The 69,932-nt window shown below is 46.8% G+C and overlaps 4 protein-coding genes and 1 pseudogene across 5 annotated transcripts in view; 4 read left to right on the plus strand and 1 right to left on the minus strand.

The window, feature by feature from the left end:
* Positions 1 to 885: 885 nt before the first annotated feature.
* Positions 886 to 11,577, minus strand: CCDC43 (coiled-coil domain containing 43). The gene is made up of 5 exons (XM_059907592.1): positions 11,091 to 11,577; positions 7,077 to 7,164; positions 5,438 to 5,573; positions 3,658 to 3,716; positions 886 to 2,498 (listed from the first exon to the last, which is right to left on the minus strand). Exons 1-5 carry the CDS (start codon positions 11,292 to 11,294, stop codon positions 2,311 to 2,313), a joined length of 675 nt encoding a protein of 224 aa, XP_059763575.1. The 5' UTR covers positions 11,295 to 11,577; the 3' UTR covers positions 886 to 2,310.
* Positions 11,578 to 21,485: 9,908 nt separating this feature from the next.
* LOC132354666 (calmodulin-1-like) lies at positions 21,486 to 22,005 on the plus strand (annotated as a pseudogene).
* A 1,598-nt stretch (positions 22,006 to 23,603) lies between these two features.
* LOC132355258 (protein tyrosine phosphatase type IVA 1-like) lies at positions 23,604 to 24,125 on the plus strand. Of its 2 annotated transcripts, none has more exons than XM_059907506.1 (2): positions 23,604 to 23,939; positions 23,997 to 24,125. In XM_059907506.1, the coding sequence occupies exons 1-2, from the start codon at positions 23,604 to 23,606 to the stop codon at positions 24,123 to 24,125; spliced, it is 465 nt and encodes a 154-aa protein (XP_059763489.1). The 2 variants fall into 2 exon arrangements, with proteins under 2 accessions (XP_059763489.1, XP_059763490.1); XM_059907507.1 differs by having other exon boundaries at positions 23,613 to 23,708; positions 23,802 to 24,125.
* Positions 24,126 to 27,563: 3,438 nt separating this feature from the next.
* On the plus strand, positions 27,564 to 59,614 carry DBF4B (DBF4 zinc finger B). The gene is made up of 13 exons (XM_059907333.1): positions 27,564 to 27,634; positions 28,098 to 28,160; positions 41,158 to 41,312; positions 44,507 to 44,692; positions 45,315 to 45,365; positions 46,090 to 46,177; positions 47,359 to 47,432; positions 49,401 to 49,434; positions 50,920 to 50,965; positions 53,275 to 53,391; positions 56,603 to 56,711; positions 56,870 to 56,994; positions 57,826 to 59,614. The coding sequence occupies exons 1-13, from the start codon at positions 27,613 to 27,615 to the stop codon at positions 58,763 to 58,765; spliced, it is 2,010 nt and encodes a 669-aa protein (XP_059763316.1). The 5' UTR covers positions 27,564 to 27,612; the 3' UTR covers positions 58,766 to 59,614.
* Positions 59,615 to 66,048: 6,434 nt separating this feature from the next.
* Positions 66,049 to 69,932, plus strand: part of ADAM11 (ADAM metallopeptidase domain 11) — a 17,232-nt gene continuing 13,348 nt past the window's right edge. Inside the window, exons 1-2 of the mRNA XM_059906548.1 lie at positions 66,049 to 66,115; positions 66,578 to 66,753. Coding sequence (XP_059762531.1) covers positions 66,049 to 66,115; positions 66,578 to 66,753 — 243 coding nt within the window. The remainder of the gene's footprint in view (positions 66,116 to 66,577; positions 66,754 to 69,932) is intronic.

Genomic DNA, 69,932 nt, shown 5'->3' on the forward strand with positions numbered 1-69,932 from the left:
ACACTAGTCCATTAACAAAAAACAAACACAAAAATTCTTTGAAATTCTGTTAATCAAGTCATGCTTTGGATAACTCTCAAGTTAGTAGGTTGTTCCTTTCTATTGTATGGATGGATGTAATGTAATGGATGGTTCTTAAGCATTGTACTTCTGAATTACAACCTATGAATAATCTGGTACTATAATGTTTTAGAGGGTTGGGAATTAATGTTATGACTGAAATTCCAAATTTGGCCTAAAATGTCAATCATACCCCAGAAAACATGGTTGTTTAAAATTTGCCTTTTGCAGTATTGAATATTTTAGACATAAAGGATTTATTGGCACCTGAGTTTAAGTGGATAACCTTACTCAGAGACTAATGAGCTTATCCTTTTTTTCTGTTTAAGCGTTAGTTCAAGTGTACACTAACTATAACCTATGTAATAGAGTCTCAGAAGAAAAGAATTGCCTACTGTTATAACAGATTGAAACTAGAACCCTTCAGGGGTCTATGGATATAACCTGACTCTGCTTCAGAGACCAAAATGAAGGTGAGAACCAACCAAAAATCCAAAATACGGGTTATTAAATTAAAATAGGCTCTCTCATATGCTATCTGTAGCCACAGCCACATATGAAACTAAGACTCCAACAGTACTTCAGAGACTTCAAAGCCAATCTACTGACTGTCCAAAAAAGAAGGTAATCTTTCTGATCTCCTAATATCCAACTCATAGAAAGGAAAACTGAGGCAGAGAATTTATGGATTCCAGGAAGAGGTTCTACTAGCAGAAGAGATAACTGGGCTAATCAAAACATAAGTAAAATTCAAACCCATTCCTAAGTGACTATCCACACACAACTCACTTCCAGGTGGAAGGAATCAGAATAAATCAGAAGACAGTGATTTAAATAGTTTATTTTTTTAAAAGGTGGTTATTTTAAAAAAAATTTTGCAATGCCACGGTTATAGGAGTGTATAGAGGTGACACATCGTTTCCTTAACCATGCGTTTTACCTTCCGCAGAAAGGTAAAAATATTTGTTAATCTCCTAGTTAATGGTATAAAACAGAGGTCAGCAAACTTTTTCTCCGAAGGGCCAGGTAGTAAATATTTTAGGCTTTAAAGGTCACATAAGGTCTCTGTCACATATTCTTTCTTTTACAACCCTTTAAAGATGTAAAATCCATTGTTAGCTTGCACCATACAAAAACAGACTGGGCAAAATTTGGTTGCTGGCAGTTGTTTGCCCACCCCTGGTATAAAATATCTACTTTCTGTCTTGACAGAGGAATTGCTGTCTTCAGGCTGCTTGACAGTCTACTGCCTGAAGTAGGGAAAGGCCTATTTACAACCGAATGTGGCTTGTGACAAAAGTAGACATGGAGGAGAGTTCCTACTCACTTTTGACTCTCCCAAGCAGTTTTTCCATTCACTCACTCATTCAATAAATTTGTTGCACCTACTATGTACACTCTTAAATATCTTTGTGTTAGCAGAGATTTCCAGTGTTTCTTCCTTAAAAGGGTTTCTCTAAACTTGTAATTATCAGGTCCTTATATGTTTTAGGGCAGATCAGGATTAAAATCTCTACTAGCACTCAAGAGGATTCATGATTATAAAAAATGAATCTAGCTAACAATGATATCCTTACACTCAATACTGACACATCCTTCTTAAAATCACAGCCCAGATGAGGAAAAATACATAACTATCTCTTATTAAAAGACACTTTGTTTCCTACCATAGGCTGAAACTTTTAAAAAATCTCAAATGTAGAACATCCACCAAATAACTTCTCATTTTTCAGTTTGTTGCCATGTAACATAAAGTCTGGATTCAGGTAGGGCTCTTCATCAGCTTCCTATTTCAGCCATAAAACAATACATTTAGGGGTGAATACTACTTCTGAAGCAATTGACAGTCCTACATTTCATCCCAGGGAAGGAGTGGTCATGATTCTGCTCCTTCAGGACAAAAACTGTCAGCTTTCTGAATATTCCTGCTCTTTATCCCAGGTGAGGGAAGACTTTTTAAAGTGGCCAAAAGGAGTACAGGACTTCAGTATTAAAATATAAAGGTTGCCCCCATTCCAGATCTTTGGTACAGACATCAACTACAATAATCTGTTTACCCACACCACAGAGACATGGCACATTTTGTAATTTGAAGTGTTTGTGATTTTCCTTTTGACCATGTAAACAAAAGGGGAGATGCCTTGGGAAACCACTTTTGCAATGTTTTCTCATTTCTCTTAAATACACAAGTGTACAACCAGTTCTCCCTTTGACCAAGTTCATGAGGAGAAAGAATAGAGTGGACCAAGGTTATCGCTTTCGCTCTCCTCTTTGAGTCCTTTTCTTTTCCTTTTCCTTGCGCTCCTGCTTGGCTAGCTTGTCCCTCTCCCTCTGCAGCTTGTCCTGTTCCTTCTTCCTTTGGGATTCATCCCGAAGAGAGTCTCGCTCCAGTTTTCGGGCATTGAGGACATCTTCCACGTTGGTGTTTCGAAACAGAGCTACAGGTGAGTTAAGGGATGAGGGTCCAGGTCACACAGGTCTCAACTACTGCTCTCTCCTCATTCTTGCTGTCGTCTCTCTACATGCTGAGTCTTCAATACTCTCTACCTATCCCTAGTCTTAAAAAAAAAAAAACACTTACGTTTATCTTTGGTCTAATGGGAAATCTTAAAACTACCATTAGTAAAAACTTAGAATAAAAATCTCATTCAGACTTATCTGAGTGTTAAATATTTCATGAAAATGAAATTTCATTCTAGAATAAGTACTTATATCATTCACTGATGGAATTATTGTATAGTATCCAGGCTAGTTTCAGTAACTAGAGTATTAAAGTAACTGGCAAAATTTTTATGTACTTGGCATTATTAAAATGCTTGAAAAGAGTTAAGTTGTTTAACCTAACTAAACTTTATCAGGTTGCCTTTTTCCCTAGACCACTAAAGCTTAAGTGAAAATCATGTTCTAAGGAAATAAGTTTAACCAGTTAGAAAATACCTAGCCAAAAACTTTACTCTTCATTTCTTACAACTTTAAAACATAACCTGTTACTACCAGACAAGCTCCTCTTTACTCTTAAAACATAATTTTTTTCTGCTTTAGTGCTTTAAAATGAGTAAGTCTCCATGAAAAAACCCCCCTTCTCAGATAATCCACCATGCTCGTCACGTTTAAGGTGGATTTCTAAATCCACCTTCTCTAGGAAGCTGCTCATAAGTGATTCTGTTGGTAGGGATTTTCCTCAGCACGTATGTTTCAATCTGTCCGTATTTTAACTTAAAGTCTTCAGTGTTTGTAGTCTCTTTCCACTGAATTATAAGGTCTTTGAGGACAAAGACCAAAACTGCAGTATTGTTCTATTTGCTTCCACATTGCTCGGAAACCCAGCGCTATACGCAAGGAATATAGATTCTCATTTTCCCTTAGAAATCCTTTCTCTAAACTAACCCCTTCACAGTTCATGTTAACATATTTTCTTTGGGGAAAATTCTTGCTAAATTGACTATTTAGTACTGTCCTAGGACTGGGGCTCACAATGCTGGCCTGACCTGTGTCCTTGGAGGTAAATGGAGGCCCCAGCAAGGACAGTAAAATAAAAACTGACCCACAAGAATATTCTATGGAGAAACACATGGGGATGGACACAGAGAAGGATACATTTCTCAGAACCAGTGCTCATCATGGTGGCACCTGAATCATCCTTCTCATCTGCTTCAGTGAGTGACGTTAAGGAAAGTCGGATGGAAAACAAAGGTAAGCACATCCCAACCCAACATCAGAAAATAGTGATTTGGGCTTCTCTGGTGGCGCAGTGGTTAAGAACCTGCCTGCCAATGCAGGGGACACGGCTTCAAGCCCTAGTCCAGGAAGATCCCACATGCCACGGAGCAACTAAGCCCATGCGCCACAACTACTGAGCCTGTGCTCTAGAGCCTGTGAGCCACAACTACTGAGCCCACATGCCACAACTACTGAAGCCTGCACACCTAGAGCCCGTGCTCTGCAACAAGAGAAGCCACTGCAATGAGAAGCCCGTGCACCACAATGAAGAGTAGCCCCCACTCACTGCAACTAGAGAAATCCCGTGCACAGCAACGAAGACCCAACGCAGCCAAAAATAAATAAATAAAAATTAAAAAAAAAAAAGAAAATAGTGACTAAGGTGATGGGTAGCAAAAGCACGCTGAATGGAAGGACTCTGTCAGGGATATGACGGTAGACCCAGGAGAGTCATCTCTGGAAGTCTCAACTTGGGGGAGATTGCTCAGAGCTTCTGTAAAATCCTTATCTGTCAGAGGCTGAAAAGAAACTGAAGCTGGTCTGGGTGGACTGCCACATTACCTGGGAGTCAGGGGATGGCAAGATAACCTCAAAAACAGTGGTTCTCAAAGTGTGGTTCCCAGAACTCCCCGAGAACTTGTGAGAAATACACATTCTTGGGCCCCACTCTGGATCTACTAAATCCAAAACTGGGGGGCATAAGGCCCAACAATCTGTTTTAACAAGTCCTCCAGGAGAACCACTGCTTGAAACATTCTTTTCTAGCCCAAGAAATGAGATTTTTGTAGTTGGAACCTCAGCTCTGCTAAACCTGGCAAGAAAAATCATGAGGGAAAACTAGAAGAGGAGTTGGCCCCAAAGAGCCTAAGAATTCTTTCCTAACCTAGTGACGTTTCTGGTACGATGTCCACTCCATTCAAGCAGGCTCAGTAAGCTAAGCATTCCCTAAACAAATTTCAAATTCACAGGGAACCAAATCTGCCCCTACCAGCAACACTTTCTTTTTACACAGTCCCCACTCAAATTCCAGGTTTATTCTGGTGCTGCTTTGGGGGGTTCAGTCTCACTTTGGGGGTTCAGTCTCACTTTTATTAATTATGTGGTCACTGGAATATTAAAAAAAAAAAAAAAGATTCAAATGAAACTGCTCCAAATTTGGGAATCCAAATTCAAATCCAGGTTCTAGTCCTGGTTTTGCTATTAATTCTCTGACTGTCTCTGATCACCCATTCATCTCTTAGTGCCTCAGTTTCCTTATCAACTGTGAAAAAATATAAAGATGGATTATACATGTAACACTGTACTTCATAGAAAGGTATTATACAAATACAAAGAATCATAAGTGTAAATCAACTATAAAGAATCATAGCTAGAGCATATTTTCTGAAAACACAATAACAGTGGTCCATTCAGGCATTATTTGTTTCACACTGAAGTTTTCAGGAACATATAGACTGTGTCTTAAAAAATGTAAGTCCAGTATCAACCATTCCAACATCATTCCTCACGCCCACCAAGGGCTATAGATCACTTGCCATTTTAGAGGAGAAAATTAAGCTATAGAGGGGGATTGGCAGCTTCCCAGAGCTCACTGTAAACCAGCAAAGGCTTTTGGCTCAAGCCTCAGGGAATGGCGCTGAGACTCCAGAAAGGATATTCCTCTTCGTCTGTCACGTCAGCATACTGTGCCAGGAGTGCAGCTTTCCTCTGCTTCTCCTCTTCCGACACCATCCTGGGCTTCACCACAATCTGCGCCTGCTTCTCAATGAGGGTGGCAATGGCCTGGACCTCATCTGGGAGGTGGTGGGAGGGAAGGGAGGGACAACAAGGTTGTATGTGAAAGGAAACACGCTCACCGAACCACTAGTCCATGCTGGCAGTGCTTGGAGTAAAGGCAAGGGCATCTGCTGACTACTTAGAGCTCTGGGGTGCAAAGGAGGTGCCTCGGGGGCCAATGAGAAAGGCAAGGAAAGGCCATGCAGGCCAGGCTTTAGGTCTCATGTCCGTCTTCAATCAGAGCAGCCCTGCTTTTACTTGTTTTATATATTGAAGTTCTGCTGCTTAAAAAAAAAAAAAAGGTTGAAAAGCACTGCATTAGAACCATAGACAATCAAGCCTCCAAACATGAAATTTTCTCTCTTCTCAACTCAGAAACCAAAGAAGGAACCTAGCACCAATTTAAGCTGGTCTATTTCATGTTGATAATTATGCTAGGTGAAATTCTTAGATTATTTTAAAATAAAATCATCTGTTAACTTCTCCATTCTCAAAGAAAGGAGGCAATGGTGTCAAGCAGTGGTTCTCATGCCTGGCTGCATATTGGAATCATCTGGGGGAGCTTTTAAAAAGATAGCAATGCCTGGGTCCCCACCCCGAAGATGTTTATATAATTGGTCCATGGTGCGGCCCAGGCACGGGCACTTTTATTTTTATTTATTTATTTTAAAAATTTATTTATTTTATTTTATTTTTGGCTGTGTTGGGGCTTCATTGCTGCGCGTGGGCTTTCTCTAGTTGCGGCGAGAGGGAGCTACTCTTCACTGTGGTGGGCGGGCTTCTCATTGCGGTGGCTTCTCTTGTTGCAGAGCACGGACTCTAGGCACATGGGCTCAGTAGCTGTGGCATGCAGGCTCAGTAGTTGTGGCGCATGGGCTTAGTTGCTCCGCGGCATGTGGGATCTTCCCGGACCAGGGATTGAACCCGTGTCCCCTGCATTGGCAGGCGATTCTTAACTACTGTGCCACCAGGGAAGTCTTGGCACTGGCACTTTTAAACATACAGCAAGCAATTCTAGTGTACAGCCACAACTGAGAACCAACATATAGATAGCTTAGAATAGATTCTATTCAAGTTTGGATTTATGATTTGAGCTTTCTGCAGCTGACTGGTCATCCTAATGGTAACATCTCTTTCATTTTAAAGGGTGGAGGGTTTAGCTGAATAAAGCAAAAGACCAATCATAATTTGCGTTAAGAAATGAGAATATGAAAAAGGTGGGAAAATATAGTTGACCCTATACCTGCAGAGCAAATCTACAAGGGGGAGTGGGAAGAGGAATGAAAACGAAAAAAGAAAAAACCACAATGAAGAGAGCCATGGTCAGCTGAAGCGGAAAAATGTAAAAGGAAAAAAGAAAACCAATGTTCAGTTAAAAAGTTAAAGTAAGCTGCTCTGTGTTTGCCAGTTTAACTTATTTTAGGGCAAATGAGCATCCACTGGAGAAAACTGAAAACTCTTTCTCTAACAGCTGTAGAGTAAAGGTTGTTGGAGATTGGACGTAAAAACTCCAACTCTACCTTCTTTTTTCACTTTGGTGACAACATTCTGAGTTTCCGACCATCGTTCCACAATCTCCTTGCAGATGTTAAGAAGGGAATCTTCTTCCTGGTTGGAAAAGTAGACCAATTAATTTCCTGAGAGCCCTCAACCTGAACAAAGTCTATGCAGAGGGCAGAGCTCCCCCTGCTGGTGATGAGAAGAAATCACAGGGAGGGTTTGGGAGCCACAGAATAGAGATTATGTTTCTCTTCTGAGGCTCCAAACACAGAGGTAATCCTGTGTGTGAGTCCCAGAAGCCACACCTGCTAGGTCAAGAGCACCCACCCCATCCTGCCAAGCTCCAAAGGAAAGGATTCTCACCAACTCAGGGCAGTCCTTCTCCTTTTGGGGCAAAAACCTGTTGCTTGAGTCAAAACTCTATGAAATCTTCCTTGGCCAATTTACTCAACTCAGAACACTCTCCAAAGTTTATCAACTTTCTTACTGGAACATATCCACGAGCTTGCTGATCCATAATAAACAGAAGTTAAGTGAGTAGACGGTCTCCTGTACAACCATCCCTCTGTCCATTTCTCATAAGCAGACATATTCTGCACACCAACCAATCTTCCTCCTTAGCATGGTATGACAAAAAGGATGTTGGCTTTGGTGTCAGACTTACTTAAATTCAAATCCCAGATCTATGAGCAAGTTTCTTAACTTTTCCAAGCTTCACATCTTCCCAGGATTTTAGAGAGGATGAATGTGTATAAAGGGCCTACAGTCCTAACCGCTGGTGGTCCAGCGGTTAGGACTCCGTGCTTTCACTGCCGTGGGCCAGGATTCAATCCCGGGTCAAGGAACTAAGATCCCACATGCTGTGCACCGCCAAAAAAAAAAAAGGCCTACACCACTGGGCAAAGAACAGGCATTGCAACAAATATGGCTATTTCCCTCCACCTTCATTATGGCTGCCTTCACCATCTTCATCTTCTACCCCTCAGGATGAGCTGTGAGTGTTCACATTTCCTAACGTGTCAGGCACTGTTCAAATACATAAGAACTCTCAGAGTTCTTAGAACAATCTCAAGAAGCACTCTCAATTTAGAGATGAGGAAACCAAGGCACAGAGGTTAAGTAACTTGCCCAAGGTGATACAAGTAATAAGTGGATTAAACAGGATTTGAACCCAAGCAGTCTGGCTTTGAGCCCACGTTCTCAACCACTATATTACACCATCTCTCAGAGAAAAGTAAGGAGAGGCAGAACACAGACTTACTGTGGATATCCTTATTTTGTACCCAACAAAGGATTCCATCCTCTACCCTGCATCCTTTTAGCATGCATGCCAGACATATTGAACTTCTTTGGTCCAGAGTTTCTGTCTTGCAAGGATCCCCAGCAGGAAAAGCGAAGGGAGAGGAAAAGAAAAAAGGGTAGGAAAAGGAATGGAGAGGCAAAAGAGAAAGGGCACTCTTGGAGGACGAGGTGGTTTATTCCCCCAATCTCCTCATCCAAACCAAAGAAGTTCATTCCTCCATTCGTTCATTTATTCATCCAGATGGTTCCTGCCATATTCAAGGCACTAAGATGAATGCTAAGAGATGAATGAGAAACAGTCACTAGCCTCATAACACTTACAATTTAGAAGGCTGGTATACAAACAGCTGCGATGAAATGTAATATCCTGTTTACTAAACTCATTGTGATAATCATTTCATGATGTATGTAAGTCAAATTGTTATACCGTACACCTTAAACTTATGTAGTGCTGTATGTCAATTATATCTCAATACAACTGGAAGAAAAAAATGTAACGTCCTACTTAATGCTATGACCCTACTTAAAATTGCTCACCCCTCCATTCCACTCCTGATCCTCTTACAATGCTCCTTTTTTCCTAGCACTAATCATTTTCTAACATACTATATAATTTACTGATTATGTCTCTCCTTACCGGAATATAACCCTTTGAGGGCAGGGATTTCTGTCTGTGTTGTTCCCTAAAGTACCCCAAGCACTTAGGGCAGTGCCTGGCAGAGAGTAATCCATCAATAAAAATCTGATTAATCAGTCTATAAAAATTTGATTAATCAGTCTATCAAATTAATCAGTCTATCAGCGTGGGACTTCCCTGGCAGTCCAGTGGTTAAGACTTTGTCTTCCAATGCAGGAGGTGCGGGTTAGATCCCTGGTGGGGGAGCTAAGATTCCACATGCCTCACGGCCAAAAAACCAAAACATAAAACAAAAGCAATATTGTAACAAATTCAATAAAAGACTTAAAAAAAAAAATCAATCAGCGCAAGTGCAATCAGAAGGAATAAAGGGAAGGATGACAGAAGTTTTTGTTTACTGTCATTTGCTCCCAATTATATATACTATTCTTGAATCTTACCTCAAATTGTTGCTGACAAACTTCTAAATTCCTAATATTGAATCTAGCCCAATATGGCGATTGATTTGGCTATGCCTTTTGTTTTTCCTAGAATGGGATTTGGTACAATAGTCGGGAGCTTTTATATGCAGCCCAGCTGACTGACAGACAATAAGCAGTGCTATGAGTGATGTGTTTGGTCTATACCATACTCATTGGCCTTGCTGCCCTGTAAAGTTGCTCCTCAGTTTTCATGGACAGGACCCCTGCCTCCCCATATCATTCCTGGCCAATTCTTCCCAAAGTCATTTTCTACATAGAAGGGGTTGGGAAAACTGTGAGAAAATTAAGCATGGTGTGTGAATTGGGCAGAGGGAGGGAAGCCACCTTAAAAATGAGTTTGTCTTCTGCAGTTTATGCAAACAAGAGGGAGATACAAAGAACCAAATCTGGTCTAGATAACTCTTCTACCAAGAGACTGTTAAGAGTCTAAGGCAAATTCATGCCTGCCTTTATCAGCAGACATACAGTTCTAAGTAATGATACAATGTAAAGAACAGGTCAAGGAGCTGGTACCAATGAGTACCCAAATTACTTCAACTTCTTTTTCATGGAATCTTTAGAAACTTCCCAGTGGGAAATCTTTTAAAAAGTAACTTAAATTGCTTGCCTCTTACTCTTTCCCTCTACGATCTGCAATGTAATGGTTCAAGAAAACAATTTATTCCACTGTGTTGTATTTCCACTGAACTTATGAGTTGCATCACAAGCTGTGTTAAGGCTTTCCCATTTATAGGTCAATCTCACCAGAGCAGGCTCTGGAACTAAAAGGGGGCCCTTGCCAGGAGGCCCTGGGACAGCTGCACTAGTGTTATGTTTTAACCACGTGATCAGTCAATGAACTGCACTTTCACCAAGTAAGTGTACGTAGAGATTAGGACAGGAGAAATGATCAGGTTGGAAAAGTGAACATCCTGGTGACTTACTACTTAAATACAGTTTAAAGCACACATTTCTGAATTCTTGAATCTGCTTCTAAAAGGCTAAGTATCAAGTTTATCTCTCTTCTTTAAAACTCTGATCTCTCTTACTCCCCAACCTACTCCCCCCAATGATTACTGCATTTCTAAATACAGTAAAGGATCAAGCACAAAATTTGTTTCCGTTCTGCCTAGGCGTGAAAAGACCTCTACCGCCTAAACTGACCTTTTTCGGACTCCTACCTCCAAAATAGGAAACCGAGAGGGTACCTCCTGCAGGCTTTTGTCAGGGGCACTGCCTCTTAAAGGGCACAGACATCTCAGAGCACTTAACTCCCCCCTCTGAACACTGTCAGCGGATGGGAATGAAATTGGTTGTTAGACGTTTATGATAAAACTCATTTAGACATTTCAACGCCTTTGGAAGAATACTCACCCAGCTCATCCACAGGCATCTGACAGGGCCTTGTCCTCAAGAAAAAGGGAAAGCCTTTCCTCTCTATGCACCTGCAACCTTCCGGCTCCCAAAACCCTGGATGGGGAGCAACTCCCTTCCCCCGAGGCCCAGGGCTCAGAAGAGTATTCCTCTCCCAGGTGAGACCACTAATCCTCTGGGACACCAAGTAGGGGAAAGGGGATACGAAGTACTGACAGGGGCCGGCAGAGAGGCTAAAGGAATGTGTCCGGGGTTCTCACCAGGAAAGCAGAGAGGATACCCTGCAGAGCGTCCAGCTTCTCCTCTTCCTCCTCCTCCTGAAGGACACCCAGGATGTAGGCACCGTAAACGGCTCGGTCCACTCCCAGCGCCTCCAACCGTCCGTCTAGCCACGATTCAAAGCCGCTGCCCCCTCCATCGCTCTCGCCAGAGGTAGCAGCGGCCACTGCGCTGGGCGCCGCCATCTTGGGGCCAGGGTCCTGCCAGCCCCCAGGGCGCCTACCGCAGCGCCTGACGGGCCGCGCCACGGGCTCACTGCGCGTGCTCAGAAACGAAATCCACGCCCCGGCGCGCGGGGCGTAGAATCTAGTCGACCCGTAGTGACCTGCCGGGGCGTTTTGTACCTTCTAAGTAGAGCGCATCTTGGCTTACGCACGGTCACGTGGTCTCTCAGGAATCCTGGCTGGTGAGGAGTCTTAACCGACTCTTTTTTTACAGTTGGGGAAGTTCGCAGGGGTTCAGTGACTTGGCCAAAGTCACGCGGCTAATAACTAAACGGGACTGGAACTCACCTTCGATTCTAGCGCCTCGACCGGCCTCACCAAGCCGCGCTTTCACGCCACTCGTGGGAAGCTAAGCCACCCACTCCCACACAGCTTTCAAGGAGGAAACAGCTGGCTCTGTCGGGAACGCCCACTGTGTCTATCAACTGCTACCACCTGCGCCTTTGTATGCTCCTCCCGTATGAAAACTCAAGCTCCAGAAAACCTTCCCTGATTCCCTGCAATCTGTGTTAAGACCACGCCAGTGTGCTGCGGTTGCTTCTCTGCATTTACATGCTGTGCTTAACGCGCTACCGGACACATAGTGGGTGCTCAATAAATGAACAGGCAACCTCGAGTCATTTCTTTCATTCACTCACTCAACACTTACACAGAAATAACTCTGAGGAGCCTTCTTTACCCATTGTCAAGCGTTATCTAAGACCTTCTGATACATTATCTCTTTAATCCTCCCAACAACCGTGTGAGGAGATGCTTTTATCGTCCACATAGTAAAGATAAGGAAAATGAAACACAGAGTCACACAGTTACAGGGAGCCTAACCAGAGGCAAGTGTTCCTGCACAGCCGGCGGAGCCTCAGATGGCTCTCAAAACACCAGGCTCTGGGCTGAAATGAATTACCCAAGAACCCGGGTTGGCTTTGCCTGAACTGCAGAGGAGACTGGCAGGTCACTGGCCTGACTTTTTCATTCACTAAATATTTATTGGCATTGCTGCTAGGCACTGAAATATAAAGATAAATGTCACAAAAGCTCTCCCTTCAAAGGGTCTTCAGTGGAAACAGACATGTTTAATCATGACAATACAGTGAGATAAGTGTTTCAATGTCTAATGGAGATTGCAGTAGGTTGCCTGGAAGAAGATTAGGTTAACATTGCCTGTTGGATTGGAGTTGGAAACTGGAGATGGGAGATCTGGGAAGGCTTCTGGTGGAGGTGATACTTTCACTTTTTTGAAGAACAAGTGAGAGTTCTTTAGGCAGAAAGACTAGAAGAGAAAGGGAGCAGGCCCAGATGCACGGCACTGTGTGGGCCCTCCAGAGAATCATGGATGGCTGAGCAGCAGAGTTCAGATAGAAGATTTTCAAGGGATGACAACAAAAGGAAAGGAAGGGTCTTATATACCTGGCAGAGCACCTCCTGAGAGAATCCTCTACCCTTATTATCGTTGGGATAATGTAAATGAATGAACATGGAACATTGTAAAGCTCAGTAGAAATACAGGATACTGTGACTATTAGCCCCATGGCTTCTGTGTGCTCCCTGAGTTAGAATGTGACAATAATGGAGTCAGAGGCCAGAGTCAGTCCCCAAAGACTTGCCCCTATTTCAGATACTCAGATGTACTTTCTAACCCAGTGGCTGTCTTGCAGGTGGGGTTTGTTGGTTAACAGACTTGGGAGCCATCATGACTCAAGGATCATAGTTGGAGGTCAGAGCCCCCACGATCAGAAAAGGAGCACAGGGGACTTCCCTGGTGACGCGGTGGATAAGACTCCAAGCTGCCAATGCAGGGGGCCGGGGTTCGATCCCTGGTCAGGGAACTAGATCCCACATGCATGCTGCAACTAAGACCAGGTGCAACCAAATAAATAAATATTAAAAAAAGAAAAAGGAACACAAAATTTTGTTCCTTTTTAAGTTTTCACTTTGAAATAATTACAGACTCACAGGGAGTTGCAAAAGTAGTACATAGAGACCTGTGCACCTTCACTCAGTTTCCCCCAATGGTAACATCTTACATAGCTATAGTATAATATCAAAATCAGGAAATCGATATTGGTACAGTGCACAAAGGCTTTTTGAAGACATCCTAGAAACTTCTTACAAAACTGAGTGAAGGTTCTACAGACCCTGCATTTTAAAAAATCCTCATTGGCTATTTTATTACAAAAGTTATAGCTTATAGTTCAAAAAACCAATTCATACCACTGGACAAATGACAGAAAGCTTACAGAAAAAATCAAGATGGCTTTTTACACTGTAAAACAAATAGTGTCATTTATAATTTTTAAAATATGCAAATTAAACTTGCAATGAGATAACATGTTTTCTTCTCAGATTTGAAAGTCTGATAATACTGTGTTAATCTGAGATTGGGTAACAGGCACTGGAAAATGTTTCTGCAGAAAGTAAATTGGTACAATCTTGTTGGAGGGCAATTTGAAAAGACCCAGCATTTATCCTTCTGGGAATTTATTATAATACATGCATGTATTATACATGCATGTACATGCATGTACATGCAGAATGACATATTTATAAGGATGTTCGTTGCAGTGATGCTAATTGTAGTGAAAAGACAGGAATAGTCTACATTCTATCTATAGGAGACTGACTCAAAAAAGCCACAGAAAAGACAGGAATAGTCTACATTCTATCTATAGGAGACTGACTCAAAAAAGCCACAGAAGGAAGTATTGTGCAGCCATAAAAGTGGAAGAAGCTCTTTATGTAGTGACATGTAACAAAATTCAAGATACATTATTAAAGAAAAAAGCGAGGCTCAGAACAGTATGTAATGTTTGCTACCATTTGTGTTTAAATAGTTGGAGGGATGGGGAGAAATACACACACATATCTGACCTGGCATGTGCATAAAATATCTCTGGAAAGATAGACAAGGGAATGTGAAGATGGTCGTCACTGAGGAGGAGAACTCAGGGAGACTAGTTTTAAAACATCTTGTTTTAAAAGTATGAGCTATTTGTTATATTAATTTACCTTGCATCTTTTAAAAATATTTATTTTACTTTTGGCTGCATTGGGTCTTTGTTGCTGCGTGCGGGCTTCCTCTAGTTGCGGCGAGTGGGGGCTACTCTGTTGCAGTGCGCGGGCTTCTCATTGCAGTGGCTCCTCTTGTTGCGGAGCATGGGCTCTAGGCCTGAGGGCTTCAGTAGTTGTGGCTCGCGAGTTCTAGAGTGCAGGCTTAGTAGTTGTGGCGCACGGGTTTAGCTGCTCCGCGGCATGTGGGATCTTCCCGTACCAGGGATTGAACCTGTGTCCCCTGCATTGGCAGGCGGATTCTTAACCACTGCGCCACCAGGGAAGCCCCATCTTTTTATTTTAAAGAAATAATGCCTCCAATCTCCTTTTCTTCCTTCCCTACCAAGAGGTAACCTCTATTCCTGAATTTGGTATTTGTCCTCCTCTTGAATGTTTTTAAACATAGTACATATTACTACATATGTAGTACATATTATAATGTATGTGTGTATGTGTCCATGTGTATGTATCCATAAACAATATATCACATTGTTTTGCATGTTAGACTTCTCATTCTGCAGTATGCTTTTTTCACTTAAGATCTTGAAAATATTTACCCATGTTGATACATGTAGCTCTTATCCATTCATTTAAAGCACTGCATAGTATTCCACTGCTTGAATATAGCCCAGCTGATCCATTCCTCCGCTGATGGATGTTCAGATTATTTCCCAATTCTTCAAACAGTGCTTCAAGTCACATTCTTTTTTATGTCTCCTTGCCCACCTGTGGAAAAGTTTCTCTAGGCCAGTGAGCGTCAAACATATTTTTGCCACATCCTCTTAGCAGTAAAAATATTTTTGCTGTGCACCCCTAAAATATGAATATGTATTTATTTATGAATTACATATGTGAACCACTATTCCAAATTAGTATGACCATCATAAGATATACAAAAAGATAACTGTAAAAAGGGCAATTGAAAAGAGAAGGAAATAATATATTACAAATATTTATTTATTTGTAGTACAAAAATCATTAGTGAGGGACTTCCCTGGTGGTCCAGTGGCTAAAACTCTGCGCTCCCAATACAGGGGGCCCGGGTTCGATCCCTGGTCAGGGAACTAGATCCCACACGCCGCAACTAAGACCCGGTGCAGCCAAATAATAAATATTTTTTTTAAAAAATCATTAGTGAAAATAGTGTGGCTGAATATGCTTCATTACTTTCCCACCTTATTATTTATTATTTTTTAAAAATTTTAATTGTGGTAAAATGCCCATAATATAAAATTTACCGTCTGAACCACTTTTATGAATTCAGTAGTGTTAAAGATTCATTACTGGCAAGAGTTTCTCTTGAACTTCAGTGATTTTTCTCACCCATTGACCAGCTGACTCTCTCATTGAACCTGAGAGTTTGTACTCACACTTGTGTGTGAGTCATTAGGATTATTTGTAATCTTAATCTTGCTTCTTTGGAGGAATCTTGTTAAGCCTCTTGTTCACTTTTGGGGGCTAGGAAAATCCAGATAGCATAATCTGTAATTCCATTTATCTGGGGATATGTAAACTGTGGAGAACAGTGAAAAACACGCCACCAAACCCTGAAAAGAAAACACAGACAACCCCTCCAAATGTGAAGCTCCCTTACCCTTTACCCAGATAACTCATTTGCTTTACTTCCTAACCCAGGATCTCTGACAAGAGCACAGGGAGGGCACCAGCATCAGTCTGTTTCCTAACGATTAGTAAAACTTACTTGTTTTTCTTTTGGATAAAAAAATATATTTAAATACTAATGCTTCCTTTTGGTACCTCTGTGATTATCTTGTGTCTGAGGGATGCACACCTCTCTTTGGAGACCAGCATATACCTAGAAACAGAATTGCTGAGTTGAAGGGCATAAACCTTGTGGATATCACCATATTGCTCTCCCAAGGGCTTGTCCCAGTTTGCATTCCCACCCTTGCCTTCACGTTTTTACTAAAACTTGCTTTTAATATACTTTAATTTTTGCCAAAGAGGTGTGAAAGAGCATCTAATTTAATTTGCATTACTAGTTTAATTTGCATTTAACTGCTAGTGAGTCTGAGCACTTTTAATACATTTATCAGCCATTAAAATTTCCTCATCTTTGATCAGTTTGATGTTTTGTGACAATCTAGAGGGGTGGGAGGGAGGCTCAAGAGGGAGGGGATATAGGGATGTATATATACATATAGCTGATATACTTTGTTTTTTTGTTTGTTTGTTAATTTTTATTTATTTGTTTATGCCTGTGTTGGGTCTTCATTGCTGCGCACAGGCTTTTTCTAGTTGCGGCGGGCGGGGGCTACTCTTCCTTGCGGTGCATGGGCTTCTCACTGCGGTGGCTTCTCTTGTTGTGGACTACGGGCTCTAGGCGCTCAGGCTTCAGTAGTTGTGGCCCACGGGCTCAGTAGTTGTGGCACACGGGCTTAGTTGCTCTGCGGCATGTGGGGTCTTCCCGGACCAGGGATCAAACCCGTGTCCCCCGCATTGGCAGGCGTATTCTTTTTTTTTTTTTTTTAATTTTATTTATTTATTTATTTTTGGCTGTGTTGGGTCTTCGTTTCTGTGTGAGGGCTTTCTCTAGTTGCGGCAAGTGGGGGCCACTCTTCATCGCGGTGCGCAGGCCTCTCACTATCGTGGCCTCTCCCGTTGCGGAGCACAGGCTCCAGACGCACAGGCTCAGCAATTGTGGCTCACGGGCTTAGTCGCTCCGCGGCATGTGGGATCTTCCCAGACCAGGGCTCGAACCCGTGTCCCCTGCATTGGCAGGCAGATTCTCAACCACTGCGCCACCAGGGAAGCCCAGCAGGCGTATTCTTAACCACTGCGCCACGAGGGAAGTCCCAGCTGATTTACATTGTTGTACAGCAGAAACTAACACAACATTGTAAAGCAGTTATACTCCAATAAAGATATAAAAAAAAAAAGAAAGTGAGCAAAAGACATGAAGATATTTTACCAAATAAGAAACACAAGTGGCATATAAGCACATAACAAGGTGTTCAACATCATTAGCCATAAAAGAAATGCAAATAAAAACCACTCTGAGTGAAAAAAGTCAAAAAAAAAATTTCCTCATCTTTGAATTGCCTGTTTATATCCCTTTTGGGTTTTTCTATTGGATCATTTGTCTTTGCCATGCTAATTTGTAGGAGTCTACTTTTTCTTTCCTTTTTTCTTTCTTTTCTTAATTTTTTCATTAATTTCATTAATTTTTCTTAATTTCATTAATTTCTATCCTTTATTATTTCTGACCATCTGTAATCTTTGGGTGTACTCTTCATTTTCTGACCTCTCAAGGTGAACACTTAGCTGATTCATTTTCAGTCTGTCTTATTTTCTAATATAGCACATACATTTAAGGTCATATATTTCTCTCTGGTTACTTAGCTGAATTTTACAACTTTTTAAAAGGAATCTCACAGCTTTTGATATATCGTTTTTCATTGTTGCAGTTCTAGATATATTACAATTTCCATTGTAATTGTTTTATTCTCCTATCATGAATTATTTAGAAATGTGGTTTTTTAAATTCCAGAGTAATGCATTTTGTTTTATCCTTTAACAAAAAAAAAAAAAAAAAAAACTTACCTTTTTGTTTTTGATTTCTAACTTCATCATATTGTGGTCATAGGATGTGTTCTGTATGGTGTCGATTTTTTGGTATCGGTTGATACTTTAGTAGCATAGTATGTCAATTTTTATAATGTTCCATGTGTACTTGAACATATTTTCTAATATTTATATATTAATGTTTGTTAGTTATATAATTGAATCTTTTATATGTTGCTAATGTCGTCTTATTTTTGTTTCAGCTATCATCTTTTTTGGAGAAAAGTATCTTAAAATGTCCAGTATATTTGTAGATTTTACAGTCTTCCCTTGTATTTCTGGCTTAAATATTTTGATGTTGTTAGAGTCATATAAGTACTAGGTTATTTCTTCCCTGGCATATTGTTTATCGTCAAGGAATGACACCTGTATTCCTAATAATCCTTTATCTCTTGAAATCTATCCTGTCAGATTTTAATATCACCGTATCAGTTTTCCATTTTGCCCTACACTGAGAGGCAGCAGAGAGCAATGTTAAGAGCATGGACTCTGAAGTCAGGCTGCTGGGGTTCAAATCCCAGCACTGACACCTTCTAGCTGTGTGACCTCAAGCAGGTTTTAACCTCAGTGTTCCCATGTATAAAATGGGCGCAGTTACTACCTACCTCAAAGGACTATTATGAGGATTAAACTAATTACTATTTTTAAAGCACTTTGAACATCATAGTAAGCACTCCATAGGTATTTGTAAAATAAATAATTAAATATATATGTGCAGCCCTTTTCTGTGTCATTATTTTATAGGTATTTGTCTGACAAACACCATATAGCTGCTAGATACTGTAATGCTGCAGTAGATACCTTTATTACATAAGTCATATCCCATATGTCTGAGTGTATCTCTAGAATAACTCCTAGAAATGGGATTACTGGGTGGAAAGATATGTGCATTTGTAATTTTCCTAGATAATGCCAAATTGCCTTACATAGGAGTCTGGTGCAACCCCAATGTAAGGCAATTTGGCACTATCTAGCAAAATTGATCTTTGCCAGGCTGTTAAGTGAAAAATGGTATTTCAGTATAGATGTAATTTGCATTTCTCTTATTTTAAGTGAGGTTGAGCATATTTGAATGTTCTTTGTATTTCCTTTTCTATGAATGTTCCCTTACCCATTTTCAATTCGGTGGTTGATCTTTCCTGGATCTATTTGTTCAAGTTTTTTAGATATTGGGAAATCAGTCCTTGTTCTATGATATAAGCTGATTTTTTTTTTCTAAGCACTTCCTCTCAGGAATCAAGAAAAACAATGAGAGAGAACAACTTGAACTATTATCTCAAAATATTTTTGCCAAGTGGTAAAAGCTACCTTCTTCTGTTCACAGACTTTGTGCTAAACACATCTTTAATCTTTAAAACCTCACTTCCTGGTAGATGATATTATCTTCACTTTACAAATGAAAAAAACTGAAGATCAGAGAGATTCATTTTTTTTTTTTCACTCATTCAACAAATATTCATTAAGAACCCACTAAATTCTTGGGGGCTTCCCTGGTGTCGCAGTGGTTAAGAATCTGCCTGCCAATGCAGGGGACACGGGTTCGAGCCCTGGTATGGGAAGATCCCACATGCCGCGGAGCAACTAAGCCCGTGCGCCACAACTACTGAGCCTGTGCTCTAGAGCTCGTGAGCCACAACTACTGAGTCCGTGTGCCACAACTACTGAAGCCCGCGCACCTAGAGCCCATGCTCCGCAACAAGAGAAGCCGCTGCAATGAGAAGCCTGTGCACCGCAGCAGAGTAGCCCCTGCTCGCTGCAGCTAGAGATATCCCACGCGCAGCGAAGAGGACCCAATGCAGCCAAAAATAAAATAAATAAATTATTTTAAAATTTAAAAAAAAGAACCTACTAAATTCTTTACTTAGGGGATATAGCAGTGAGTAAAACAGAAAAGGTCCTTGTTCTACGGACTTACATTCTAGGGGGAAATATAGACCACAAACAAGAAAGCAAATAAGATACTTTCTGATAGTGGTAAGTGCTGTGAAGAAAATAAACCCAAATGGTGTAACTGGCAAGGAATGGGGGTGCTACTGTTAGGTTGGGTGGTCTCAGAAGTCCTAGCTGGAAAAAAAAATGAGATTTGATCTGATGCCTAAAAGGAAAGTTCCATTTTCCTTTTGGAACTGTTAGTGCAAAGCCCCTAAGGCAGGAACGAGCTAGGCTTGTTCAAGACTCAGAGAGGTTTGGTCTGAGGAGCAAACTGGGAAAGCTGCTCGGAGTTTTTGAAAAGGAGGGTAATATGATGTGATTTTGTCAGTGAGGATAAGGTAGGTTCTGGTTTTAGGCCCTTATCCATTTTTTAAAATGGAGAATGCCAAACAGCTTTTTGGTTTATGTGTGTATTTGTTATCTATTGCTGTGTAACAAATCACCCCAAAATTTAATGACTTAAAACAACACTAATCATTTATTTTCTCTGGGTTTCTGCGGGCCTGCAGTTTGGGAGCAGCTTGGCTGGGATTTTATGACTTGGGATCTCTTGTGAGGTTGCAGTCATCTGAAAGCTAGACTAAGGCTGAAGGATCTGCTTGCCAGATGGCTCAATCACAGGATGGGTAAGTTGGGGCCGGCTATTAGCAGGAAGCCTCCCTTCCTCTCCACGCGAGCCTCTCCACAGGCATACTTGTGTGTCCTCATGTCATGGCTGCTGGCTTCCCCTATATCAGGTGATCTAAGAAACAGCACTACAGATACTGAAATGTCTTTTATGACCTAGCCTCAGAAGCCACACATTATTATTTCCTCAATACTCTATTAGTACATAGCCCTGTTGGATGTGGGCATGCTATCAGGAGTTGAGGATAGTCAATGCAGGCCATCTTGGAGACCAGCCACCACAATGTGGGTATCTTTAAATTTATACTAATAAATATATTTTATGTATTTGTGTGTGTATATATATTCTTATAAAATCATATTTGATATTTACCATCTTAGGAATTAAACCAAAGTTTTAAAATACTAGTTTGTTCATTTAAAAATAAGCCCTCTGAGATGGGATAGGGAGGGTGGGAGGGAGGCTCAAGAGGGAGGGGATATACATATAGCTGATTCACTTTGTTGTACAGCAGAAACTAACACAATATTGTAAAGCAATTATACTCCAATAAAGATGTGAAAAAAAATAAAAATTAAAAATAGGGACTTCCGTGGTGGCACAGTGGTTAAGAATCCGCCTGCCAATGCAGGGGACACGGGTTCGAGTCCTGGTCCAGGATGATCCCACATGCCGCGGAGCTACTAAGCCCATGTGCCACAACTACTGAACCTGCGCTCCAGAGCCCTCGAGCCACAACTACTGAGCCTGCGTGCCACAACTACTGAAGCCCGCATGCCTAGAGCCCATGCTCTGCAACAAGAGAAGCCACTGCAATGAGAAGGCCGCGCACCACTACGAAGAGTAGCCCCCACTCGCCGCAACTAGAGAAAGCCCACGCGCAGCAACGAAGAACAAATGCAGCTAAAAATATAAATAAATAAATAAATTTTTAAAAATAAAAATAAGCCGGGTCTGAGTGGAGCGAGTGAGCTGAGTGGTTGTGTAGTCGAGTCCCGGAGACCGGTAGCGCTTGCAGCATGTCTGACCAGCTGACTGAAGAGCAGATTGCAGAATTCAAAGAAGCTTTTTCACTATTTGACAAGGATGGTGATGGAACTATAACAACAAAGGAGTTGGGAACTGTAATGAGGTCTCTTGGGCAGAATCCCACAGAAGTAGAGTTACAGGACATGATTAATGAGGTGGATGCTGATGGTAACAGCACAATTGACTTCCCGGAATTTCTGACAATGATGGCAAGAAAAATGAAAGACACAGACAGTGAAGAAGAAATTAGAGAAGCATTCCGTGTGTTTGATGAGGATGGTAATGGCAGCAGAGCTCCGCCATGTGATGACAAACCTTGGAGAGAAGTTAACAGATGAAGAGGTTGATGAAATGATCAGGGAAGCAGATATTGATGGTGATGGTCAAGTAAACTATGAAGAGTTTTTACAAATGATGACAGCAAACTGAAGACATTGTACAGAATGTGTTAAATATGTTAAATTTCTTGTACAAAATTGTTTATTTGCCTTTTCTTTGTTTGTAACTTATCTGTAAAAGGTTTCCCCCTATTGTCAAAAAAAATATGCGTGTATAGTAATTAGGACTTCATTCCTCCATGTTTTCTTCCCTTATCTTACTGTCATTGTCCTGAAACCTTATTTTAGAAAAATTGATCAAATAACATGTTGCATGTGGCTTACTCTGAATATATCTAATAAGCCCTTCTGCACATCTAAACTTAGATGGAGTTGGTCAAATGAGGGAACATCTGGGTTATGCCTTTTTTTTTTAAGTAGTTTTCTTTAGGAACTGTCAGCATGTTGTTGTTGAAGTGTGGAGTTGTAACTCTGCGTGGACTATGGACAGTCAACAATACGTACTTAAAAGTTGCACTATTGCAAAACGGGTGTTTTATCCAGGTACTCGTACACTATTTTTTTGTACTGCTGGTCCTGTACCAGAAACATTTTCTTTTATTGTTACTTGCTTTTTAAACTTTGTTTTAGCCACTTAAAGAAAATCTGCTTATGGCACAATTTGCCTCAAATCCATTCCAAGTTGTATATTTGTTTTCCAATAAAAAAAATTACAATTTAAAAAATAAATAAATAAATAAAAATAAGCCCTCTGAGGGACTTCCCTGGTAGCACAGTGGTTAAGAATCTGCCTGCCAGTGCAGGGGACACGGGTTCGATCCCTGGTCCAGGAAGATCCCACATGCCACAGAGCAACTAAGCCCATGCGCCACAACTGTTGGTCCTGTGTGCCACAGCTACTGAAGCCCGCACGCCTAGAGCCCATGCTCCACAACAAGAGAAGCCACCGCAATGAGAAGCCCGCGCGGAGCAATGAAGACCCAACAGAGCCAAAAATAAATAAATAAATATTTAAATAAATAAATAAATAAAAATAAGCCCTCTGTGTGTTAACATAAATGATGTATTTTTAATGGAAATAGAATTAGAAGAGTGGCATTATTGTACATTTCTGCAAATCTCTTTAATACCTGATTTAACAGAAGAGTGTTGGATTCTCATTTTTGCCTCTGCATACTCCACTGAACATTCATGAGAGAAAGAGAGCAAAAATGGGTAATGAGCATTCGGTGCCCTGAGAGTGAAGCTACAGGAGTGGACCTTTCTTGGGATAACCAAACCTACGCCAAGAGAACGGGCTGGAAACAGGTTCTGTGGTGTTCTTGGTCACCCATTTATGGAATTTCAGAAGGGCAGTGGAGATTACTGCCAGGCTCAGCATGACCTCTGTGCAGACAAGTGAACTGTAGAAATTCATTACTACTCCACCAAGAAGCCCCCATAAAAGTGGTTAACCTGGACACAGAAGTGTTGAACTGAAATCCTCAGAGCGTTGTACTTCCTTTCTACTGCCTCAGTATTACTGGATTGAAGAATTGCTGCTTCTTGTTAGGAGGTTCATTTCATTTCCCATTACTCCCAACTTCATACTCAAAAGCACTGAGAATTTCAAGTGGAGTGTATTGAAGTAGACTCAGTTTCTTTGCATCATTTCTGTATTCAGTTTTTAAAATTCTTTCATAACCCTATTGAGTGTTTTTTAACTAAATTAACATGGCTCAAATGATCCACGCAGCTCCTGTGGAAGTCACTTACAAGAACATGAGATTTCTTATTACACACAATCCAACAAATGTGACCTTAAACAAATTTATAGAGGACCTTAAGAAGCATGGAATTACCACAATAGTAAGAGTATGTGAAGCAACTTATGACATTACTGTCGTGGAGAAAGAAGGCATCCATGTTCTCGACTGGCCTTTTGATGATGGCACACCACCATCTAACCAGATTGTTGATGATTGGTTAAGTCTTGTGAAAATTAAGTTCCATGAAGACCCTGGTTGTTGTATTGCCGTTCATTGTGTTGCAGGCCTTGGGAGAGCTCCAGTGCTTGTTGCCCTAGCATTAATTGAAGGTGGAATGAAATGTGAAGATGCAGTACAGTTCATAAGACAAAAGCGGCTTGGAGCTTTGAAGAGCAAGCAACTTTTGTATTTGGAGAAGTATCGTCCTAAAATGTGGCTGTGCTTCAAAGACTCCAGTGGTCATAGAAACAACTGTTGCCTTCAGTAAAACTGGGGTGCCTGATGCCATTGCTTGGAAGTGGAAACTAGACGGGATGGAATTTGTCATACGTGTTAGCCAGCACGTTGGCTTGGTGAAGTCTGATGAAGCTTCCATAGGAGTGTTGAAAAGCAGTTTTACCAGGCCAAAACCTGGCAGAATTGCAACCTCTATGTTTGGGTTATGATCAACCTACTTGGGACACTTAGCAAAGGATTCTTGCTGTTCAGCATTTAAAATGTGCTAATCATTTTTACCAATTGACCTTTCCTGAAATCATGCAGTATTGAGTCATGTCTTTAAATCTGTTTCCATGCCAGAATCTTATCAATATATAAGAAATTTAGAAAGACTAGGTGCCAAAATACCCAGGACAATACTTGTATATTTTTGGTATCATATAGGACTAAAATCCCAGGAACTATGAACACTCTGGACCTTGTGTAGTTTATTCCTTCCATCATTTCAAACATAGAAAGTAGGGCCTATAACGTTCTTTGCTCACAATTCCCACATTCATACCAGTATACATCAGATTTGCTCCTTTTTTTTTTTTAATTAACCAAGTCTTACAGTGATTATCTAATGTCTTTCTGTACATCTCATTTTGTGCTGTTATAGAAGACCTCCATTTTGAAAATCTACATTGTACAGAAGCACATGTCTTTAATGTCTCCAGACAAAAAAGCCTTACAGTTAATTTTAATGTTTGCACTTTGGGGTGCAACTTACAGGGAGGGCCTGATGAAAGAATGGGAGGGGGCTATTAAGTACTTTTAGTAAAATGTTGCCTTTGTCCTGTGCAGGACATACAGGATATGCCCTTTAACTTAGTAAATATTTTTTAAAAGGTAGAAATACTTTGTTATTGTAGCTAAAACAATTCTTAATCATAAAATTTCTGAAATTCTTGTAATTTTTCAAACTTATCTGAAGTTGTTTACCAACTTAATTTTGTTTTGAAGTGTGATTCCCAACCTCTCTTGCAAAAAAAAAAAAAAAAAGAAGTGGATTTACATTTAATACTTTATATGCCTTTTGAGCTGTGTAACTTAATATTTGGATACTTGACAGTTTGTTTTATTATGTAATTGATAAAATGGTGATGTGTATTAACGTTAGCTCAACCATATATTTATACTGCCCGGGAACATGTGGTTATAGTTCTGTGGGAGAAATAATTTGTCAGTGTTCACCAGCTTGTAAAAATCTAGTGCGAGGGCTTAAACCTTAAATAAATGATGAAATGCATTTATCGTCATTGAAAAAAAAAAGGATAATGATGTTAGTATCACTGTAAAAAGTTTCGACCTCATGGAACCTTCTGAAAGGGCTGAACCACACTTTGACAATCTTGAGCTAGATTCTGATATGGTAACAAATGATGCCCAAATCTCAGTAGGTTACAACAACAAAGGTTTATTTCTTTTTTTCTTTTTTTTTTTAAGGTGAATGGCTTTTTTAAAAAAATTTATTTATTTTATTTTTGGCTGCATTGAGTCTTCGTTGCTGCGTGCAGGCTTTTCTCTAGTTGCGGCGAGAGGGGGCTACTCTTCCTTGTGGTGCGCGGGCTTCTCATTGTGGTGGCTTCTCTTGTTGTGGAGCACAGGCTCTAGGAGCGCGGGCTGCAGTAGTTTTGGCTTGTGGGCTCAGTAGTTGTGGCTTGCGGCTCTAGAGCGCAGGCTCAGTAGTTGTGGCGCACGGGCTTAATTGCTCCGCGGCATGTGGGATCTTCCCGGACCAGGGCTGGAACCCGTGTCCCCTGCGTTGGCAGGTGGATTCTTAACCACTGAGCCACCAGGGAAGCCGTATTTCTTGCTCATGCTACACATCCATTATGGCTTGCCCATGGTTCTGTTCCAGGTACTCTTCACCAAAGAACCCATGTTGACAGGGCACCCTTTGGCTGGACATTGCTAGATAGGGGAAGAGAGAACTTGGTAAACCAGCCTGCCTTTTAAAACCTATTCTTGGAAATGATGTGTGACTTTTTTCCTTTTTTCATAACCAAAGCAAGTCACATGGCCAAGCTGGATTCTTCAGAGCTGAAATGTATAATCTTCTGCAGGGAGAGGCCCCATGGGAAGGGATACCAAGTATATGTGGTATATAAACTTCTACCATGGTGCTTAAAGAATACCACTGGTTGCTCACGGAGAATGGATTATACTGGGAAGAGGTAGGAAGCTATTCAAGAGTAGAAGTATGTTAGGAATTGACTGCAGTACTTTAGGCAAGAAGTAACAGTGGGTTGGACTACAGTGGTGGCAGTGATCTTATTCAAGATGGAATTGGTAGAATTTGTTCTGGGAGTGGGGTGGGGATAAGGGAAAGTACTGAAAGATAACTTCTAGGTTTGAACAACTGAGTGGATGATGTGACATTTACTGAGATGGGATAGGCTGAGAAAAGGATAGGTGAGGTTTTTTGGGGGGGTGGAACAAATGTTAAACATGTTAAGCCTGAGATGCCTATTTTACACCTAAATGGAAATGTCTAGTAGGTACTTGAATATATGTCTGGAGATCCGGGGAGATGTCAGAACTCGGGCGTTAGCATAGAGCTGAATTGTAAGGCCATGGAGTTGGAAGAGATCTCCTTGGGAGAAAGTGTTAGTAGGGAAGAGAAGAGGGCTGAGGGTTAAGGGCTAAAGCCTTGGCCTACGCCAACATTTTTAAATGGAAGTGGCTTTGGATCCAGCAAAGGAGGTTGAGGAGGAGCCACTGAGGTAAGATGAAAATGGGTAGAAATGGAAGCAAAAAGAAGAAAGTGTTTCAAGAAGGAGGGAGTAGTCTGTTTCAATGTTCTGTAAGTCAGATAGGATTGGGGAAAACGCAAGTCACAGTTGATAAGTGGAGGGGTGAGGATCAAACTCTAATTGGGTGAGTTGAAGAAAAAATGGGAAGTGAGGAATGGAGACACCACTTTTGAGAATTTTTTTGGGGGGGGGGGCGGGTGGATAAGTGGAAAAAGGGAGACAAAAGATATGAAGATGAAATTATGTGTACGTGAAATCTTTATGTAAACTACAAGCGTTAGGCTTATTTTGTTATTTATTATTGAACTCCTAGGAATTTCAAACTAGCTCAGTGTGAAGAATCACTAAGATGCTACTGCTAGTCTCCAGCTATTAAGGCTCAAAATATCTCCAGCCTATGAAAAGCCGAGACATGAAGAGACAGAAATAGAGAACAGAGCGGAAAACGAAGGGGAAGGGGGGGAAAAAGGTTTGCTGAGTTAATATTGTCCTCCCAGGGCCTCCGTAGGGCAGTCTTGCAGCTCTTACGTAATTTTAGAGGCGGAGCCGACAGGAAATTTAAACTGAAGCCGCGGCCCAGGGCCCCTAGAGAGTGATGTTATAGTTACAGAGGAACAGCCGGTGCATTGGCGGCTGAAAGAGCTCATGGAACCCGCGAATGTGATACGGCGGCCTTAAAGGAGTACGGAGGCCGAGAAAGAGCCGAGAATTTGAGGAGGGAGCCGGGAAAGGGTACGGATGCCGGGAAGGGGAAGCAGGGGTAAGAAGCAAGGCGGAAAGGGTCCTAAGAGTTAAAGAAGGGTACGGGGTTGGAAAGTGGGCACAGGAATTGGGGAACAGATAGGTCCGGGAGCTGGGGAGAGTAGAGGGACCGGGAAGGGGTCACAGGAATAGAGGGGACAGAGGTCTAAAGGGGGCAGAGGGACTGGGGGGACAAGAGCCTGGAGGGAGGCACGGGAATTGAAATGTAAGGCAAGGGGTGGCCAAGAGGCCACGGGAGTTGAGGGAGCAGAGTGTGAAAGGGGGCGGAGGGACTGAGGGATAAGAGCCTAGAAGGAGGCGCGGGAGTGGAGAGGGGACGTGGGTTGGGATGGAGTTGAGTCTTGGGGTTCCCGGGACCCTCGATGGGAATTGTGCGGGGTTTGGGAGGCGGGAGGAGGGGATGATGGAAGGTCGAAGGCTAGTGAAGGTGGTTCAGCTGCTGTTATGTCCTTCTTTTTCAGGCAACGATTGCCTTGAACTGGAGAGTTCAATGGCTGAGAGTAGGCTCCGGGCTCCGGACCTAGGTGGGTAACAGGTCAAACCTAGGGATGCAAGGTCACAGTTGCTACTCCCGCCCCAGAGTCTCTTGGGAAGAAAAGGCCGAGAAATGTTAGCTCTCTTAGGGTTTTCTAATTACTTTGTGTGGCGGAGGGGGAGGGGGGGAGTGGAGTATGTGTTGAGGGATGTCATGGATCATTTAGGAATTAATGATAAAGGTCAAACAAGAGCTTTCAGTCAGATATTATGAATAAGATTAGAAGACTTGCTAATTATTAACTTATAAAACCCGTATTCATGGTTATTTTTACCATAAAATTCTTAAAGTTATCGATAAACTTAAACGGCCCCACCCAATTAGATAAGTATTTTAGCATGTAGTCACTTCCCTCAGTACTGCCTTCTCCCCTCTTAGCATTATCTAGTTTGAGTTCTGGATTGTTACAGATATGCCATTTGCTTGTTGCCTTTTAAACAGTGATACACTTCACTAAATTATTTACTCTCCCTTCCCATGTCTTGTTGCTTTCTTCTGGATCTATTTCTCTTTTTGCTGATGAACTTTCTCCAAGAGTGTTTTCAAAAGGGGGCTTTATGTGATAAACTTTCCGAGGCTTGTATGCCTGAGAACATGTTTATTTCACCCTTGTATTAAAATTCTTGAGTCAAAGTTTTTTTTCCTTCAACACATTGAAAAATGACAGTGGTTTCTTCTTGCAAAAAGTAGGTGCTGTTGAAAATTGATGTCAGTCTGATTCTTGTTCCTTAGTTTGTGACCTGCTTTTCTCTGTAGAAGATTTTAGATTATTCTCTTTATATTTGTTCTTAAAATTCACTATACCGTACCATGTGTGAATTCTGGAGGGTTTTAGTTTTCATAAAAATAAAATTATGAGAAATGAAAACAAAAATTACGGTTTTATGCTTACACAGTTTATTTTTTATTTTATTTTTTTAATTTATTTATTTATTATTTATTTTTGGCTGTGTTGGGTCTTTGTTGCTGCGCGCAGGCTTTCTCTAGTTGCGGTGAGCAGGGGCTACTCTTCATTGCGGTGCGAGGGCTTCTCATTGCAGTGGCTGCTCTTGTTGCGGAGCACGGGCACTAGGCGCACAGGCTTCAGTAGTTGTGGCTCGCAGGTTCAGTAGTTGTGGCACACGGGCTTAGTTGCTCCGCAGCATGTGGGATCTTCCCGGACCAGGGCTTGAACCCATGTCCCCTGCATTGGCAGGTGGATTCTTAAGCACTGCACCACCAGGGAAGTCCCTATGCTTGCACAGTTTAAAAGGCCAAGGTATATCTCACACACACACATACACACACACACACACACACAAGAATGGGAGTTGCTCCTCCTTTCTTAACTCCTGATTCCCACTCCCTAGCGTACAACCATTTATGCTCTTTTAGCTAGTTCTTCTAGTATTTACCTTCTTATTTCTAAATAGCGTGCTCATACTGCTTTTGTTGTTTTCAATTTTAAATTATATCTATTGATTTTCTAATATAGAGGATAAAGAGATTTTTCTGGCCCCCTCTCCTCTACGCCACAGATAAACACATACACATTTCCCTCCTCTCCTCCCATCCCCCCAATATATATGTAGTAATTTTTGTTGTCATTTTTGTATTTACATTATGATGATATTAGCTGAGCCATATAGCAAACTGAAATAAGCTTTGTTTTCTGTGTATGGATCACTAATTCATGTCCAAACTCTTTGCCAAAAATATAAACCTTCTCTCAATACTTTCAAGCTCATCAGAGAATCAGTTTCTTCTTTGTCTGGGGGACATACCTCCTGAGACCATTTGTCTTAGTACCACAGTATGGTCCAGCTGTGTACTAGGTCTGTTGCACTGATTCCATCCTAGGATCTCCCTTCATCATTCTGTGGAATTCCCTTTGCCGCTTTCCTCTGTAGGGTTCCCTGTGTTCTAAATTCCGTATTTTCCTCTCTGTTCGTTTACGTCCTCATTTTGGTCGAGTACATCTTCTAGTATAGCTTCCTGAGAAAGGGTATGTGACAAATAAATTTTTTGAGACCTTGTAGGTATGACAGTTCTTTATGCCACATAAAGAGTTCTAGTTTGGAAATAGTTTTCTCTCAGAGTTTTTTTTTTTTTTTTTTTTTAAACACTATTTTATTTATTTTTTTATTTATTTATGGCTGTGTTGGGTCTTCGTTTCTGTGCGAGGGCTTTCTCTAGTTGTGGCAAGTGGGGGCCACTCTTCATCGCGGTGCGCGGGGCCTCTCATTATCGTGGCCTCTCTTGTTGCGGAGCACAGGCTCCAGACGCGCAGGCTCAGTAATTGTGGCACACGGGCCCCGTTGCTCCGCGGCATGTGGGATCTTCCCAGACCAGGGCTCGAACCCATGTCCCCTGCACTGGCAGGCAGACTCTCAACCACTGCGCCACCAGGGAAGCCCTCTCTCAGAGTTTTGAAGACACATTTCATCTTTTAGCTTCCACTGTGCTGTGGCAAAGTCTGATGTTGTATTTCCACCCTCCTCCTGAACACTGCAAGAGCCTAGACCCCATGTGCTCTGAACCACCCCTACCCCATCTAGCATGATTGCTGTATAGCAACAATACTGTTGTTATTATATGTCTCTCCTTTTTACTTCCGAATTAGTCGTCATTATGATTGTTTTACACAGTCAGTGATTGTTTAGATTTATACATATTTTTACCAGTTTGGGGACATTTCAGTCCTTCCTTCTGGGTTCAGTTTCCTTCTTTCCAAAGTACACCTTTTAGAAGTCCTTTAGTAATAATTGGTTGATGATAAACTGTTTGGGCTTTTGTTTAAAAAATGTGTTTAGTTTACCCTCATTCTTTATTTAATCAGATGTAAAATTCAAAGTTGACATTTATTTTCCCCCAGCATTGTAAATACTTATTTTAATAAAATTAAAGTATTTAATAATTTAAATGCTTATTTTATAGTCTATGTCTGATCATTCTGTTTGAAGCTCTTGGGGATCCAATCTTGCTGTCTTTAATTTCTGCTGATTCTTATCCATGATGGTTTGTTTTCTTTGTATGTTTTTTAATGTTGGAGTGTGAGCTAATGTTTGATGATGCTTTATCTGAGGAAATTCAGGGAACTCTGGACTGAGCTATGGACCTCTATAGAGTTGTTTTGCTTTTGATTATTTGAGGTGTGGCCAAGGTGTTACTAGCTGGGATTACTTTTTACGTTAATCTCTCTGTTTGGTGGTGGTGGTAGTGGGTTCTTAGACCACGTGACTAGTATGAATTTGAATTCCAGACTCTTGGGAATCCTGTGGTTTTGGATTCTCAGTTAAGACTTTCCTTTCATGTGGAGCCCAGGCTAAGGTAGATGGTATTCCTTTTTGTCTCTTCTGGTGGATGAATTATTTTCTGGCTTCCCTTTTCTCCTAGATTCGTGCAGGAGTTCTCAATCCTCACTCCCCACTTTAGACTGGCACAAGACCTCATCTCCAGGGCTCCATCGGGCTCTTCCATCCTAAGCCCTTTGCTTTTAAGCCCATGGACTTCCTCAGGGCAGTCAGCGTTCACTTTCACCACTGTGGTTGTCAGTTTTCTCAAAATTTGGGGCACTTCTGTTGTCCTCTTACTTATCAGTGGACTTATCAGTTAGATGGGATTTGAATTTATATTTCAACTGGTACTTTGAGGTATTTTGTATTAGGGCTTTTAGATAACCTGGTCTCCAGTATTGCCTGAAATGAAACCAAAATCCTCTCTTTCTCCTCAGTGTCCTGAAATTTCATGACCCATTTTATTTCATGGAGCTAGGTGGAAACTTCCAATCTGGAAGCTTATATTCTTTAGTTCTGGAAGTTGTTGGCATTATTTCTGTAATAGCCATCTCCTCCATTTTCTTTCTCTTCTGTTTCTGATACTCTGCGTTGTTCAGATATTGGATCTCATGGGCTGGTCTTCCATCTTTCATCTATTTGTCTTGCCTTCTATTCTCTGGAAATTTTCTTCAACTTAATCTTAAATCTTTATGTTGAATTTACTTCCATTGCATATTTATACATTTCTAAGAGCTTTTTCTTCTCTGCATGGTTCCTTTCTTATAGTCTTCTCTGTGTTTAATGGGTGCATCGTACGTATTCCTTTACCTCTCTGAGGATACTAATGGTATTGTTTTTGTTTGTTTTCAGTTTTCTTCTGCTTCCTGCATCGTCTCTATTTCCTCTAAGTTCTTTTTTCTGTTTGTTAGCCTAATTTCTCGTTCAAAGCTTTCTTTAAATGTCTGGTGATCTTTGATTACACATTCATATTTAAGAGTGAGGCAATCAAATGCTAATTGGAAGTTCATGAGAGGGAGCTTTTCAGCTGGCAGACTTTGTTGTAGGTAATCTGGCTGGTACCTGGCAGTTGGGAAGATGTCTTAGTTCACGCTGTTTTAACAAAATTCTATAGACTGGGTGCCTTAAACAACAGACATTTATTTCTCATAGTACTGGGGGCTGGGACATCCAAGATCAAGGTGTCAGCAGAATCAGTTCTTGGTAAAGGCCCTCTTCCTGCCTTGCAGATGGTGCCATCTTGTTGTGTATTCATATGTCCTCTTTTTTTAATGCACTCAATGGAGAGAGTGAGCTGTGGTCCCTCTTCCTCTTATAAGGACATCAGTCCCATTATGGAGGCTCCACCTTGTGATCTGTTCTAAACCTAATTACCTTCCAAAGGCTACACCTCCTAATATCATTATAGTGGGAGTTAGGGCTTCAACATAGGAATTTAGGGAGGCACAGATATTCAGTGCATGACAAGGGGAACCCCAAATGTAACTATTTGTATGTTTTTGTCTTGAACCAGTAAGTTCCCTACAGAGGAATTCCTCTGATCCTCTGTCTGGTAAGTGTAAGTGTGGTTGTCAGCATTCTGGTAGCTCAGTGGGGGAATTGGTCTGCGTGTCTCACTGTTCAGTATATAGACATCCTCTTAATCTGTATTTTCTTTTCTTTTTTTAAAAATTTTTTAAAATTGCAATATAATTGATGTGCAATATTATATAAGCTTCAGGTGTACAACATAGTGATTCACAATTTTTAAAGGTTATACTCCATTTATAGTTATTGTAAAATATTGGCTGGGACTTCCCTGGTGGTCCAGTGGTTAAGACTCTGTGCTTCCACTGCAGGGGACACGGGTTCGATCCCAAGTCGGGAAACTAGGATCCCGCATGCTGTGCGGCACAGCCAGAAAAAAAAAAAATTGGCTGTATTCCCTGTGCTGTACAATATATCCTTGTAGCTTATTTATTTTACACATAGTAGTTTGTACCTCTTAATCCCCTACCCCTATCTTGCCTCTCCCCCAATCTTCTGTATTTTCGTTGAGGCTTAATCCCTGTTCTCAGCAGGTTTTCTCAATGTCAGTACTATTGACATTTTGAGCCAGATAATTCTTTGTTGTAGGAGGTTGTCCTGTGTTTTGTAAGACATTAAGCAGCATGCCTGGCTTCTACCCACTAGATGCCAGTAGCACACCCCACTCCCAGTTGTGACAACCAAAAATGTTTCCAAACATTGCCAGATTTCCCCTGAGGGGGCAAAATCTCCCCCAGTTAAGAACCGCACCTCTAGTCTTCTGCTGGGGTGGGAGAGGGTTCTGGGAGTCTAGCTGTTCCTTTTAAAGGCTTTCAGATAATCTTCTTTTTCAGCCCCATTTTACTCTGGCATTCTCCTACATCTGCTCCCTCCAGTTTTGGGGCCTTTTGAACTCCAGATTGCTTCTTCTTGGCTTCAGATTCAGCTTTCCCTTGTCTCCTGTCTGTTTTTCACTCATCCATCTGCTTCCAGCTTCCAAAATTTTATGGCATCTCTTACCTGGTATCATATTCTTGCCAGTGTCTTTGTTCACTTTTACTCCTTCTCTTGTCATTTTAGTGGGATTTGGGGAGAGAACAAAAGTTCTCCACATTTATTCAGAAGCCTGGACCATTATTTCTTCAAATATTTTCTTCACCCCATTATTTTTTTTTTCATCTTTGCAACTCCTCTGATGTTCTTAACACTTCTTTCCCTATCCTTTGCGTTTCTTCATTTCCCTGATGTCCAGTTCTTTATCTCTTCCTGATACCTTCTGATTTCAACCTGATCTACCAGCTTACACTATGTTATGATATTCAATTCATCTGTTGAGGTTTTATTTTTCTTTTCATTCTTCATTTTGAAATAATTTCAGACTTACAGAAACTTTTCAAAAATAGTGAACGGGCTCTTGTATACTCTTTACGCAGCTTCTCCCAAATAGTAACATCTTATGTAACCATAGTACAGATAGAAAATGAGGAAACTAGTGTAAAATATTAACTAATCTACAGATCTTACTCAGATTACCAGTCGTCCCCAATGTCCATTTCCTGGCTTCAGATCCAACCCAGAATCACTTGTTGCTTTTAGTTGTCATGTCTCCTGAGCCTCCTCTCCTCCTGTTTGGGAGTAGGTTCTCATTCTTTCTTTGTTGTTCACGCCCTTGATACTTTTGAGGGACAGACTGTCCCTCAATTTGAGTTTGCTTGCTTTGCCCCCACGATCAAATTCAGGTTGACACAGAAGTGATGTTGTGCCCTTCTTAGTGTATGGTTTCAGGAGGCACGTGACGACGATAAGGCTCATCACTGGTCACATTAACTTTGAGCCCTTGATTAAAGTGGTGTCTGCTGGGTTTCTCCAATATAAAATCACTCTTTTACCTTTTGTAATTAATAATTTATCTTATGGGAAGACACTTCGAGATAAGGAAATATTGAAGTTTAAAAATTGTTTTTGGGAATTCCCTGGCGGTCCAGTGGTTAGGACTGGAGCTGGGGGCCAGTGAGCCCGGGTTTGATGTCTGGTCAGAGAACTAAGATCCCGCAAGCTGCGCAGCGTGGCCAAAAATTAAAAAAAAAAAAAAAAAGAAAAGTTTTTTTATTGAAGTATAGCTGATTTACAATATTATATTAGTTTCAAGTGTACAGCATAATGATTCAGTATTTTTACAGATTATACTTCATTAAAAGTTATTACAGGGGGGCTTCCCTGGTGGCGCAGTGGTTAAGAACCTGCCTGCCAGTGCAGGGGACACAGGTTCGAGCCCTTGTCCGGGAAGATCCCACATGCCGCGGAGCAACTAAGCCCGTGCACCACAACTACTGAGCCTGTGCTCTAGGGCCCGCGAGCCACAACTGCTGAGCCCATGTGCCACAACTACTGAAGCCCGTGCGCCTAGAGCCTGTTCTCCACAACAAGAGAAGCCACTGCAATGAGAAGCCTGCGCACAGCAACGAAGAGCAGCCCCTGCTCGCCGCAACTAGAGAAAGCCCATGCACAGCAACAAAGACCCAGTGCAACCAAAAATAAATAATAAATAAGTCAATAAATTTTTTAAAAAAAGGTATTACAGGGAGTTCCCTGGTGGCCTAGTGGTTAGGATTCCAGGCATTCACTGCCGTGACCCAGGTTCAATCCCTGCCTGGTTGGGGAACTGAGATCCTGCAAGCCACGCAGCGCAGCCAAAAAAAAAAAAAAAGTTATTGTACAATAATGGCTATAATTCCCTGTGCTGTACAGTATATCCTTGTTGCTTTAAAAAAAGATTTAACAGCAGTTTTATTGAGATATAATTCACACACCATACAGTTTATCCTTGTAAAGTGTACAGTTCAGTGACTTTTAGTATTGTATATTCACAGAGTTGTGCAACCATCACTATAATCAGTTTTAGAACTTTCATCACCCCAAAGGAGAACCCCACACCTATTGACAGTCACTCTCAATTTTCTCCTAAGCCCCCAGCTCTAGACAGCCACTGATCTACTTTCTAACTATAGATTTGCCTATTCTGAACACTTCATATAATTGGAGTCCTACAATATGTAGCTCTTGTGATTCATTCCTTTCACTTAGCATGATGTTTTCACAGTTCATCCGTGTTGTAGCATGAATCAGTGCATCATTCCCTTTTTTTTTAATTAAAAAAATTTTTTATTGAGGTACAATTGACATACAACATTCCTTTTTATTGTTGAATATTATTCTGTTGTGTGGATTACCACATTTTATCCATTCAACAGTTGATGGACATGAGTTTCCACTTTCTGGCCATTATGAATAATAGTACTGTAAACATTTGTTTCCAGGTTATCATGTGGACATATATTTTTTTCCTGGAGTGTACACCTAAGAGTCATATTGCTGGGTCATATGGTAACTCTCTGTGTAACCTTTTGAAGAACTGACAGACTTTTCCAATTGGCTGCACCATTTTACATTCCCACCAGCAAAGAATGAGGGTTCCAATTTCTCTGCGTTCTCACCAACACTTGTTATTATCTGTCTTTTTTTGTTAAAGCCATCCTAGTGGGTATAAAGTGGTATCTCTTTGTGGTTTCAGTTTGCATTTTCCTAATGGCTAATGACCTTGTGCATCTTTTCATGTGCTTATTGGCCATTTGTATATCTTTGGAGAAATGTCTATTCATTGCCCATTTTTAAATTGGATTTTTTTTTTAATATTTGAGGTTTTTTTTAACTATTATATTTTTTACGTCCATTATCTCCAATTAATTCTTTTCTTTACCTGCTGTTCCTATTTTATGTTTCTAGTATGCTCCTTGCCTTCTTGAGCATATTTATTATGCTTTAAAATTCTTTTTTCTGTCTGGTCCATTACTTACGAGAGAAAGACAACCTATTCCAGAGAAAGCATCTTTTATAGTACTTACTTTCTTCAGTTGCCTCATATTTTCTTAGAAGCTACTGTTCTCTTGAGACTGTTAGCCACTCTGATTGGTAATGTGCTCCTGGAAGAAGATGCAAAAGCTTAGGTTCCCATGTTATGCCCCTCCTTTGAGTTTAGGGGTTGGGGGTTGGATAGAAGAGGAAAACCACCCCAAGGTGGGGAGCCCCTGGTTCCAGTGTGGGCTCAGTCACCCCCCCATTTGCAGCAGCATTCTGAGCCCCCCAGTACACACACATTGCTTTGTACTACTCATTTGCAAGAACTGTTTCCTTGAGTTGTAATTACCAAACTAACCAAATGGATGGGGCTAGGGAGGGAGGCTCATTCGTGCCAGCTTGACCTCTTGTTAACTGTTTCTCTTTCTCACACACAAGCATATTCACCCCAAGGTAGGCTCCACCACTGCCCTGATGTTACCCTACTGTCTCTGGTTGGTGCTGGGCTGCTTATCTGGCACTGGCAGTGACCCACTGAGCACAGCTAGAAGGCATTCTCCAGTCTCACCCTCCTGCGAGTCCTGGCATTCCGCTCCAGGCTTGCTGTTCACCCAGCCTTCTGTTTCTGACTCTGGCATCCATCTAATTCCCTCTTCAGTGGCTTTCCTAGGATTAGGTCCTGTGGAGAATGTCACAGGCCTTGTGTGAAAGTCAAAAGGGCTTATTCTGAGAAAGCCTTCTATACAAATATTGAATCCTTATGTTGTATCACCTGGAACTAATATAATGTTGTATGTCAGTTATACCTCAATAAAAAGAAAAAGAGGGACTTCCCTGGTGGCACAGTGGTTAAGAACCTGCCTGCCAGTGCAGGGGACACGGGTTCGAGCCCTGGTCTGGGAAGATCCCACATGCCGTGGAGCAACTAAGCCCGTGCGCCACAACTACTGAGCCTGCACTCTAGAGCCCGACAACCACAACTACTGAAGCCTGCGTGCCTAGAGCCTATGCTTCGCAAAAAGAGAAGCCACCGCAGTGAGAAGCCCACGCACCGCAGCGAAGAGTAGCCCCGCTCGCCACAACTAGAGAGCCCCCGCGCAGCAACAAAGACCCAATGCAGCCATAAATTAATTAATTAATTATTTTTTTAAAAAGCAAAGAAAAAGAAAGCCTTCTGGAGAAGGTGTCCTTGGGGAGGGAACCAAAATGGCTACAGTTATAATAATTCCCCTGGCTGACATTCAGCGCATACTCCTGGTATGGCTGTATCAGATGTTTCTGGCTAGTCTCCATTCTGAATGGTTGGTGCCTGTTAAGTATTTGAATAGCTCCTCAGTGAGGGTGAGTATTTATCATTATCACTATTTCAGAAGTGAGGAAATAGGGTTTCATAGACACTAAGTGAGATTATTGTGACTTACCCAGGGTTACACAGCTAGTAAGAGGGTGAGGCAGGACTCAGAACAAAGGCCTTTTCTGTAAAATGCCAAGCTGACTTTCCAGTATTTTCTGTCTCTATATACCTAGGACTTTCAGGAAAAGGGAGGTTTATGGGACCAGAAGGTAAGTGCTTGAGGGTCAGGTGCCAGCTGAGGATGGGCGAGCAGGATCTGGTTTAAGCATTATGGGAATGATGATGATTAAGTCAGAGGTCTCTTCCCAAAATGGTTCCCAGTCTACTGGGGAGGTCAGAGGTGGACCTGAAGGAGTGAGTAAACAAGAATATGAAGCTGAAAATACTAAGAGGACAGACAATAAGTAATATGGAACTCAGAGAAAGAAAAACAGTATCTCATCAGGGCAAGCAGGGTTTAACTGAGGAGGTCCAATCAAAAGTCTGACTGGGTGGTAGATAGGAAAAACGCAGGAATTCATGGAATCGAAGAGTTTTAGAAGATTTTATAAATTTATTTATTTATTTATTTTTGGCTGTGTTGGGTCTTCGTTTCTGTGCAAGGGCTTTCTCCACTTGCGGCGAGCAGGGGCCACTCTTCATCGCGGTGCGCGGGCCTCTCACTGTCGTGGCCCCTCCCGCTGCGGAGCACAGGCTCCAGACGCGCAGACTCAGTAGTTGTGGCTCACGGGCCTAGTTGCTCCGCGGCATGTGGGATCTTCCCAGACCAGGGCTCGAACCCGTGTTCCCTGCATTGGCAGGCGGACTCCCAACCACTGCACCACCAGGGAAGCCCCTAGAAGATTTTTTTTTTAATTTTTTTTTTATTATTATATTTTATTTTAAAATTTATTTTTGTCTGCGTTGGGTCTTTATTGCTGCGCGCGGGCTTTCTTCTAGTTACGGCGAGTGGGGGCTGCTCTTCATTGCGGTGCGCGGGCTTCTCATTGCAGTGGCTTCTCTTGTTGCGGAGCATGGGCTCTAGGCACGCGGGCTTCAGTAGTTGTGGCGTGCAGGCTCAGTAGTTTTGGTTCACAGGCCTAGTTGCTCCGCGGCATGTGGGATCTTCCCGGACCAGGGCTTGAACCCGTGTCCCCTGCATTGGCAGGCGGATTCTTAACCACTGCGCCACCAGGGAAGCCCCCCCAGAAGATTTTTAAAAATACCAGGTCCATGGGACTTCCGTGGTGGTCCAGTGGCTAAGACTCTGCGCTCCCAATGCAGGGGCCTCGGGTTCGATCCCTGGCCAGGGAAATAGATCCCGCATGCCTTGACTAAAAGATCCCGCACACGGCAGCGAAGATCCCGCGTGCCGCAACTAAGACCCAGCGCAGCCAAATAAATAAATAAATATTAAAAAAAAATAAAATCAGGTCCAAACCCCTCATTTAAAGTCTAGCAGTTTTACTAACTATATCTTGGTATCAGCTATTCTGGGTCAATTTTATAAGTATGTGTCTTGCTCTTTCAATATGTTAGTTTCAAATATGTATTTTTATTTCAGGAAAGTTTTTAGAGTTTTTAGTGTTCTGGGTGTTTTTGTTTGTTTGTTTTAGTTTTTGTCTTCAGAGACTCTGATTATCTGTATATTAGAACTTCTGTGCTTATCTTCAGTATTTGCCACTTTCTCTTGAATCCTTTTTATCTCTTCAAATGTTAACATTTTGTTGTGGAAGTTTTCAAACCTGCAACAAAGTCGAAAGCAACAGTGAGCACAGACACACCACTTAGATTTTATCATTGACGTTTTATTTGTTGTGTGTGTGTGTGTGTATGTGTTTTGGGGTTTTGTTTGTTTGTTTTGTTTTGTTGTTTTTTTGACCGCACCATGCGGGTTTTGGGATCTTAGTTCCCTGACCAGGGAATGAACCTGGGCCCTGGCAGTGAAAGCACCGAGTCCTAACCACTGGGAATTCCCTATCATTGATATTTTAATACATTTGTTTTATCACATATCTATCCATCTTATTTTTGATACACTTCAAGTAATTTGTAGACATTATAATAATTCAACATGCATTTCATTGACCAGAATTCCATACTTGTTTGTAGTTTTTTTCCTTTTAATGTAAAATGTGTATACAATGAAATGCACAATTCTCAAAGGTATGTTCATTGAGGTGGGGTTTTTTTAGCTTTATTGAGTTATAATTTACATACTGTAAAATTCATTTTTTGTAAATGTACACTTGCAATGCTTTTTAGGTAATTTACAGAGTTGTGCAATTAACACAACAATCTAATTGCAGAACATTTCCATCACCCCAAAAAGAACCTCATGCCAGTTTGCAAACACTCCTCATCCCCACCCCCAGCCCTAAGCAGCCACTAATCTAATTTCTGTCTCTATATATTTTCCTTTTCTGAACATTTCATAAAAATGTAATTTACAGTATGTGCTCTTTTGTGTCAGGCTTTTCTCACTCAGCATACTTCTGAGGTTCAGAACTGTAGCCTGTTGCTGTAGCCTGTGTCCATAGTTCATTTGTTTTTATTGTCAAATAGTATTCCATCGTATGGATAGACCACATTTTGCTTACCATTTTATTTACATTTGAATTGTTTCCACTTTGGGGCCAAAATGAATAATGCTGCTGTTAACATTCTTGCACAAGTTTTATTTGGAAGTATGTTTTCATTTCTCGTGGGGGAATGCCTAGGAGTGGAATTGCTGGGTTTCGTGTTAACTCTATGTTTAACCTTTTGAGAAACTGCCACACTGTTTTCTAAAGTGGCTGCACCATTTTACATTCCCACCATCCATGTATGAGGGTTGGGTTTCTCCGCATCTGGGCTTCCCGAGGACAGGAACACAAGCCTCGCGTCCACCTTGGTGGACGGGTGCCCAGGGCCTGGCCAGGTGCCATGCAGGGGCTGTTGGCGAGGGCTGATTGACCTGCAGGACTCTCTCTTACCTCAGGCTTCTCACTTTGTTCCCCTTTGTTGTTGTTTTCTAGGGGCTCAGCTAGGAGTTTCCAGTTGTCTGGGAAAATGCCAGAAGAGCTCACCAGATGCTGGGAGGCAGCCCTTTTCTGGAAAGTCCTTTTACTTGGATCTGCCCGCTGGCAAGAACCTCCAGTTTTTGACGGGGGCCATCCAGCAGCTGGGTGGGGTATGTAACCTGCTTCTCTCCTGTGGTACCATGTGCCTTTGCGCGTTGTAGGCCAGGAGCTGGAGAGGGATTATATCTGTGACCTCCAGGTATTTTCAGGGGTATCACTACATTTTCCAAAGCAATTTAAGTATAAACCATTTTTTAAAAATAAAGTTAAATTTGTTCCCTAATTGGAAAAGTAATATCTGTTCATTCTAGAGACTTTGGAGAACATGGAACTGTTCAAGTAACAACCATCATTGTGGTATATTTATTTTCTTGTTGTTTCTTTTCTTCTTTCCCTTCCCTTCCCTTCCCTTCCCATCCTCTTTCTTTCTCTCTCTCTCGTGGCTTTATTGAGATATAATTCACATACCATACAATTCACCCATTTAAAATATACAGTTCAGTGGTTCTTAGTATATTCACAGAGATGTGCAAATTGTGTGATTACACAGTCAATTCTAGAATATTTTCATCACCCCACCCCAAAAAAACCCATACCTATCATCAGTCACTCCCCATTTCCCTCAACACTCTCAACCCTGTATAACCACTCATCTACTTTTTTTAATTTAATGCTTATTTTCTGTGTGGCTATGATCATGAATACATTTTTGATTGCCAACTTTTTGCCCATAACCTTAAAGCATTAGCACTTTCCTATCATTCTTATCCCTCATGGACATTCTTTGTAATGAGTATATAATATCCTTTTGAGTGGATTATTAATTTATTAAACAGTGAACCTATGGGCATTTAGATTATTTCTAAATTTTAGCTCTTATAAATAGTACTGTGGTGAACAACTTTAAGCATTATGGGAATGATAATGATGTGTAACTTTGGGGAAAAAGCATTTGCTGTATCTGAGTCCATTACAATATTTTCTAGAGCACATCATACAGTACTTTTAGTAAGGGGTTGACAGGGGTATTTCTGTGTTTAGGAAATAGGACGATAACACTTGGCCCAAAAGAGGCAGGTAACTGGGGAAATTGCATGAATAGGATCAGAATGCAGAGACTCTTTGCCATCAAATGAATGGAAACTCAGGGATATAGAAACTCAGCAGTGGGGATGGACAGAATGAGGATTATACACCCAAACCGGCCCAAAATTACATGTCGAACTTTCAGTCTGTTCTTTCATTTAGCCTTTGCTGTGTAAAAAACCACCGCAGAACTTGGGCTTAAAACAATTTATTGTTTCTCACTGTTCTGTGTACTGGCTGAGCGGTTTCTCTGCTGGTTTCATAAGGGCTCACACCTGCAGCTGCATTCGGCTGCAAGGTCAGCTGGGCTGGAAGGACCAAAGATGACCTCACTCACACAGCTGGCAGTTGGTGCTGGCTGCCTCTATGTGACTTCTCATATATTGTATGAGAAGTGTCTTACATACATCATATGTATATACACCATCATATGTACATACAGTGAGCTAGACCAGCTAATTTACAAGGTGGTCTTAGGGCAGCTTTCCCAGAAGATGAAGGGAGAAGATACAAGGTCTCTTGAGGCCTAGGCTGTAGAACTCACACATATTACTTTCACCACATTCTGTTGGTCAAAAGGAGTCCAGTTCAAGGGAGTGGACACATAGGCTCCACCTCCTGATGGGAGGAACAGCAAAGTCAAAGGAGTGGGTTTGTTGGGATGGGAGGAACGTGTGGCCCTGAAATCATCTGTCTTTTTGCCATATTACAGAAGATAGACACACTCCTTCAAGCCATAGCTTTAAAGATTTTTTTAAATTGTGATAAAATGTATATGACATAAAATATGCCTTTTTAACCATTTATAAATTCATTCTTTTAAGTTCATTGGCATTAATTACATTCATCCTGTTGTATAAGCATCACTATCTGTTTCCAAAACTTTTTTCACCCCAAACAGAAACTCTGTAACCTTTAAGCAATAACTTCCCATTTCACCTCCCCCAGCCCCCGTAATGCAAATCTACATTATGTTTCTGAATTTGCCCATTCTAGATACCGCATATCAGTGGAATCACTGATGTTTGTCCTTTTGTGTCTGGCTTATTACACTTTAGCATAAAGTTTTCAAGGTTCACCCATGTTGTAGAATAGATCAGAGCTTCATTTCTTTCTCATGGCTGAATAGTGCTCCATTGTATGGATAGACCACATTTTGCTTATCCATTCATCCATTGATGGACACTCGGGTTGTTTCTGCTTTTTAGCTATTATGAATAATGCTGCAGTGAACATTGGTGAACAAGCATCCATTCGAGTCCCTGTTTTTAATTCTGTTGGGTGTATAACTCGGAGTGGAATTGCCGGGTCATATGGTAATCCATGTTTAGCTTTTTGAGGAATCTAAACTTTTTTTTTTTAAACCTAAGTGTCAGGTTTCTCATCCAGTCACACTTCAGAGAGATCATCCATCCTTACTTTCACAGGTGTGCTGGAGCTGGCAGCTACCGGCTCACGAGAACCAATTGTTACCATCTCTTTCCAGTTCCACATTCATTGATGTCATCTGGCTAGCTTGAAATCAGCCACAGTAGTATTTTACCCCACAGAAATTGGCAAATGCTACAAAGCAGGTTTTTTCACCCAGAGAGTTGGTCATTAAGCATTTGCCAGCTCACTACTGCTTATTTCCATCTTTTCTTCTTCGCACAGACATGAGTTTTGTCATTGTGTTTCCGGCACTGTGTTGGGTTCTTGGGATGCAAGATGAGTCAGACCCTCTCAGTGCCGTGACAGGCTCACAGGTAGGATGAGCAGATATTTAGGCAGCTGAGTCATAGCCAAAACCCATTTCTGTTTCAGGCTCCTTTTGGTAAGGTGGTCAAGATTACCGATGCAGCGTCTGGATGTCCCAGTGTATCTTCACAGCAAAATCATGGCTTAGCCAAGCTCTAATCTTCTCCGATCACTTCGGTGTGCTCTGACTGCATGCAAACTCAAACTAGTCAAATACTCAGAGCCTCCGGGCTTCTGCTGCTGGGTCAGGAGGAGCTGCAGTTCTGGAGACAAGAACCTGTGTTATATATATATATATATAAACCCTGTTGTATTTCAAGATGATGTCTTCTTGGGGGCCTGGCACTGAACTGCATTTGGTCTATTTAAAGACATTGATTCTAGAACTTCTGGCGGCCAAGATTTCCTTCCCCTACCTCTTGATATTGATGATTTTACTTCTGCCTTTTGGGTTTTAGCCACCTCTGTGATCTGGTTTCAGGTAATTGAGGGTTTTCTGAGCAAAGAAGTAAGTTACATCGTGTCCAGCCGCAGGGAGGCGAAGGCCGAGAGCAGCGGGACAAGTCACAGAGGCTCCCCCAGCCCCAGCGAGGTCACAGTGGAAACACTGTCCGTAGCCAACCCAAAAGGCAGCCGTGCCAGGCCCGCACAGAAAGCCGTGGACTCGGTAAGAACCTCGTGGGGCAGGAAGTGTGTGTCCGATAAACGAAGGAAGTAGGCCTCGGTGAGCCCGCTTCGGCAGTTTCTGGTTTTAGTTTCATCTGGTTTATTTTAATCTCACATTTGAATTCAGGGGCTGAAACTATCTTATGATAGCTCTGGATCCACACACCTCAGCGACATGCTATCCCCACGCCCTCCCTTCTGTGATAAATGTTCACTTTTTCTGGGACTTCAGAGTCTGAGGTTCAGAAACAGTAGGAGAGTCCTCTGTAAACCAGAGAGGGCTTGTTGGATTGGCCGAAGCTTGTCTGCCGGGGAGTGCGGGCTCTTCAAGAGAGGTCTCAGGACATTTGTAATGCTTGATCTTGGGTGAATTCAGAATGCCCTTCACCAGGCTCCAAGCTGCCTTGGCTGCAGCTCCCTGTGGGTGACCTGAACTTGAGTGTGGCTTTACCTTTACCTCTGAAAGGTTCTCCGGGCTCTCACTTCTGCCACTCCTCAGCTGTCACTGCTCCCAGCTTTCCGAGGGACGTGACTCCCAGACGTCCTTGCCAGCCCCCGTGGAAACATCTGTTTGTGCACAGGTGGTCTCCACAGCTGCCCCCATTGCTCCTCTCTTCCGCCAGGTGCCTCTGAGCAGAGGGAAGGAGCTCCTGCAGAAGGCCATCAGAAACCAGGTGAGCTGAGGGGGACGGGCTGGAGGCCGGTGTCTCTGGCACAGGGACGGAGTTAGCCTTGCCTCCGGAGGTTCTTCTGAAGCACTAACACAAAAGGCACACCCGGGCAGACGTGTAGAATTGTCGAGATTTCCTCCTTACAGACGAGGAAGTGGGGCTCAGAGAAGTTAAATGATCTGCCCAGAGTCACCCAGGGTGGAGGTGGTAGAGCCAGGATTTGACTCCATGATCTTTCCAACTCCAGGACCTCCCAAGGGAACTTGGGAGAAATGCTGTGGGGCGTGTCAGACTTTGTACGGCTTTCACAAGTAGCTGTTTATCCTTTCTGTGAGAATCCAGGGCCATTACAGTTAAGTGGCAGGAGGAGGAGTTAAGGTGATCTTGCAAAGGAGTCGTTCAGGTGCCAGCAATGGATGCCTTGGCTGTGGCTGTGACGTGGGAGGGTGGTGTCGCCGGACTCGGACAGCCAGCGTAGTTTCCTGCTCGATGATGGTGACTGTCACCAGTGCTTATTGTGTCCTTCTGGTCCCAAGGTGGCCGGAGCAGGGTCTTCCTGGGGGTTGGGGTCAACCGTCCAGGCTCTGTGCTCTCGCCGCTGTCCGCCCTCCCCCAACAACCCCACGCATGGATGACCCGGAGCTCCCAGAAGCCAGGCCAGCCTGTCCCCTGGTGGTCAGGCCTTGGGGGGTCTCATGCTCCTGCCTGACTTGGCTTGTCTTTCCAGGGCAGCAGCGGCGGAGGCGGTGGCGGGCGCGGCAGCAGCCTCCTGAGCAACGCCCGCTCCTGGGGGGTGCGGATTCTCCACGTGGATGGTACCCTTCCTGTCCGGGGCCTGCGGAGGGGAGGGTTGCCGACTTTGTCTGGGAACCTCGGCTGTGATAGAGACCAGAGTCGTGTACAAGTTGAAGCCAGATGTACTCAGTTACTTACCGTGTTGCTCTGCTAAGGTGGGGGGGGCGTGGAGAGCAGCACTAGCGATAGCAGAGCGCAGGTGCTGGGAGATGCTGCTTTGTTTAACCCACGCGACAGCTCTCCTCAGCTGGTGTGAAGATCCTGTTTTACAAATAAAAAACAAATCCTAATATCCATGACCCCTTATCAGGTATTTACGCTGTGCTAGGAATCGCCTTATTTAATCCTCACCACAGTCTTCTGCCCATTGTACAGATGAGGAAATTGAGCCTCAGAGAATGGATTAAGTAAATTATTCATAGTCTCACCAGGAGTCAATAGTGTGGCTCACATTCCCACCTATTTTGGCTCAACTAAATTTCATGTTTTTTCTTTCCTCTAGGGTTGCCTCACACTATAACCACCTGTTTGCAGGTTATAATAAATTTACATGAGAATAGCTGTCTTGAATCTGCTGGCAGTGGCTGGCCCTCACACCCAGCTCCACTTTGAGTCTGGGGTTTTTTCTCTGACCCATTGAAGGGGGATGGTCCAGATCCAGCCCTAGATCTGTGGTCGGTGGGGGGGTGCGGGTGGTAGGGAACTGTGCCGGGGAAGGTCCTGGTCTGGGATGCTGGGGGGTTCCATCGTCACTGGAAAACCAGCCATTTCTCATTTGATCTAATTTCCTGCCTTCCGTGTATTAGAGAAGCTGCAGCATGTGTAGCCCCTGCTGGGTCTGCCACCTAAGGGTGCATCTGAGTAACTGCCATGGCTTGGTCTCCCCCACAGAAGCCGCTCTTCAGTAGTACCTTAAAGCCCTTTATGGGTCATAAGGCACCTCCTGTTCAAGACTTGTATTCAGTGCTCCAGAGGAGCATGAAGCCAGCTTAGGTATTTTTCCAGGGATAGAGGACCCAGCCCTCTCTTTTATTATCAGCAGGTGCAGAGATGACATGTAGCCAGAAGGTGGCAGGCAAGGCTGGTGTGATCCAGTGAGCCAGGCCGGGTGAGAAGTTTAGTCCCCCAGCCCCAAGATGGGGCTGTGCTGGGGAAACGAGGAGAGGAAGGCTTTGGCCGCAGCCCTCTGTTTCCTCCACAGAAATGATGATGCATGTGCAGCAGCTGTCTCTTGATGTGCCATGTGTGAAGAAACAAGGGCCAAAGAAGCCAGAGGTAGGTCATTCCCCTGAACTGAAGGGCAACAGTAAAGTCTGTGACAACGCTGGTAAATCCATGACCCACTCCAGCCACCTCCTTCTGGCCTTGACTGAGAGGAGCTCGGCCTCTCGGTCAGCTCGTCCCTGGTGCTCACAGCCCTGCGTTGCCCTGTCTTCTCTCCTCCCTGTGCTACCTGCGCATCCCCCATGCTACACTGAGGCGTTCATTGCGGCCTGGGCTGTGGACTGCCTGCGGGTAGTCCTGGCCTGGATAAAACATAAACACTCATGGCCTGCTGGCCAGGCTGCCCTTCTGGGGATGGCTCTTGGCCCGGGAATGAGCCTACAGATTGCATGGGTGGCGGCAGCAGGGTGATGGTGTTGGAAATAGCTGCCATGTTCCAAATTCTTGTTTGGCTTTTCCTTCCTTTGCTGGAGTTAGAAATTGATGTGTACCACATCAAGAGAGCCGGGCTGATTTAAAGCCACGGGGTATTCACCCAACCTGAATCCGAGGAAAAATTAAGCCCTACAGGTCCATCCAGGGCCTGATACCCAGGAGCAGAACCACATCCAAACCAGATGGCACGCTCGACACCCCTTGCCCCACCCCCTCTGGTTTGGGCATCTTTAGGGTTTTGCTGCCGCTGCTAAATAGATTTACATTGCTCGCATTTGGGAAAAGTATACGATGAAAGTCTTGTTCCCCTCCAACTCCTGCTTCCCAGCCACCGAGCTCCCTCCCTGAGGTCAACAATGTGAACAGTTTCTCAAGTGTCCTTCCAGGACTCCAAGCATCTACAAGCAGATACGTCAAAACTCCCCCCTTTTACGTGAATACAGAGTATTTTTACTTTGCTTTGTTCGCTTAATAATCTCTTTTGTAGTCACTTGGGACCCTTTCGGAGCTAGTTCTGGGTGCAATCTGCTAATAGGTGAGGGCAGGTGGAAGGCTTCTTCGGGCTGTGTTTGCCCTGGCGGTGTGGCCTGGAGGAGAATCTGGAACCTCCTCGGGCCCAGAGGCACAGACAGTCATGGAGCCATTGGATCTCTCATCCTATCCACACCCTCCCAACTCTTTAACTGATTTTTAAAAATGTGTTCCATTTGGTTTTTAATATTAGCTTTGTTTGACCTTGGCCTAAAAGTTGGTTGTTTTTTTTTTAATTTATTTTATTTATTTATTTTTGGCTGCGTGGGTCTTTGTTGCTGCATGCGGGCTGTCTCTAGTTGCAGCAAGCGGGGGCTACTCTTCGTGGTGGCGCACAGGCTTCTCATCGCAGTGGCTTCTCTTGTTGTGGAGCACGGGCTCTAGGCGCACGGGCTTCAGTAGTTGTGGCTTGCGGGCTCTAGAGCGCAAGCTCAGTAGTTGTGGCACACGGGCTTAGCTGCTCCTCAGCATGTGGGATCTTCCCGGACCAGGGCTCAAACCTGTGTCCCCTGCATCGGCAGACGGATTCCTAACCACTGCGCCACCACGGAAGTCCCCTAAAAGTTGATTTTGACAAACACAGTCAGGGTATGCAAGATAGGGCACCGTAAGCAAAAGGCGTTGTCTTCACCCTTTTCCTATCAGCTGCCCTGAAATGGCAGCCGTGCCTAGAAAATACAGGCTGCCGTTAGCAAGCACCTACTCTGCGTCAAGTCTGTTACCTGCTGGAATTTCATCTGTGCCACATCCAGAGAGTTAAGTGGGAACTCCGCACATCGGCCCCCTAGCCCTTGCTCTTTGTTTTGCCCTGCATTCCCTGCACAAAGTCAGCTGCTGTTGAGATTCACGCACAGAGTTCACCACGCTTCAAGTCCCTGGGGAGGTGGAGGGAGCCGTGGTGCTCAGGTCTGCTGCAGCTCACGGTCCAGCCGCGGGCAGGAAGCTAAGTGGGGCAGACTGGTGGCAACTCGGCTCCCTGGGCCCAGTTCCTCAACCCCACCCCCCCCGCCCCGGCTCCCTCACATCCTTAACCTATTTTCCCTTTCCATTTAGGGAACATGTCCAGCAGAGTCAAGAACACGGAAAGGTCAGTGTGATAGCTCTTCCTCATTTAATTGCCATCCCTCCCTCCCTAAATGCTTCCCCACGACTCCCTCTGTGGCAGCATCTGCTCACTTTTCTGCGGCAGGAAGCAAGTCCAGGTTGTATTGCCCCATCATGTTTCCAGGGCCTGAGCTTCGGAGAGGAGAGTGGTGGGAGAGAGGCCTCCACGAGCAAGTCCCGGGCTGCTGGGCCGGGCCTTCTTTTTAGAGCCAAGACCTCATGCGGTCACTCTGGCTCCTGCATCCTCTGGCTGTTCCTGGTCATTGATCGAAGTTCAGCATCCTTTTCCTTCTGATTCAGGAGCAGTTTGGGGTGGGCACTTTGACAGCTGCCTACCACTTTCAGAAATGCCAGACTCCCTGAAATTGACAAACAGGCAGATTGATAGGCCCGGCTCCCGGCTCCTCTTGGACAGCAGGAGAGTTTCTCCCCCTGGATGTTTCTCCCAAAGATGCTCTTTAAGTGGCATTTATTCGTGCACAAACAGGAGCTAAGAAAAGTCACTTGGCACCTCTCACGTTTGAAATTCAAGGAAATCTGTAGGGGAATAGATTTTAATCACTGTCTCAGTTAATTAGAAAGATGAGAAGTCGCCCCAAAAAGTAATTAATGGGAGCTGCTGCTGCGCAAGGAGAAAGGCTGCTTCTGTTTGGGCACTGGCGGCCTGGAGCGGGTCGGGGAGCTGAGAGGGGCAGCCTCTGTGGGGATTTGGTGGCTGCTAGTTCTGCCCAGGCTTCCAGTGCCTTGGCTGCCCCTTTGACAGGACTTCTGGTCATTGTGGGAGCGTGGAAGTGGTTTGTAATGCCCAAGAGAGTCTGTAAACTGTGCAGATAGCCAGCTAGTAGGGGATGAATCTCTTGATTAATTGACTCCAAATTTGTCTTCTCAGCACCCCTTTGCCCTGTTTTTTCAGGAACCAGATTTCACTTTTGATATTTTTTTACTGTCCTTCTGCCAAGACCTCGAAACACTCTTTAGCTCCCTTCCTCACTGCTCCTCCCCTCAAAACACCCAGGATCCTCATGGAGAATTCTGTCTAGGAGCTGTTCTCAGGCCCCTTGGGATTCTGAGACACCAGGAGTAAAGGTCTGGGAAGGAGCTGAGGCTTTTAGCAGAAACCAACAGGGGCTAGGTCTCTCCCACACAGCCAAGTTTCTGACGGTCGAGGTTGACAGCCTCCAGCACCCACACGCAGGAGGCTGAGGGCGGGCACACCTAGGACCCCGGGCACCCTGCAGCCTCTCCCCCCAAGAGTTGCTGCCTCTCTCCCAGGGTAGAGGCTGGAGGAATTGGGAGTGGGTGCCTCGCTCTGCGAATGGAAAGGCGCACCTCGGGGCGGCGAGTGTTCCAGCTCCGAGAGCCTTTTAGGGTTTGGCAGAGCCTCGCCTCCCTGAGCGTTTCCTGCATGTAGAGCTCAGGCCCCGCACCGGAGCAGACAGATGGCTAACGGGTGCACTCTTCCTTCCAGTGGCCAGACTGAAGGCACCGTTCCTCAAAGTCGAAGATGAGAGCAGGTGAGTGGGCCACCAGATGCACATGGAGGAGAGGTATTCGGGAGCCCCAAGCTGCCATGGGGACGTGGAGCCCCTCAGCCCTGCACTTTTGTCTTCCCCGGAAGCCACTTTGTCCCCTCTGTCATGGAGAAGTCTCACACGGTGCCTCTCAGGAGGCACCGTGCCCAGCTGGCACTCCTCTTGGTCACGAGTCAGAGGTTAATGGTCCTGTGTGTGAATTCCCTCCGTTTAATGCTCTGCTTTTATGAGTCCATGGTGTCCCATCCAGGCTCAGTTTTGCTCCTCGTTTCCCCCCACATGTACACTGACGCTTAATACCGAATCGTTGCTGGTATTAGTGCTAGTACAGTCTTGGATGAAGTGAAGATCTCTGGGGTGATATTGGGGTTCCCTTGTCAGACCGCCCTGTACTTGATGAAGCCTTTCTGTTTGGCTGTGTAAAACCCTTTCCTGGCACGTGTTATCTTGTGACAGCCCTGGGTAAAACTGGCATGAGGAGAGTCCATCCTCTCCCCAGTGGGGAAACTGCGGTCAGAGAAATTAAGGGACATGAACACGGCCACTTTCCTAATGAGTCTTAGCCCAAAGCTAGAATCCACATCCAGCCTGGCGCCTTCTCCCCTCTGCCCTGTCTGTCCCCCATGAGGGCCCCTTCTTACCTAGAGCAGGAAGGTCACATCGAGGATAACCTGACGAACTGTTAGCCACCTGGGTCACCACTGACTCGTCCGTAGAAACTAGATCAGGAGTCTGTGAGAATCCAGAATTAACCCGAAAAGTTCTTTAAAAGAGAAAAAGCCCACATGTACCCAGCAGCGACTCCTGGACCAGAATTGTCTGTGTCCCTCAGCTCAGGTGGGCCAGCTAAAGACCCAGCCCCAGGAGCCTGGCCTGCCTGCCCATCCTCCAGATGGCACCGGCACACAGTACAGAGTTGGCTCTGGCAGCTCGAAAGCCAGTAGAAAGAACACAGGGATGGAAGGAGGCCCTCTCGTCTGCTGTTCCAGTGGGCCAGGAGACACATCCTTCACACTCAGCCCCTTCACGACCAGCTAAGTCAAGTAGTCATGACTCCAACGCAGTGGCTGAGACGCCGCCAGGGCCTCAGTATCTCTGCACACGGCATGCACAGGCCGTGTCACTGTTACCAGAGCAGGGTACATGGGTTTGTGTGCCCCTGGCATCGTAGGCAAGATCCAAGTGGGGCTGAGTTTTCTCACGATCCTTTTTTACGTGTGGTTCTAAAGCAGGCGGTCTTCAAAGCCCAACATAGCCACACCAACCTCAACTTTCCAGGCTCCTAAGCAGGAACAAAGAAACATGGAGGAGGCGAAAGGCGGGTACCAGGGCTGTGAAGGGCGCCGCCTTCTCCTTCAGGGTCCAAGAAGACTTTTTTTTGGCTGTGCCGCACAGCTTGCGGGATCTTAGTTCCCCGACCAGGGCTCGAACCCGAGCCCCCTGCAGTGGAAGCGCCGAGTCTTAACCACTGGACCGCCAGGGAAGTCCCCGAGAAGACTCATTTGTTAATTCACTCCTGAGGCCACGAGGCTCTTACTGTGCCACCCAGGAACCCAGGGCCTGCTCTCCTCTGGAGCACCGGCCACTGCAACCCAACACGGTGTGCCCAGGGTTTGCTGAGTATCCACAGATCACAAGATCTGGCTCTGAAAGTCTCCTGAATGTGAGCAACTTGAATCAAACCCCCCAAACCACTCAGTATAGGTCTGACTATCCAGAACCTTCACTGTACCTCTCTTTTCCTTTCAGAGCACCACCCCTCAGATAGTACAAAGGACCAGCCCAGAGCAAAGATGTTCCTCTTCATGGAACAGGAAGATCACTGTTCTGGTTTAAACATCCTTGCATTTAGATTCTGCCAGGCTAGAGTCCTCAGAGGTCGCTTGAAGATCGAGAAACAAAATGGAAAGGTGGGAGGAACTAGATCAGGAGTTGGGAGACTTGATTTCCCATCTGGACTTGGCCACTTACAGGTCGTGAGCCCTTGGGCAAGTCACAAATCCTTTTGGGCTTCGTTTCCTCTGGTGTAAAACAGGGTAACACCGTTGTTCCGCTCAGCTCAGAGGTTACAGGATTCAGGGGAGGCAGTAAGTGTAAACAGTCTTGGAAAGTAGACAGGAAGAGTGTTAATTTAAAATACTAATCTAACCTAGTAAGGCAGATGAGAGCGTTGTTCTAGAATTGAGACGTTGGGCAGGTGAGAGTGGAATTCTCGGGAGTTGGGCCAGCCCCCCTTCCTCACCCTTTCCACTTTCCCACTGTAGTCAAAGTGGAAGTTTTCTGTGTTTCAGGAAGTTTCGTCCTTTCCACCATCAGTTTAAATCCTTTCCTGAAATTTCTTTTCTGGGACCCAAAGACGCAAGTCCCTTTGAGGCCCCGACGACTCCAGGCAGCTCACACTATACCAGGTGGGTCTTTCTGGTTCCTGAGTACCAAGAGCTGGTTCCAGGCCAAAGTCCTCCCCGTCAGGGGCCTGCTGGTCAGATTTGGGAATGGCCATGTGTTAGCTCCTTAGGCGAGGTCTATTCCGGGAACTTAGCCCAGAGAAGAGAGACACCAGGAGTGTTCATCCGTTTTATTTGGTGTTCTCCATCCATACTGAAGAATTTGACTTGTGTCCAGAGGGCAAGAGGCCGGTTTCTGAAACTCGGATTATACACCACCTTCATCAGAGTCTGCTGGGGTCCCTTTAAAAATGCAGGGTCCTGGACTCCACACTCATAGAATCACAGTCTCTGGTGATGGAGCCCCCAAACCTACATGCATGTTCATGGGCTCCCCATGTGATTTCAGTGCACATCAAAGTTCGAGGCCTTTTGGGCTAAACATGGGGGCAGGGGATCTAGGGGACCTGCCACACCATGTGGTCCAGAGTGGCTTGTAGGCTGGTCAGTACTCCTACTCTGCAGATGGGTGAGAGTTTGAAACTTCACTGACCAAATCACAGAAGGAAGGCGGTTCGGGTGATGGCCTGGACGCCTTCTCAGCCCCTTTCTAACTTGTGGGCCGCAGGGTTAGTTTACAGACCAGGAGAATAGAAGGCAGATGTTCAGCCCGAGGGTCCCCAGGGCCAAGGAGGACCTGTGGCTTCCACCAGCAGACAAGGGCCACGTGGTCAGGAAACAGTGCTAATGGTAAGAAAAACAGAAAGGGAATGTGGCAGTAGATGGAAAGCAGAGGAAGGCAAGAACAGGCTGGGGTGAAGTCCAGGTGCCCTTCATCCCTTTCCCAGAAGGTGCGAGGGACAGCAGAGAGGAAGTCATGGGGCCGCCCGGGCTGGGCCTGGGCGGGGTGCTCGGCCTGGGATGGCCTGGGGATGGCAGAGGAGCCAACAGGTTGTAAAGGGAAGACAATGAAGCAGTGAAGCTTTGGTGACCAGATGTGAGGAACGGAGAGGGGGTGGCCCAGCGTTCTGGGGGTGTGCATAGAAAATCTGTGGGAGGAAATGTTTAATTTTAAAATTGTTATATTTTGGTTCAAAATTCAAGAGTTACAAAGGGTTTAAAGTGAAAAACCTGTATTCTACACCCATCCCCCAATCTCCAGCCTGTGAGTCTCATTCCAGAGAGAGTTTATGGACAGAAGTACATTGTGTACCCTTTGTTCCCTCTTCTCACAATATTCTTCCCTGTGCTGGATCTTGCTTTTCCACTTAATATATCTTAGATTAATTTCTATTAGTACCTAAAAAGCATCTTCATTCCCTTTAATGGCTGCAGGGTATCCCATGGTATGGATTTACCCTGTTTTATTTAACAGACACGTAGATGATTTCCAGTCTTTGGCTATCATAAACAGTGCTGCAGTGAGTAGTCCTGTTCAGAGTAAATTTATGACTGTTCAAGTATATTTGCAGGATAAATTCCTGTAAGTGGAAATCCCAGGTCAAAGGATGCTTACATTTATAATTTTGAGAAACGCGGCCAAATTGCTTTTCATGGAGGTGAAGCCAGGGTACGCTGTCACCCGCACTGGACCAGAGCCCGTTTCCCCATCCCCTTGGCTAATACTGTGAGCTGTCAGACCTGTTGACTTCGGCCAATCTTATAGATTAAAAACCGTATCTCAGTGTAATTGTAATTTAAATTTTTTTTTCTTTTTATGAATGAGCTTAAGTATGTTTTCCTATGATGGATCATTTGAATTTCTTTTTGTGTAAACCTTTTTCATATCCTTTGCCCATTTTTCTATTCAGTTATTGATCACTTACTGATTTGTAAGGAGCCCTTTGTGTTTCAGGGAAATGAGCCCTTTGCTATGTTATTAGTTATAAATATCCTCCCCAGTTTATGGTTTGTGTTTTAACTTTGCTTATGTTTTCTGCCATGCATATATATTTTTTAATTGCATGTAGTTGAATTTTTCAGCTTTTTTCTGTTTTCTGGGTTTTGTGTCATACTTAGAAAGTCCTTAGGGGAATATTTTGGACCCGTTGCTGGGACAGCCAAATACCATTACCCTACAGACTGTTAAAAATGCAGGACTGACTACAAATAATAAATGCTGGAGAGGGTATGGAGGAAAGGGAACCCTCCTACACTGTTGGTGGGAATGTAAATTGGTATAGCCACTATGGAAAACAGTATGGAGTTTCCTTAAAAATCTAAAAATAGAGTTTTAGTTTTGATGCCATATGATCCATCAGTCCCAAGACATGGAAGCAACCTAAATGTCCATCGACAGATGAATGGCTAAAGAAGATGTGGTGTATAGACACACACACACACACACACACACACACACACACACACACAGTGGAATACTGCTCAGCCATGAAAGACACTGAAATAATGCCATTTGCAGCAACATAGGTGGACCTAGAGATTATCATACAAGTGAAGTAAATCAGGTAGAGAAAGACAAATACCATATGATAGCACTTATATGCTGAGTCTAAAAAATAATACAAATGAATTTATTTACAAAATAGAAACAGACTCACAGACATAGAAAACAAACTTATGGTTACCAAAGGGGAAAGGGGGTGGAGGAGGGATAATTTAGGAGTTTGGGATTAACAGATACAAACTACTGTATATAAAATAGATAAACAAGAAGGTCCTACTGTATAGCACAGGCAACTATATTCACTATCCTATAATAAACCATAATGGAAAAGAGTATGAGAAAGAAAAAATACACACACATATATATATAAACTGAATCACTTTGCTATATAGCAGAAACTAACACAACATTGCAAATGAACTATACTTCAATTAAAAAAAACAAACAACAACAAAAAAAATACAGGACTGAAATTCAGAGGAGAGGTCAGGTTCGAGAAAGATGTGAAAGTCCTCAGTGAAGGTGCAGCTGTGCGGGTCAAATGAACATGGGTTTGGGTGTGCGCGTAGAGCTGGAATGTCCTCAGGGATTCTCATCAGTTTGAGATGTGTGGGCAGGTACAGGACAGAGCTAAGAAAGGGTACTCACAGGGAGGCCTCGCCTTCCTTGCTGCCTCTCCTGAGGCCAAGTGTAGCAGGCCAGCCTGTGCCTGCCGGGCTCTGGCCATTTTGGTCCATCCCCGCCCTGGTCTGGGCTCCAGGCCCCGGAGCAGCAGTTCCCGCTCTGAGGGCCCCAGTAGTGACCGCTTTCCCCGACCTGTCCCCTCCCCAGAGAAGCCAAGGATCAGGAGCCAAGCCGGCGATCGGCCGCCTGCACGGTGCCCAGGAGGAAGAAGGGGTACTGCGAGTGCTGCCAAGAGGCCTTCGAGGAGCTGCGCAGGGTGAGCTCCTTCCCCACCACACGCAGCAGCTCCCAGCCTGTCCTGAGGCTGCCTGCCCCGCCCGGTCTCTCCCGCCTGGTCCGCTTGTCTCCCGCCTGGTCTGCTTGTCTCCCGCCCTGGTCTGGTCTAATGCCCCTGCCTCCTCTCACCCTGGGCAGCATCTTCAGAGCCCCCAGCACCGGGGCTTTGCCCTGGAAGCCCGCCCGTACGCCGAAGTGGATCGGATCGTCGCCCAGCTGAGCCACAGCTTTGCGGACATCCCCTTCCAGGCCAGCCTCCCCGGGTGAGCGCCACCGTGCCGCCCTGCCGCGGGTGGCGGGCACAACAGCCCTGAGGTGGGAAGGACCCTCAGGTTGGCAGCAGCAGGGACCAGGCTATGGCGTTCCTTCCCTTTCTTTCCCGCCATCTTCTGTCCTGTTTGTTCGGGAGGTTTGGGGGGGGAAGACCTCCATTTGTGGTTTCAGCTGATCAGATCAGGATGGGCCCTGATCAGAGTGTGGCTCCCTTTTTAACGCCCAGGCATCGCCACAGCTGGGGGCACAAGAGGAGCAGTTCAGCTGCTGTTTCCTGGCATGTGCCTGGTCGTGTGCCTTTCTGGCCTTCTAGAATTGGGGAGGGGGATTCCTGGGTCCTTCCCAGGTGGGTGAAGAGGAGGATCTTTCTGCTTCTCTAGACATTTACCCCCAGAAAGGATTGCAGGGGATTCAGCAGAATCCCAGGGCCCTCTGAGCCCCAGCTTCCCGCTGCTGCCCACCAAGGAGCTGTGGCTTCACCTCCCACCCCAAGTCTCCACCCCAGGCAGCCTCCCTGGGCTCAGGTTGGACAGCCAGGACCTGTGCTGCTTTCTCTAGCCACCAAAGGGCACAGCCTCCTGTGTGAAGTTAATAAATGGAACAGCCTCTAACCTGTTCCTCTGGCCAGCCCCGAGCACAGGCCGCAGAGCCAAGAACGGGCCTCTCACAGGGACCCAGAATGGCCAGCTGTCTTCAGCACAACCAAAACACAGAAGGCCCCCACTCTGCCCTCAGCCCCAGCCTCAGCCCGGGAGGACCCCAACTTGCCACCTGCTCTGGAGTTGAACGCTATGTCCCTCTGGGTGCTTTTATCCCCACAGACAGCCAGGCTCCTTGGCTTCTGATTGTGACCCTCTGTGTCCTGAGACTCCGCCTCCCGGCCAGCCCTCCTATCTCAGGGCAGCATCTCCCAGGAGGAGGAAAGAAGACGACCACCAGGCCCCAGGTGCCTCAGAGCACGATGGGACAGTGGGCGGCATGAGAGCAGCAGCTGAACCTGTGGAGGCTGGCAAGATACCTGGACCAATAGCAAGCCACCAGGAGCCGGGAGGGTCGGCTGATGTCTCTGTGGACCCCCGAGAGACACCAGTGTCCAGGAGCCCTGCTTACCAGTGCCTGCTGACCAGCTCTGGATTTGCTGAACTCTCCTCTGGCCCAGACCTGGCACTTTTTGGCCACAAGCGGAAGGTTCAGTTCCCCAGTGGCAATGCCGAGAAGAGGGCAGGGGTGTCCTGGCCACAGGCCTCATTCTTCGTCCCGAGAGCCCCCAGCCCCTGTGGCACCAGGACAACCAGTGGCAAGCATCTTCTCTCCCTTCCCCTTCCAGGCCATGAGCCCGGGCCTCTGGCCTCCCTCCAGCCCGTTTGCCACCAGCAGACCTGCCTCTCCCTCCCGGGCCCCTTTCCCGGGCAGCCCACAGACAGGCCAGCAGAGTTCTGGGCCACACAGGCCCCCTGGCCTGGGGGAGGATGGCCCCCAGGATCTAAGGATTCTGAGTGCGCAGCCTCTGGCCCTGTCTCCCAGCAGGCTGAGCAGCTCCCCAGCGGCCCCGCAGCTCCAGGCCAGCTGCCAGCCCTCCTGCACTCAGCTGCGGGCACACAGACCCCAGGAGGACCTGCAGAGAGCCAGGCTACCTCTCTGCCCCCGCCCCTTCCAGCCAGCGGGGGGGCCAGCCGCTCCCGATGGTTCTGGACCCCCCAGCCTCTCCCTGTCTCCCAGTCCCAACCCCAGCCCAGTGCCAGCAGAGAACTACTCCTTTGAGTCCCTCCGGGCACGCAGCTCTGGGGCCAGACGGCTCCCGACTCAGGGCAAGTTACACCTCTGCTGAGTGCTGCACACCCAGCCCGGGCTGACCAGGCACACGGGGAGGACCTGCGCCCGGGGCCTGGCCCTTGAAGTCCACGTGAACAGCTGTGGTCATGGCCAAGCTCTGTGGGGTTGACGGGGCCAGTCCTCCCACCCGCCAGGTCTTCAGGTGGGACCAAGAGGGTCTGGGCTGGGGGCTGCCCTCTCTCCTTCCTCCAGCCGTGGCTTGTGCAGCCATGGCCAGCTGCCCAGGCCAGCAGGCAGAGGCAAGGTTGGCGTAGGGAGGGCCCACAGAGAAGCTAGAGCAGCAGGCGCCCTGGCCTGGCTTACCGTCCCTCTGCGGGCACTTGCTGTGCAGAGCCGAGAGGGTTAGTTGTCGGTGTTCCCCCCCCAGCAGCCTCCTTTCCCACAAGCATGTGGCTCTCCTGCTTTCTGAGATGCCTGCATGTTGTCCCCTCCCCCAACCCCCCACGCTGGTGCACACAGATCCTCAGGAACATATGAAGCAGAGGAGGGGCTCGGCTGCGCCACTTCCAGAGCTCCCTCCCTGCTGCACTTAGTGGGGGCCCAGCACTGACCTCTCCCCTGAGCCCAGGATGTAGCCACAGCCCCCTCTGGGGACCCCTCTCAGTTCTTCCCTGCCGCTCAGCTCTGGCTGCCCACCCAGAGTTCGGTTCCAGGGTCAGTGGCTCACCTGCCAACTTCTGCAATCACCCTCCTCCCTCTCTCCTTCCCCAAGGACCTCCCCCCATTTCTTTCAGCCAAGCCATTAATCTGGAGACAGAGATGAGTTTGCTATCGATTCTTTGGCCACTTTTTTTTTTTTTTTTTTTTTTTACATTTTGTACTGTGGTTCTTCTCACCCTTCTCTGCCTCTGTGTGTTTGTCTCTTTAAATGTGGAAGCTACCAGAAGCCTGGTGCTATTCTGTATCTCATTTTGGAGGAGGAAAGGGGGGCCTACCTGCGGGTGAGGACCTGAGTTGTTAGTTTGGAAATAGAGCAACTATGTACAACCCTCATAGAGGTCATGTTTGTCCTTTTTATGCCATCCTGTTAAATTTCACAATTAATCTTGGTTCAGGAGATGTAAAATAAATTTGTTAATAACAAATATCAAAGAGAGGGGGGCTGGAGTATGTGTGTTGGGCCCTGATCTCCCCTCCAGGGACCTGAGCAGGCTGACAGCCCAGCAGATACAGACAGAACAGCTGGTAACAGGACGGGTGCCTCCTGCAAGTGGGAGAGCATGTGTGGGTGTCACCACCCTCCTGAGAGCTGTGGGGAGGTGGGGCCGTGCCTGTCCAGTCTCCTCAGGTCACTCACTGGCCCTGCTGCCCACTGAGTGGTCGCCTGCCAAGGGCATGCTCGCCGCCCACTCCCAAAGAAACTCCTTTGCCCTAATGAGCGTTCTGCTCTAGGCCCTCTCCCCTTCCCTGGGACCCAGACAGTAGCTTCCTTCTCAGCTCCCTGATAGGTGCATCCCTTTCCTTTTGTGACACATGGGCGTGCCTCGTCCCCGACTGCCTTTCCTATGATGCTGCCACTCTGGGTGGGGAGCTCCCCCGCCCCTTTCTGAGACTTCTGATAGCCTCAAGTGCTATTCACTCCAAGACCGATGCACCAGGTCCTAATGCCCTCATCACCATCTGCCTAGGACTTCACATCCAACTGTATGGAATTCCCCTCCCATTTCAACAACTTCATGTGACCTTGGACATCACATCTCTGCCAGGTCGAGCCCCAAGGTTACATCTCTCCACAGCCATGTCTCTGTTCTGGCCTCCAGGATATAAGTTGAGAGGAACCCAGGACGTCTGAGATCTGAGACGGGACAGGTAGGTGCTGCTTGACATAAATTAGCCCCCTTGGTGGCTCCTCCACACGGGGACTGTTCAAACCTTCCACTCCCTCCCTCTCAGCAGATGACCTAGGCCCAGACTCAGCAGGCACTGCCTCGCCCTGCTCAGCATCCCCCTTCAACATCTGACTCTCGAAGGATGCAGTGTCCTTCCTCCCCGTGCTCTCCAGCCCACTTCACCAGCCTTGGCAGTTTCCTCCAGCTCTCCACCTCTCCTCTCTGCCCAAAAATTCCAGCCTGGAAAACACTTGCATTGATTCAGCAGCTGAAAGAAAGTTCCCTCCTGTTCTCTGGCTACTTCCTGCGGTCTACAGCCACGGCCTCCATGCCTGAACCTCCTTCCCTAGCCAACTTCTGTGCTGCCTCTGCCTGATGCACTCCACTGGGATCTTCCGTTCCAAGGTCACCAGATAACCTGATAATGACCAAAGTCAGGTTCCTTCTCTCTTTTTCCACCTTGTTGAAACCGGGCTCCCCCACTCCTGCTGACCCCACTTTAGCCTGGATCCCCTCCCTCCCCAGCCTCTGCCCTCTCTACCATGTGCACCGGTTCCCTGAGCAGCACAAGTCTCCAGCCCTCACTGCCTCCCCAGATGTGAGCCTGGGACCTTGTCCTTGCCTCTGAGCTCTGTTTCTTTCGGGCGAATTGGTAGCTCCACCCCTGACTCACTTCTGAGTTCCAGTCTTCACCTGTGCTGGGTGGGAAGGCAGGAGATTTAGCCGCACTCAACACAAGTCCCTTTACTACTCTGGGCCTCGGTTTCCTCATCTTTAAGTGAGGGGGCTTGTTTGAGATGATTTCAATGGTCCTTCCTCCGATAATAAAATACCATAACCTCCTAGGAGTCCCTGCGTCCCTCCTGTCCTGCTGCCACCACAGAGGGACTCTGGTCCGAGCCTGGATCCCCTGCCCACTTCGTCATACGTCTCTCCTGTTTCCTCTGCCAGCCCCAAGGCCCTCCTGTGCGCTCTCCCTGCTGACAGTCCTCCGCTTAACCCACCCTGCCTCCCTGTCCTCTCCGCCCCCTCCTTCCCGGACCCCGTCCAGCCAGACCATCGCGGGCAGTCCAGCCCCACGTCCTCACTCTTGGACCCTGACCTAGAATGACCCTCCAAAACAGCCGGAATGCCCACTCTTCAAGGCACAGCTTCCATATTTTCCACGAACCCTGTAGCCTTCAGGCCACACAGGCCTGAGTTTAAATCCAGATCCTGCCACTTTGTGACCTTGGGCAAACTCCTGAAAGTCAGTTTTCTTAATCTGAAAAATGGAAGTAATTGTCATTGCCACGTCACCAGGAAGTAAGAATTAAATCTTATGTCAGCGAGGTGCTTGGCACGTTGTAAACACTCAGCAAACTAACTTATTATTACATCCCCCCACCAACACACACCTGCGAGGCCTCCATTCTAGACATTTCAACAGAGATGAATTTCACTCCTCTCCCACCTCATGATGGCTCTCTGACCCATAGCCCCATCTCCAGTGTAAATTTGTGGATGAAGCTGCTAAGGGGCTCTGTGAGACACCCCATCCCTGGGCGCCCCACTTTCCAACAGCCGGTTCCCCAGAACTCCAGGAGGATCCCTTGCATGGGACAGGAGGGGCAGTGGGGCAGGCGTACTGTTGGCCCCCTGGGGGCACGACTGCCTTTGTGCACTGTGAACCTCTCAAAGGATGGGTGTCCCCAGGATTCTGGCACGCCAGGCACCTCCAACTCCTCCCTGAGGCGAGGCCTCAGAGCTTCAGAGATTAAAGGAGGGGGCCACCCAGACAACTAAGAGGGAGGAACATGAGGCTTCCCTTGGAGGGATATTCAGATGACAAGAACCGTCCTCTCCTGGTGGAAAGGACAGGGCACTGGGTGGGACCTGGGAGGAAGCAGAATGAACTTCTTATTCCACCCCCCAACCCCTCAATATCATGTCATCAGGCACAGTCTCCCCACGTGCTGGGTAGAGAGGACCCCGAGGCCCCCAAGCCGTAAAGGAAAAGGAGTCCCTTGGGTCCTGGGCAACAGCCAGGAGCTGGTTTCCTCCTTGGCACCGTAAGGGCAACATGAACAGTGTGAGCCCAGGGTGGGTGAGCCCTTCTGTCATCAGGCACTGCTCTGAGCACCTGAGGCTCATCCACTCATTTATCTCCCCCGCAACACTGCAGGGAAGACTTTTTAACCCCCATTTCACAGATGAGGAAACGGAGGCTCAGAGAGGTTGTGGGACTTGCTCAAGGTCACACAGCGGTTAACCAGGATTGGGACCCCAGTGGGTTGCCTGGAGCCCTGAGTCCTACTCTTACCCACCTCACCACCCTGCCCCCTTGCCTGGCGTGGTCTCTGCTGCAGGCCTCGCAGACTAGGCAGGGGGCCTAGACTGCCTCTGTTGGCAGGAATCCCCGCCCACCATGCCACCCCAGGGCGGGGGCAGCAGACACCCCTCCCTTACCTGCATCTGCTGCTGGGACTAGGTCTTGGTCCCACATAAGCCCAGCTTCGCCCCTGTGCAGGAAAATTTGAGGGGAAAATTGGCTGAACGGCAGGAAGAATGTACAGGGAAGGAGGCCCCAGCCTCCTGATGGTAGGGGGGCTCCTGAGAGAGGGCTGGGGGTGGGGACCAGAGCCTAACAGCTCCCCCAGAGGGTGGCCCGAGGATGGCATCAAGACAGCAGTGGCCACCAACCTCTGATTTCTTCCATGTGGGGAAACAAGTGATGGGCAGAGGGTCCAAAGGAGCCCACCATAGCTGTGGGGTTAGGGTGGGCATTCCCCCAGGGAAACCAACCCCTGTTTGAGGGGGAGACACAGGCCCTGCCCTTAGGGGGCCCCATCTAAGGAGAAAGCCATCCTTGCTATCAGGGGCCAAGTAGGATGGGGTGGCAATCCCTACTCTTGTGAAGTCCCAGTCTGAGAAGAGGCTGTCTACAGCCGCCCCCACCGATGTCAGGTGAGAGGTTGCGTGAGGCAATTGAAGCAAGCCTCCTGCTTGGGAGTGGCGTGCAGCTTGTAGCAGAGCTGCCACTGAGGACAAGATGGGGAGGAGGGGACTTGGGCGGGGAGTGGAGTATGGTCAAGGGAAGGTCAAGCTGTCCAGCTGGGTCTGCTCAAAGCTGGGAACCCAGAGAGATAAGGGGCTGTTGGAGGCCAGTGGGCCCTACAATTGAACTCCAGGGGAGCTGGCCCAGAAAGCCACAGGAGACGTGTCACTCAGGGCCAGCAAGATCTCCCCACCAGGAAGCCCAAGGAACCAGGGCCACAGAAGTTGTAGGAATGTGCTTCAGCCTAGGAGGTCCGGGCCACAGATTGGGGTCTCTGTGTGGTCTTGGGCATGTTGCAGGAGGGGATCCAGACTCCCACAGGCCCAAAGCCCTCCATGGTGAAATGAAGCCCCACCTATCCTGGGAGGCCCTGTAACATGGCGAGGGTAGGGTAGGACAGACTCACCCTGGTAGTGTCTGGGGTGCCAACCAAAGGGGTAGAGGGTGGGATAGATGGACCAGATGGGCCATTCCCTTCTAGGTCCCAGACAGAAGGCAAAGGTGGGGCTAGGGGTGGCCAGGGAGGAGGGGGACCCTGGAATATGGGATGTACCTCTCATCGACCAGCTGTTTGACTTTGGGAGGCTCGCGTAGCCTCTCGGAGCCTTAGTTTCTCCACCTGTAAAATGAGAAACACAGTATCCCCCTCCTGGATAATTGTGGGTTTCCAGGGAATATCACACAGTAGGTCCTAATTCCTCAGAGCCCCTACACCCTGGAGGACGTTTCCAAGATGTCTCCAAGATGAAGGAACAATTGATTCAGACTTGCTGAGCATCTGGGTCTGGAATGGCAGGTGGTTGGATGGGGGGGAGGGGGAGTCACCCTGTTCCCAGCATTGATGTCAGTGCCTCCTGGGAAATCACCTTCTCACCTCTCCTGGGCCTAAAATAGAGCTGGGGGGGCCTGTCACGAGCCAGAGGCAGCTCCCTCCCTGGCAGAGGCCCTGGGTCCCCGGGGAAGCAGAGGACCCAGCAAGGGGATCCCTGCCTCCACTCCTGCTCCTCAGTGATCTGTGGTCTCCCAGTGTGGGTGCGAGGATGCTCTGGCTTGGGGCACAAAGTCAGGGTGAGGCCTCACCAGCGGTGCTCACGTCTTACCACACCTTAACCCATCACTGACTCTTAGGATCCCTAGCAGGGGTCAGAGATCCCAAGCCCCCAGTGTGGGCACCCACCTTGCCCAGGAACTTGGGAGCTGAGCTGAGGGCACAGCTGGGGAGGTAGGTTGGGAGGCCAGATGGTCTATAGACAGGGCAACCTAGTTTGGCAAGAGAGGGGAAGCTGAGGCTGCAGAGGTATCTTCTACTCCTCAAGATGTGGGCTGGCAAGGGAGGGACAGAAATTGGACATGCTAACCTCATATAAATTACCTGGCTAGTTTACATATTTAGGGGAAGGGGAAAGAATTGGGGTGCCCTGTGTGAGGGACTCAGCCCAGTGAGGGGAGGCCCCCCTGGTGACAGCAATGCCTGAAGCCCTCCTGGAGGCAAGGGCATCATTCGCCCAGAGAAGGAGGCTGCTGGATGGAAAGGGGTCTGGCCCAAGCGTTTGAGAGGACCCAGCAGTGCCCTGCTCCCCGGGGAGAGATCCCAGAGGCACCGAGTCGGGTTGGCCACAAGAGGCCCTGCCCCTCGCTTCCATCCCTGGGGCCTCAGCCTTCCCAGCTCCAATAGCCTTCAGTGGAGCAGGGCTCTGGGGACTGGGTCCAGGGAAGCCCTCTCCCGGGTACGAAGCCAGAGGGGTGACCCCAGGCGGGGCAGCCACGCCCCCGCACCTGGATCGCGCGGGTCCCCAGAAGGGCCGTCACCAGATCAGAGCCCGGGGGTCCCTCTGTACCCTGCCTCCCTCCCCCTATGAATCGACGGGTCCTCGGAGCTCCCCAAGCAAGGGCAGCCGAGGAGGGGATCGCGAGGTGGACACCGCGTGCGCCCAGCCCTGCACCTGCCGAGGGGGCCGAGGAGGGGCGGGAAGGCTGGTCCCGGGCGGCGCCTCTTTTGTCCTCCCGTCGCGGCGGCCCCGGCCCTGCCTGGCTGGGGGTGGGGGTGGGGGACCGCGGGGGGCGGGGGCGGGGGCGGGCCCTCCGCTCACGTGCTCGCCGCTCGGCTCTTAACCCGGCCCGCCGCCCCGCCGGGATGGCCGCGGCCGGAGCGCGCTGAGCCGGGCGTCCTCCCTGCCGCCGCCGCCGCCGCCGCCGGCCCGCGCCCCCCACCCGCCCCTCTCCCGACTGCCCGGCGCCCCCGCCCGCGGCTCCCGCAGCCCGCGCCTCCCCGCCCGCCCTTCCTCGCGCCCGCGCCGCGCAGCTCGCCGCCGCAGCCCGCGGACCCGGAGGATTATGAGCGAACCATGAGGCGGCTGCGGCGCTGGGCGTTCGCGGCGCTGCTGCTGCTGCTGCCGCTGCTCCCCCCGCCCGGTGAGTGACCCCCGCCCGGCCCGGCCTCGGCGCCCCCTCCCTGCCCCCGCCCCGGGTTTTGCGGCGGTTTCTGCTGCAGCCACGTTTTCCTGCAGTGCTCGGGGTGACAGCCGGTCCAGAGCGCGGGAGGGCGTGGGGGGGGGGGGAGGGAGGGAGGGTGCGTGCACCCACCTGTCCACATCTGCCCCCCACCGCGGCCAGCCCCCTGCCGCCGGCCGGCGGACTCTGCAGGTCTCTGAGGCTTTGGTGGGGGGGCAGTCGTGACGGTCGGGCTGGAGTGCAGCTCCTGGCCCCCGCCCCATCGGGTTCTTCCCTCTTCAGGGCAGCAGATCCTCCCACCCAGATCCCCCCAGGGTTCCAGGGGCCACATCAGAGTGGGGGATGGGCGTGCCGTACCCACCCCATTCCCGTTTCTTGCCCCACGGTGGGCATCTGTCTGCAGCTATGGCCTTTTCTCCCCAGGTGTGGGGACCCGGGGTCCCGCCGGAGCTCTGCGCTGGAGGGTCTCTCCCCCGTTGGGGGGCCCGGAAGCCCCGGAGGTCACAGAGCCCAGCCGTCTGGTGGGGGAGAGCTCGGGGGGAGAGGTCCGAAAGCAGCAGTTGGACACCAGGGTCCGCCAGGAGCCTCCGGGTGGCCCGGTGAGTGGGGCTGGCAGTGAGGCCAAGGGGCTGGAGCAGGCCTTAGAGCCCAGGGGAGACCACGGGGCAGCCAGGGCTTGGGTGCCTGCCTCGCCAGCAGCCGGCTCCTGCAGCTTCCCCTTCTGTACAATGGGCTGCCAAGGGGGTGCTGGAGCCCACTGGCGGGAGCACCCACCTGCCCCGCTCCAGGCCCCCTCCCATCAGGGTGGGGATCCCCTGCCCTCAGCAGACCCAGAAGGCCCAGGGCTCAGTCCAGCCTTGGTCAGCTTTCCGCCAGCCCCCTCTCCTGCCAAAGCAAGCCGTCCTACACCAGATGGGGCTTGGGGAGGGCAGTGAGAGGCAGGAAGAAGCAGCAAAGAGGCCAGTCAGGGGTTAGGGCTCCTGGGTGCCCGCCACAGCCACCCTCAGTGGTTTTCTTTGGGGACCAGCTTAGTGCTTGCTTCTGCCTCAGTTTCCCCCTGTGCCCTGATCGAATTGTTGTTCTCCTTTCCGTTCTCGCTGTGGGTGGGGCCTTGGGAAAATGTTCGAGGCCCCAAGCTCACTCACAAATGCCAACTCCACTCACCCACTGTCCCTTTCAGCTGCCAGGCCCCTCCTGCCTCCCTGAGGAAGGTTGGGAATGGAGATTAATTGCAATTAATAATTAATTAATATCATGTGAATAATAATCACCCAGATGGAATATTCATTCAGCATGCCTAGGCTCTCCAGGAGCTCGAAGCTGAAAGTTAGCCAGGCCAAGGGGGTCACCGAGGGCAGGACGGCAAAGGCCTGGCAGAAATAGGAGGAGAGAGACTCAAAGGAGGGGTACAACCAAGGTCTGGGAAGTTTTGGCAGCTGGGAGTGGTGGGAGGTAGATTGGGCTGGGCAGAGGGAGGAAGCAGGGAAACGGAGGCTAACATTGCGGACATCTGTCAGACTGGCATCTGGCCCTGCCTAATGTACTTGGTTAAAAGCCCTTAGGGGGGGTGGAGGGGGCTGTGGAGGTGCGGGGGGGGGGTGGGGGTACTCGGGGAAATGGAATGGAGCAGGAAGGCGGCATGCATAATAGATGGACCATCACTCAGGGCAGTGCGGAGAGGGGGAGGGGGTGGTTAATGGTCCTGAGCCGGCAGGCCTGGTGAAGATGGGGAGGGGCGGGGGAGGTGGGCTGGGAGGGAGGGGAAGGGGGTGGAGGCTGCCTTTGGGGCCTGCCGAGGCTCCCTGGCAGGTGGCAGATGGGCAGTAGGGATGGTCCCAGGGCCAGGGATAGGGTGTCCTGGCTGGGTTTGGCCCTTAGTCTGACTTTCTTCCTTGGTGGCCCCCTTCCTGTGAACTGTGCACCCCAAGCCTGTGTTGGCTGGGAGTTGACTGCATTCCTGGCTGCTGGGACTCTGACTGGTGTTTTAGGGGATGACCAGATTGGAGGATGGGGTGCTGCCACAGTGGGGTCAGAGGACAGGGATGAGGGAAAGCTGGGGGGCCAGGGAAGGATGAAGAGTGGGTGCTCCTTCAGTTTAGTCCTTCCTGAAGAGAGAGAGTGGGGGCAGGAGTCTGAGGTATGGTGGTGCCTGTGACGATGGGGAGATGGGGATGGGTGCGCTTGGACTGGAGTGGTTGAGTACGCAGAGGATGGGGGAGTCTCTCTGGGTGTCGCTCTGCTGGGTGAGTGGGTGGCATGTGTGTATGTGTTACATGTGTGAGTGACCAAGTCTGAATAAGCCCAACTGGGTGTCTGGAGGGTGGGAGTGGAGCTTCTGTGGAGCTGTGGGGCAGTGGTCACGGTCAATTCCAGTGGGGATCTCTCTGGGACTGAGCCTTCCCTGGGACCTCCCTGCAGCCTCCCAATGAGACTCACTCATTGTCCTGACTTGTCTGTACCCTAGTTTCCCCTGGGGTGGAATTCTCACAACTCCGTAAGGCGGGTAACTTTTGTCTGCCCATTTTGCAGATGAGCAAACTGCGGCTCAGAGAGATTAAGTAACTTGCCCAAAGTCAATGAGATCTTAATCAGTGGGGTGATTTTCTCCAAGAGCAGGGCTCTTCCCACAGTGCCGTTCTGCCTCTAGGCACTCTCTGGGTTTTGGCGCAGGGGGGGCATTTCCCAACCCCCCCGCCCCCCAGCACAAGGTGGAGGAAGACCAAGGGAGACAGAAAGACACGTCCAGAATATTCTCACCTGACCGGAAGGAGGCCCCTCTAGCTCCCACTTGGTATTTCTCCCTGGAGCACTTCTGGCCTCAGAACCCCAGGGGCCAATGGTGGAGCCCGTGCAACATTGAGCCCAATGTCCCAACAGGAAGTGTCCCACCCTGCCGCTGTGTGGTTTTGTCTGAAGTTCTTGCACCCATTTGGGATCTCAAGCCAAACAAGGTCTTGGGTCAGCAGCAAGATCTCCATCTGATGTGGGTCATGTGACAAGTTTGGGGGCACATGCTGGCCGGCAGGGCTGGGATGGTGGGACCCAGGGTGCTCACCTGCTCTGGCCTTGGGCCAGCACCTTTCTGAGCCCGGATCCCTCAAATCAGGATGACAAGAACATTGATCTCAGACCCACCCACTGCCAGGAGGTAGTGATGGGGAAAGACTCCTGGCTTTTGTGAGGGGGGACCAGGGAGAGGGAAGCTGTCCAGGAAGGAGTTCGAAGCTAGAGAAATTACAATTTACTGGGCCGTCAACGAGGCAGGTGCTGTTCTACCTTTCTATGTTATTAATTATTTCATCCGCATCACAACTCCAGGAGGTGGGGCTATTATTATTCCCATTTCACAGATGGGGAAACAGGCACAGAGAGGTGAAGTAACTACCCCAGGTCACTCAGCACTTAAGCAGCATGGTCAAGCTTGATTTCCAGGGCAGCCCTCTTAGCCAGTGCATGCTGGCCCCTCGCTCAAGGGTACAGCAAAGAGAGGCCCAGGGGACTCTGCCCTCTTTGCCACGGCTCTCAACATCTCACTTCTGTCCAGTTTGGAAACAGGCTAGGCCTGAGGCCGAAAGGTCGGGGAGCTTCTGGAAGTGTAGAAACCTGGGATCACGGGGAGCCTGCAGCTGGGTGTGAGGCAGAAGAACAAGCAGGGCCACAGTGTACAGTTGAGATGGTTGTTCACTGCACAAGGGTGCCCGGGCCAGTGGGCTGAATGAATCGGAGGGCTCATGAGGCTGCATGTGTTCTGAAGGGACCATTTTTCTAATCCACACAA

Source organism: Balaenoptera ricei, chromosome 20 (genome assembly GCF_028023285.1).
Source record: "Balaenoptera ricei isolate mBalRic1 chromosome 20, mBalRic1.hap2, whole genome shotgun sequence".
NCBI lineage: Eukaryota > Metazoa > Chordata > Mammalia > Artiodactyla > Balaenopteridae > Balaenoptera > Balaenoptera ricei.

Bases quoted from the DNA above. Each gene is read 5' to 3' on its own strand.
- LOC132355258 (XM_059907506.1), top strand. From the start codon at position 23,604: ATGGCTCAAATGATCCACGCAGCTCCTGTGGAAGTCACTTACAAGAAC. The intron at 23,940-23,996 runs GTGCTTGTTGCC...GATGCAGTACAG, and splicing joins CAGGCCTTGGGAGAGCTCCA to TTCATAAGACAAAAGCGGCT.
- CCDC43 (XM_059907592.1), bottom strand. From the start codon at position 11,294: ATGGCGGCGCCCAGCGCAGTGGCCGCTGCTACCTCTGGCGAGAGCGAT. The intron at 5,574-7,076 runs GTAGAGTTGGAG...ACCACCTCCCAG, and splicing joins CACCAAAGTGAAAAAAGAAG to ATGAGGTCCAGGCCATTGCC. The intron at 3,717-5,437 runs ATATCCTTTCTG...AACGTCACTCAC, and splicing joins GACGTGACAGACGAAGAGGA to TGAAGCAGATGAGAAGGATG.
- DBF4B (XM_059907333.1), top strand. From the start codon at position 27,613: ATGCCGGGAAGGGGAAGCAGGG. The intron at 49,435-50,919 runs GTCAGTGTGATA...TCTTCCTTCCAG, and splicing joins AGAGTCAAGAACACGGAAAG to TGGCCAGACTGAAGGCACCG. The intron at 53,392-56,602 runs GTGGGTCTTTCT...TCCCCTCCCCAG, and splicing joins GGCAGCTCACACTATACCAG to AGAAGCCAAGGATCAGGAGC.